Below are 72,089 nucleotides of genomic sequence, written 5' to 3' on the forward strand. Positions count from 1 at the left end.
GGATGATATTGTTCACCTCTTCAGTTTGAGTCCGGTCTTGATCAGAAAAAGACCTATGCGGGCCCTCGCCCCACCCTCAACCCAAACCCCCACCCACAAGTCGCGTCTGAGGCTGAGACTCATTCTTCAGGTAACTTGGGGGTAACTCTACCCGCCCTTTGGTTCTGCAACAGGTCCGTAGGTTATACCTGGGGGGGGAGAAGAAAGGGGGGGAGGGGAAAAGAAAAAAAAAAAGGGGGTAGGGGGGGGGAGGGAGGGAAAAAAAAAGAGGGGAGAAGGGGGGGGGGGAGGAAGAGCGGGGGGGGGAAGGGAGGGGAGGGGGCAACAACGACCGTCTCTCTGCAATTTCTTTTTGTATTACACCTCCTGTGTCGGCTGTTATTTACTCGTCACGTGTCGGGTTCTTTTGCGACGCCAGGCGTTGGGATGTGTAACGGATCCGCACCTTAGTTTGCTGTTTGCCTTGCCTTACAGACCCGTGCAGCCCTGGAAAACGGCTCCTGATGTTTGCTGTAGCTTCACCCTGGGTTCACTCATTGAGTCAATGCTGTCACACGCCCCTTCTGCTATTGGTTCACTGACCTTTAAAGACCCCTTTCCCACAATGCTTCCCTGCCGAGCATAACCCTTCCTGGTTGTCACAAGTGTTCTGCCACAAGCCCTAAGGCTTGGCTCTGTTGTGTTCTAATCTCTCTAGTTCTATTCCCTAGTTCACGCAGAGGTCTGTTCCTGTTTCCTGTGCTGAAGCGGAGGTCTCTCCAGTGTTGACTTCAGATCCCTGTTTCCTAAGGCTGGTTGCTAGTCGCACGCAGCGGCCTGTTCCTGTCTCCTGTGCTGAAGCGGAGGTCTCTCCAGTGTTGACTTCAGCTCCCTGTTTCCTGAGGTCTGCTATCCTTCCACAGCAGAGCCTATCTACTGGTACCTGGGGCCTGCTGCTCATTCTCCATTGCAGAGGCCGTGTCCTGGTTCCTGTGCTGAAGCGGAGGTCTCTCCAGTGTTGACTTCAGCTTCCTGTTTCCTGAGGCCTGCTATCCTTCTACAGCAGAGCCTATCTACTGGTTCCTGGGGCCTGCTGCTCATTCTCCATTGCAGAAGCCGTGTCCGGGTTCCTGTGCTGAAGCGGAGGATTCTCCAGTGCGTACTTCAGATTCCAGTTTCCTGAGGCCTGCTGTCCTTTCCTTGAAGAGGCCGGTCTACGAGTCCTGAGGTCTGTAGCTCTCTCTCTCTCCTTGCACAGGCCCGCTCTGGACTCTTGCTCTGAAGCACTGGTTTACCAGTGCTGCCTGGCGGTGTGCCCACTCCGGTCTGCCTATCCCTTCCTGAGACCAGTACCATGGGCCATGGTCGCCGCACGCGCAGAACCCACGCCCACACTCACGCTCCTAAGCTGAAGCGGGGAACTTCTGATTACCTGTTGCCGAACTCCTGCTTGAATAACGTTTATCTTGATCTCTCCAGTCCTGACCATGGCTTGTCCACTGATGATGCTACCTTCTCCAGTCCCAACCCTGCTACGTACGACTACGAACTGCGCAATCCGGATCAGCCTGCGCGGTCTAAGGTCGGTGCTTTTACAACCCCACCTCAGCCACGTGGTCCGACCCAGGTTTGTGGCGCGCACAACCGTGACAGGATGTCCTTGGTGTTTTCGCTGTTCCTTGTCTGTGCTGCTCTTCCTCTGCTCTCTCAGATGTCGCATCCTCATCTGTATGTTGGAGACCCAGGGCCCTTAGGAATCTGGGGCCATCTTCCATGTAGGACACCGTGTGCATCTTCCCTCCAGCCTGCGCCATCAATTTAAAGGGGAATCCTCATCTGTATCTCACTTTGTGATCCCTTAATGTTTGTGTAAGGGGCCACATTTCTCTTCTCCTGTCTACTGTTTCTTTAGATAGGTCGCTGTAGATTTCCAGGTGGGTATTACGGAATTGAACCTCACCTTTTTCCCTGCTGACTGCGAGCACCTTTTCCTTAGTTGTATAGGAATGGAAGCGTATGATGACGTCTCTGGCTCTCTTAGGGTCTTGTGACTTCGGGCCCAATGTCCTGTGCGCTCTATCCAGCTCTATTTGTTCCTGCTGCAGCTCAGGGTCCAGGAATATAAACAGGTCTTTCAGGTACGGCTGTAGGTGGGTAGCCTCTATCTCCTCTGGTATGTATCGCACGCGGAGGTTCTGACGTCGGTCTCTATTTTCCTGTTCCTCTGCTTTCTCTTTTAAGGAGCGAATTTCGTAATTTAATCTGTTTATTTCGTCCTCTGCTTGGGAATAGGAATGTTCTGTATCTTCCACTTTTTTTGTATAGTGTCAGTTCTCTCTGACAGGGCATTCATGTCAGTTCTGAGCGAGTAGACGGCTTTATTAAGATCATCTTGGAATCCCTGTCTCATTCTCAGGAATAAAGCCTCTACGACGAAGCACGTGGTGCGAAACGCGTAGAGGTCACGACAGGTCATCCTGCGCGCGTTTGCTGAGAGGCTGAGACGGAGCCTGCCTGAGGCTCTAGTGGTGGCTGTTCTATCTTCCCAGGTGCCGCGATCCGGATCTTGTGCGGTCAGCTGTGGACCCCCACCTTTGCCCTAGTGTAAGTGTCCGTCTCCCCCTGTCAGCGGGTATTTAGTCCTCTATGGTGGTTTTTATTTAAATCCCCTTGGGCTGTCAGTACTTTCCATGTTCATTTTTACATTGAATGTTTTTTGTTGTATGTGATGTATTTTTCCTAGATATTTTATGTTAAAGAGACCATATGTATGGCATTAATTTCTGGGCATTTTACTTTTACCTTCTTCTTTTGAGCTGAGAAGGGGTTGGATCCTCTCAGTCATTTATGTGTTTGTTTTATTAAAATACTGTTATTAACTCCATCCCTTGTGCGCTTCTGTGCTATTTTCTTTCATTTTCTTCTCAGGGTGCCCTCCCCCCTCTTGAGGGGGGATCACCTCTGAAGTGGGAGCCTCTGGGGAGACGCTCCATGCACGTGCAGCACAGGGATTATTCCAACCATTACATCTGCAGCACGAGCGCTGAATATCCTATTCCTGCCCTCTAGGTAGTCCCTGGTTACCTCTAGCTGTTCTCCTCTGCTCCCCTGCTCAGGCATGCTGTCGGACATTTCTATGGGGGGGGTCCGGCCGCCCCCTTGGGTCGGGCCGTCTCTAGCTGGGGGTTTGTGCGTCGGATGAAAAAGCTTTTTAAACTTCGGCCTTACGCTCATCCCCTGGGAGTTGCGCCGTGCTCCGGTTAGTTTTTATTGATTTTTCACCCCGATTGGCACTATTTTTAGGCCGCCAGTTATTTATTTATTTCAGTCCAGGATACTGTGGGGGAGTAGGGATATGTGACCCTGGGGCTCTGGCAGTAGGGTTAGGGACTTTTAACAGGCAGGGTGTCCGCTCCTTCGGCACTTTTGTGGGGTGTTGGTGCCTCTGCTTACCCTCTCAAAATGGCTGCCTCCTCCCTGCTAGCCACGTGTCTGGGGACTATGCCTCCCTTAATTAGAGGATATCTTCCCGATTTTCTCCCCTCTCAACAGGGTCCCAGCTCAGGGCAGTACCTTGTTCTTGTGCTTTTGTGTCCAGTGGGAGTCTTCTACTTTCCTTCTCCCAGCCGCCGCGCCGCGGGAGGCTACTGCGTGCGTCTCTGCAACACCCCCTTCTATCTGTGCTCCACGGAGCACACGTGACCTCGCCGCCTCTCTCCTCCGCTCCCGCAGCTGAGGCCGAGTCGCGCGGCCGTCTGAGGGGGAAGATTTGCAGCAGGGGGTTGGCGCCCGCAAGAGGCCCCCCCCAAGCACCGGCAAACGCTCACCGGAGCCTCGAGCGGGCACACCGGAGCTCCGTGAGTCGCGGGGCTCAGTCCAGGCGGTTTTGTTTATTTATTTTCAGGCTTTTTTTAATATATATTCGCTATTTGTATATATCTATTCTAATGGAGGGGCTCGGGAGCTAGCTCCTCACGCTGCCATCCTCCTTGACGTCACCGGAAGTCTCTCTGTATGTATATCTTTATTTATATAGAGTCCCCAGTATACTCAGCGCTTTACAAAAGAGACAATAAAGTAAAGGGAATTATAATACAATAAGTAGAACAAATAAATAAATCAGACAATAGGATAGGAAATCCCTGCTCGGGAGAGCTTACAATCTAAATCGTATGTTGGGAGACAGCAGTTGAGGAAATAAGTTCAGTAGATGGCAGTGATTTCCCACAAAGGGTTGGTAGAAGCAACTGTGTGTGGAACAGTAGCCATTATTCCAGGCTATTGAAATGAGTCATTTAAGAAGTGGGTTTTAAGGTTTGTCTTATAGGTGGGGAGAGTAGGCGATTGTCGTATACCGAGTGTTAGGGAGTTCCACAGGTAAGGTGCAGTGAGGAAATAAGGTTTAAGGTGTGAGAGAGCAATAGAGGTGAAAGTGTAAAGCTTTCGCTCACCACGAACAAGGCGGGTCACCGGTACTGAGGTGGGAAGAGTATAAACGCCACCCACAACAACGAGGGCACGTCTGCAGAGTGGATAGCCAAGGTAGCCGGGTTGGGGTTGGAGATATAAGGAGAGTCTTGATGCTTGCCGAGTTCGAGGGTAGGAGATAGCAGAATCGTAGATGTCCGGGTGCCGTGGTCATGTGACGTGAACGGGAGGTGGGGCCAGTCCCCATGAGGTCATGAGTACCTCTCCGCACACGCGTGATGTCCGCGGAGGTTCTTGAGGTTGGAGGTAAGGAGGGAGCTCGCCGCGGGGGACGCATTCCCCTATTCCTTACAGAAAGGGGTTGAAAGGAGATAGTTATGGGTAGAGTGCAGGAGACATGCAGGGGCATAACAAGAGATCAAAACTGATATGTAGGGAGGAGCAGATGAGTGGAAAGCCTGGAATGTAAGGAGGAGAACTTTATACGTGATCCGAAACTTGATGGGAAGCCAGGAGAAAGACTTGAGGAAATGAGCAGAAACTGTTTTGGGAGAAAGTGAAATGATTCTATCAGCAGAATTGTGGATAGATTGCCAAGAAGAAAGTTGTGAGGCAGCTAGGCCTGTTAGCAGTATGTTACTGTGATAGAAAAGGGGATATTTGGCCAGGTTTAGGGGGTAATATGAGGAGCTCAATTTTAGCCATATTAAGTTTAAGGCGGCGGAGCACCTTCCACAAGGATATAGCCAGGAGGCAATCAGACGCTGTGTGACTGTGACGATCGTGAGGGTTTGGCCCGGGATTAACGGGGTTACCCCCCCCCCCCAATTGGCCCCCTCTAACCTCGCCAGGGAGACAAGGGGTTAACTGGGCTGAGGCCCAGAAATGTGATTTAACCCTTGTTATAACATGAAAATGCTTATTCTCCTGTGTAAATGTATTGTTGCTGGATCAGTGGCTGCATAACCCACCCACTGCGACTTAAGGGGTTAATCTTATATGCAGTGCTGAACAAACAGTTACCTGAAAATTGGTAATTTGGGAACGGAGTAAGCCAGCCCCTGAGTCTTGGGGTGCAGCCTCAGGGGAACCCCCAAGTACCCACATATTAAGAATATAACTTTGTCATAAGAGGGACATATATTTTTGATAAAGTGACTTTTTGCAGGTTTTAAAATGTCCAGAACCAAATGCTGTGACTCATATGAGTCTATTCACGTTTGATATGCAAGCTTCCTCTCTGGAAGTGCATATCAAAAGGGAGGTGTGAATGGGCCAGCTGGATGCTAGAATTTAGCCCTGCTTCAAAGGGGTATTGTTATGCGAGACCCAGGAAGCAGCAAAAGGTAATTACCTAATTGTTTATGCGGGAGGCAGGCACAAGGAATAGTTAAGTGTAACAATTCACACTTACAATGGAAGCCAAAAGCCTGCTTCAAAGGGGTTTATTGATGGGGACTACCCCAAGCAGGATATCTGAATGGTTGTCCTTATTAAATATAAGAATATTATGAGATGTCCTTAGCTGAAAATGATAAGAATTACATATTTGTATTCGTGGGATGTAGCATATCTTTTGGAGTCTAAACACTGTATATGTAACCGCTATGAAATGCCAGATATTAATATCTCTATTAATTTTCAGATTACACTGTAATGTTTGGTCTCTCTGCGAGCGTCAGGTGTGACGGAATGTATTAATCTATCTCACCTGCCTGTATGTATTACTGAACTCAAGTTAGGGAGTGATTTGCAGTAAATATGAAATTTTGGTTGAGTTCTGAAAGACTGCAACCCCCCCCCCCCTGTTATGATAATGAGCAGGGACGAGGATGTTTTTGTAAACGTGGTAACTCACACTTACACACCAAGGTTTCCTGCAGGAGTGAATATGACAAATGTCCTCCCTGCTTCAAAGGGTTTATTGATGGGGGGGCTACCCCAAGCTGGAAGTCCAAAATGAGCTTCAAAAGCTTCAAAGGGACTTTTGCTAGACGGCACGGCGCCGTATCTGGGAAAGAGGGGGTTAAAATGATATATAAGTCAGAACCACCTTTTACCCATTGTTCTTCATGCAAATGTCTTCATGCATGTGTCCTGCATGTATTGCTGTGATGTCAACTGAAATATGGGAGAAGTGGCCCAGTCTGTATCCTGATGGCCTTCTGTCCTAATCTTTAAGTAAGTGTCTATATTTTGCTGTTATTTGTACATTTTTTGTATGTTCACCTATCCTAAGGAATAAATACAATTTATTATATCTAAGTCTCGTCCCAGTTCAAACCCAGGTATATATATATTTATATATAGTTTTGGTGTAAATTACAGCCTGTCACAAGCTACCGTGACAAGCTTGTAATTAACTGGTGGCAGCTGGCGGGACTGAACTGGACCTGGATTACAGTATTCTGCGGGGTACTGTGATCCAGTGGGAACTTGATGGTAATTGCAAGTTCCTGGGACTAAAGATATTGAACACACAGTGTACAACATATAACACAAGATATGGCACCACCTCACTGTTCCCCTACTTGTGAGAAGCATTGCCTCCAGAACCAAAGTGCCGGCCATCCGTCTGACTGGAGCCGGGCACCGAGACCAGAGGAGTGCATCAAGTCGGCGCGGGGACCAGCAGCCAGCAAGGCTGAGAGAGAGACAGCAATCGGTGAGCATGAAACCCGGCAGGCTGAGCAAAGATCCGCAGCTGCAGCTGCTGTAACCATCACACCGCCCGGAGAGCAGGGAAGGGACCCAGTTCCGGGACGGCAGAGACTTGTGGAGGGAGCGGGTGGTCTTGGAAACCACGGCAGTCTTGCACCAGGAGAGGTATTGGCCGTTGCGGCGGCCAGTCCATTTTACCCAGAATTGCTGGCCCTGATGTTTGCGCAGGGAGAGATGTCCCCGGCAGAGCGGCTCGAGCAGCTGAAGCTGGCAATGATCCGACCCGCTTATCCCCTCCCAGAGCCCGGCGCTCCAGCAACTCCGCTCTGGACTCCGTTGCCCCTTGCTGGGGTTAGTCCACCGGCGGCGGAGAAGCTCTGGAATGAGCCCGGCGCTCAGGCAACTCCGCTCTGGACTCCGTTGCCCCTTGCTGGGGTTAGTCCACCGGTGGCGGAGAAGCACCGGCAGTTGCTGCGGCACTGCCAACAAATGGGCCACAATAATGCCCAGTGCCCTGACCGTGCGCGGTCAGGCGAAGAAGCCCCTCAGGGCCAACACTCACGAGCTGCGGAAAAGATGACCCAGTTAGCGGCATCCTCTGATGGCTCCCGCCCAGCCGGGGCGACAACCCTCCTCGGGATGTCTCCTGGAGAACCTGGACGGGCTGCATCAGCAACAGCGGCGGAGAGCAGTGGCCATCCACCTGATCCCGGCGGAGAACCAGTGGCGGCGGCAGAGAAGAAGCCGCCACTCCGGCATCCTGCCGGCGGCAGTTTTATTTGGGGGGAGGGACAGGGTTTGCGGGAGGGGGTTATTTTACCAAGTTTGCATGGAGCTGTGTTCCTCCACAAAGACCTGGGGCCCTTGTCCTGCACCGTTTTACCTGTACCCAACCCGGGCGATGTTGCGGCAGCGGCCTGGTGCTGCCCAGCCCAGATGGGGCTGGCGGCGGCCACTCCAGTCCCCCTGCAATTGGGACCAACGAAGGCGGCGGTCTCTGCGGGGACCAGCAAGGTAAGCCAGACCAAGTCGCAGACTGACTCTGACTTATGTTTCCCTATGACTGTACCCTGTTGTTTCACTATAGGGGTGACCGGGGGGTGGCAGGAGATAGGGGTACCAGGGGAGGGGAAGGAAGGGCAGCTTGTAGGGCAGCCAGGCTTCCCCATTACCTGGGCGGGGCAGCAAGGGGACTCTCAGTTAAGAGCCCCACTGTTGCAGCCTTGCTATGGGCTGGAGGTACCAGGGGTTGTGGCACAGTTAGACCACCCCCAGATTACCTGCCAGCCAGAAGCTAAGGTGGGTGCATATGCACCAGCAACCCTGAGCTCATCCCTGGTAAGGGGGAGACAGTGTCAGGGAGATGGCCTCACTCAGGTGTCCCTAGGATCCAGGCTTGGATTAGCTAGAGAGAAGCGGAGTGAGGGGAGGTTGCAGGTAGGTAGCCAGCATCAGTTCTCAATGGGAGAAGAAGGGCTAGTGGTAGCCGGGAAGGTACAGCAGCACGTATGGCAGCTAGAATCCCCCATTACCCTGGCAGAGCCTCAGGGGGTTTCTCAGATCAGCAACCCCCTGTTGCAGCCTAGCTATGGGCTGGAGGTATCATGGACAGTGGCCAGTTTGTGCCACCCCAGAGATACCTGCCAGCTAAGAGCTAAGGCGGTTGCATCTGGAGAGGTGCCCCTGAGCTCATCCCTGGTAAGGGGGAGACAGTGTCAGGGAGATGGCCTCACTCAGGTGTCCCTAGGACCCAGGTTAGGGTTAGCTAGGGAGAAGCGGAGTGAGGGGAGGCTGCAGGTAGGTAGCCAGCAGCAGATCTCAGTGGGAGAAGAAGGGCTAGTGGTAGCCGGGGAGGTACAGCAGCAGGTATTGCAGCTAGAGTCCCCCATTACCCTGGCAGAGCCTCAGGGGGTTTCTCAGATCAGCAACCCCCTGTTGCAGCCTAGCTATGGGCTGGGGGTATCCGGGGCAGTGGCAGGCTTGTGCCACCCCAGGGATACCTGCCAGCCAAGCGCTAAGGCGGTTGCATCTGGAGAGGTGCCGCTGAGCTCATCCCTGGTAAGGGGGAGACAAGGTCAGGGAGGTAGGTGCACTCAGGTAGTTCCAGGGTCTGGGTTAGGATTGCCCAGGGAGGAGAGGAGTGCAGGTGGGCTGCAGGGAGGTAAGCAGCAGGAGTCATCAGCAGGGGCTGAGGTGCTGGGCCTAGGGGAGGCTAGGCAGGGAGACACTGGGAAGCAGGGAGAGATAGGAGGTCAGTGGGGTGTCAGGCAGCTGGCAGAAGCGAGGGATGGGCTAGGTAGGCAGAAAGTCCCTTGCTCTGACGGGCCAGGAGTGACCCCCCTGACAGATTCCCCAGGGTTCCCAAAGAAAGGGCTGTGGGTAGATAGGCAGCCAGGGAGGAGAGTCAGGAGTATAGTGGAGCAGCTACAGGGTGGCACAGAGCCAGGGCAGTTGGGTCCCTACAGAATGGTGACATAACCCTTTCCCAGACTTGGTTGACAGGGAAGCGACGGTCTGTGCTTGATAGCTGGTCTCCTGTTGATGCAGAGATATGCCAGTTTCTGGGCAAGGTGCAGCATAGTCTGCACAGGAGCCCCTTTCACCATGGACTTGGTTCAGAAGGCACTGGGTGGGGGGCAGAGGGAGGCAAAGGAGAATGCCCGGCTTTGCAGGACAATGTACTGTTCATTGCCGGAGGACAATTTTGCCAGGCCAATCCCTCAGGACGTATTGAGTGCTCCAAGAGCGCCAGTGGTATCCCAGGGCCAGGGGAGGCCGCTGGGGTACCGGGGCCCCTTGAGCAGGGGAGGTGTGACGATCGTGAGGGTTTGGCCTGGGATTAACGGGGTTACCCCCCCCCCAATTGGCCCCCTCTAACCTCGCCAGGGAGAAAAGGGGTTAACTGGGCTGAGGCCCAGAAATGTGATTTAACCCTTGTTATAACATGAAAATGCTTATTCTCCTGTGTAAATGTATTGTTGCTGGATCAGTGGCTGCATAACCCACCCACTGGGACTTAAGGGGTTAATCTTATATGCAGTGCTGAACAAACAGTTACCTGAAAATTGGTAATTTGGGAACGGAGTAAGCCAGCCCCTGAGTCTTGGGGTGCAGCCTCAGGGGAACCCCCAAGTACCCACATATTAAAAATATAACTTTGTCATAAGAGGGACATATATTTTTGATAAAGTGACTTTTTGCAGTTTTTAAAATGTCCAGAACCAAATGCTGTGACTCATATGAGTCTATTCACGTTTGATATGCAAGCTTCCTCTCTGGAAGTGCATATCAAAAGGGAGGTGTGAATGGGCCAGCTGGATGCTAGAATTTAGCCCTGCTTCAAAGGGGTATTGTTATGCGAGACCCAGGAAGCAGCAAACGGTAATTACCTAATTGTTTATGCGGGAGGCAGGCACAAGGAATAGTTAAGTGTAACAATTCACACTTACAATGGAAGCCAAAAGCCTACTTCAAAGGGGTTTATTGATGGGGAATAGTTAAGTGTAACAATTCACACTTACAATGGAAGCCAAAAGCCTGCTTCAAAGGGGTTTATTGATGGGGACACCCCAAGCAGGATATCTGAATGGGTGTCCTTATTAAATATAAGAATATTATGAGATGTCCTTAGCTGAAAATGATAAGAATTACATATTTGTATTCGTGGGATGTAGTATATCTTTTGGAGTCTAAACACTGTACAGTATATGTAACCGCTATGAAATGCCAGATATTAATATCTCTATTAATTTTCAGATTACACTGTAATGTTTGGTCTCTCTGCGAGCGCCAGGTGTGACGGAATGTATTAATCTATCTCACCTGCCTGTATGTATTACTGAACTCAAGTTAGGGAGTGATTTGCAGTAAATATGAAATTTTGGTTGAGTTCTGAAAGACTGCAACCCCCCCCTCCCCCCCTGTTATGATAATGAGCAGGGACGAGGATGTTTTTGTAAACGTTCTAACTCACACTTACACACCAAGGTTTCCTGCAGGAGTGAACATGACAAATGTCCTCCCTGCTTCAAAGGGTTTATTGATGGGGGGGCTACCCCAAGCTGGAAGTCCAAAATGAGCTTCAAAAGCTTCAAAGGGACTTCTGCTAGACGGGACGGCGCCGTATCTGGGAAAGAGGGGGTTAAAATGATATATAAGTCAGAACCACCTTTTACCCATTGTTCTTCATGCAAATGTCTTCATGCATGTGTCCTGCATGTATTGTTGTGATGTCAACTGAAATATGGGAGAAGTGGCCCAGTCTGTATCCTGATGGCCTTCTGTCCTAATCTTTAAGTAAGTGTCTATATTTTGCTGTTCTTTGTACATTTTTTGTTCACCTATCCTAAGGAATAAATACAATTTATTATATCTAAGTCTCGTCCCAGTTCAAACCCAGGTATATATACATTTATATATAGTTTTGGTGTAAATTACAGCCTGTCACAAGCTACCGTGACAGTGACTGGATTGCAGGTGTGAGGGTAGGGGTGGATATCTGTGTATCATCTGCATAGAGATGATACCTGAGGCCAAAAGAGTTGAAGAGGTCACCAGGTGATAGTGTGTAGTCTGAGAACGCTGGGGATGACAGAGGACCAGGAAGGAAGATTCTTGGTTAAAGGTGTAAGACAGAGCAGAGTCAAAAACAATCCAAGGTCATTCACAGGTAAGCAGGCAATATAACTGGAGGGGTTAGGCAAAGTCTAGAATAGATCTCAGGTCGTACACATAGACTTATATAACACATAGGCAATATAACTTGAGGGGTTAGGCAGGGCACAGTCCAGAACAGATCCAAGGTCATACACAGAGAAGCAGGTAAATTCTTAGCTACGCAGGAGACAGGATCAGGGGCGTGCACTTAGCTAGGAGCAGAGTTGCAATGCAAACATAGAGCAACTTCCTGGACTTTAAATAGGGCTCATCCAGGAAGTAGGAGTCCTAAATTGCAATACATCTGGGAATTGTAGTTTCTGCCTGTGTCTCAAGACCGGTGGGCATTTGCAGTAATGCATCCTGAATGCACTTCCATGAGGACAGATCAACAGAGATCAACACGAGACGTAGACATGTTAGCAACAGAGATCGAAAATGCGCAATGGAAGAGGTAGTGTGAGAACTAGAATAGAGCTTTGTTGCAGATACCAAGAGAGTTTACAATGTGAAGGAGAAGAGGGTGATCGACGGTATCGAAGACAGCAGTGATACTGAGCAGGATAAGTAGTGAAAAATGACCATGGGATTTAGCTTCATGTAGATCATTGGCTACTTTAGTGAACACAGACTCTGTTGAGTGAGCTGTATGGAAGCCAGATTATAAAGGGTCCAGGAGGGCATGGGAATTACCAAAGTTGATTACACTGGAGAACACGAGACGTTCTAGCAGTTTGGAAGCAAAAGGCAGGAGGGATACAGGGTGGTAGTTAGTAAGGGTTTGTGCTTGTATTCTGCATTGCTCTATAGTTTTTCAGATGTTGCGTAGAGCCAGTTATTTTGCATCTATTCCACAAGGTATCTCTAAAGCAGTAAAGCTCAATAAGATTGGATGTAACCAGGGAAGATGTGCCACATGTACTCTCTGACTCTGCGCAGTGGCACATGGATATCACAGACTTTTAGGAACTCTGACTGGAAATAGTCGAGTGCAAAACCACTCTGGTATGAAGGAGTTTAGTGTGTAATGGTTAGTTATCAAACAATGACATTTCAATGCCTGTTGCAGTCATGTATTTCTCTGGTCTTCAACCTTCCCCTCGTGAAACCCTAGCGAGGTCCTGTTCTAGGGCTAACCAACCAAAACTCATTATCTGCATGTAATCCAAATACATTCTTACCATGTTACCATGTTCTTACCATAGCCCACGCATATCATTCATTGGAGCTTATTCATAGCCTTGTATCAAACCGCAAGAAAGTGATTCCCCTTTTCAAAAGCTCTAACCGTGTACAGTACCAATGGAAAGGTGATTTGTAAACTTTGTGTAGATTGAGATTCCTTTTAATGCACCAGCACAGAGCTTTAAAAAACGCACAGGTCCCTTCTTTACGTGTACAGACAAAGAAGAGATCTGAGGTTTTTGAAGCTTGTAAGAGTAGAATTTCATACATGAAAGGCCTCCCCAATGTTAGTCTTTTAAAAAGGTGACACAAAATATAACACTGCTTCAGCAATGAAAGTGTTTTATGACCTATGACCACAATATCAAACCCTGATATACAAAAACTTTGAAGTGAGCCAAATGTTGAAATCTAAGACGGATTTTGCTTTTGAAATCCCATGCACAATTTATTTTCACTGTACAGAAAGTGTTCAAGCTTTGTTATCTGAATTGCAAGTCCCACCAGAGCAGGTCTCTGCATACCTTTTCCCACCAGATGGCAGTATATATATCCATAACAATCTGCCTTTATAAATGTTTTTTTTCTGTTGAATGCTGCTATAAAAGCTTTTTTTTGGCCAATTACAAATGTACTTTGCAGTTAGTAAAAAAGAAGGGAAATTAATTTTAATATGGGCATTCTGTGGTATTTTCTATTGTGCAATATATTCCCTGTTTATATGGATGGATTTCTGTGATTTAAGCTTTTATTTCTATATCAAATACCCTTTCCCTGTAATAGTTCAGCAGTACGCTTTGCAAATCACAAATCGAGGGGTTAGTGCTGTTGCTCTGGTGTTCTAAATTTGCTCGTACATTTATTCATTTGCTGCTTACAAATCTTGAAGGTGTGATACCCGCTCAACCTTCAAATGTCAGTGAAAGTGAGGGTCAGTGCACTAGGGGAACAGGTATGAGCGAAAGAAAACTAAATTTCAAAAGCATGTCTCCTATGGTGGGGAGATAGGCAGGAAGGCCCCAAATTACATGCACTCAGTTACCCTTTGCTTGGCATATATGTGTGTCAATAATAGATAGGCTGTATCGGGTACTATGTTGCCCTAGAGCTAGACATCTGACTGTCCCAAGTGGATATGTAGTGGATAAGTGAGCAAATGTAAAAACACAATTTAATAGCAAATAAAATAAAAATAATTAGGACCTTTCTGCCTATCTCCCCAGCATAGGAGACATTCTTTTGGCAAGCCTTTTATTCCCGCTTACAAGTTTGGTTATTTTTTAGTATGGGAAATATGCTGCATACTTTTCCAATCTGTGTTTGCAGGGGAAATAAGTTAGCATTGCAATTAACCATGCAACACAGTCTTTGGAAGATTAGTGCAATTGGACATGTTCATCACTTAATCAATATGCTATGAAGCAGCTTTCCTGTGGTTAGGAAGAGATCATATTCATTCAATTGAATAAACTAGATTTTTCACCAGCAAAATGAAATGGCTTCTTACTGAGCCACTCCTCTCTCTCATATTCATTCAATTGAATAAACTAGATTTAATTTTATGTAACGGGTATTCCCCCACCCAATCGCAGATATAGTGTGAGTGCGGAGAACCTACTGTTACCAGGTGTGGTGCTTTACCTGTTAGGCTCACAGGAGGGCTGAGCTTCCGCCACGGGGAACCTGGGGCAATTATATTATGAGTAACCCTGTACTCGGTGCAGCGCCTCCACCTGCGATGGCTCCCACCAGAGGGGGAGTGGTTCCTCGCAGGACAATATATATCACTCAGCACACAGTATGTATAACCACCAATACCTTTACTTGTGAGCATAGGACACGTACTTTTGCATATAACATCAACAGATCAACAGGTGTCCCTCTCTAGAGGAGACACTAACTAATGCGTCTCGCAGGACGCTACCCCCTTCACCAGGTGATCCCACCCAGTGTCCAATAACCACATACTAGGAAAGGGTGGGAGACGTATTGTGTGAGAGGATGTGTATGACTGCGCAGTCACTGGTCCCGTGTGAATCTGATATATCGTTGGTGCACTTGATGAGGGTTACCTGCCGAGCACTCCAGTGCTCGGGCCTGCAACGGAGCTACGCAAAGGATCTGATGACGGATGAACACAGGAACTACCGTCCGGGGCGATCCCACCCGGATGGCCTCTGCAGCAACAACGAAGATCTGCGCCCAACCCTCTGGACGGACGCGCAGCGGCTGCTGAGTCCCTAACTAACACTAATAGTAAGGGTGATGCACGCTACCACTATAGGCGTCCCTGCAGCACAGCAACCTACGGTGACTTCGGGGATTCTCCTATGGGCCTGCGGGGACGAAATGTCCTATGCAGGTGGGTGCCTGACCCCCTGCACCCACACTACCTCTCCCTTCACCTCCCGGATCCCCTCTCACCAACTCCTACCTAATACTCACAACACCTGCAGCAACGCACTGCAACCTCACACGATGCCCTCTTGCCAGCCCTCACAGCACTGACAGCTGTGACCTGACAAGACTGCACACCACACGCTCCTAAGGGCAGAGTCCCTAACCTAGGGGCCGTCCCTTATTACTTACCCACTAACCTGGTGGGGAGTTGGGCCTGTCTGGGACCTGGGGAACCCTACCTGGTGTACGAGCCACTTGCTCACTACACCCTTCCTTCCCCTTCTATCTCTCAGCTCCAACTGCCGTTGCTCTAAGCCCGCGAAAAGTATCAATCTGCCTGTGTGGGAATCCTTGGCCCTCATTGGCCACTATGAGGCACCTGGTGCCTGCCTCGCTATGCGCCATGGACGTTGTAGTCCTGGGGAGGCTGTCTTGGCATTGGGGCCGCGTGCGCACTTGCCCTGCGCATGCGCGAGTCTCTAATGGCCGCCGCAACTTTCTGGCGATCACGCGCACGCTCGCGCAACCGGTCATGGCGGCCCCCACTAGCCGGGTACGCCGCCGAGGCTCCAGGGACGCCGAGCGCTCCCTGCACTGGCCCCCACCTTTGTGAGCAGCCGGCGGGCCCGTCGCTGGCTCCGGCAGGACCCGCGACCGCTCGGCTGACCAGAGAAGGGGTCTCTGGGAGCCAGAGGACACCGGGGCTACATTTAAATGAAATGGCTTCTCAACATATTGAATACGGTCAAAGTATCAAATAGTTTAATCATGGGGCTGAAAAACAATCGTGGATGGATGTGCATGCGGTAATCTTTTTTCTGGTACTCTATAGTATGCATGCTCAGTACAGCTTAATTTACATTACCAATAGTATTCTGCCAAATACCAGCTCTATCTTCGCTGCTGACTGTGCTTTAACTAGAGACGATTGTCTTGCACAGGACACGGTGTCATGAGCTAAGAACTTTGTCTTCTGCTACCTTGGCTTTGGCTCAATAGTAGATGAGCTTAACCAGTGATGCATTTAATTTAGGTTGAATTCCTAACCAACAGACATTTAATTGTAGTAGAGGAGTGATTTTTTTTTCTGTAAGGTTTAGATATTTTAGCTAGATTATCTAGTTTAACTACATTATAAATTATAGGTTGTAGGATTAGTTGAACACTTTGAAGTGTTGCAGATGGTTCTACAAAACCATTAGGATTTGTTAAACACTAAATATTTCCCCACGTATGTCACCTGTACATCAGTGAAATTATAAACTCATTGAGCCTTCTGTCCCTCTGACAATGGTTGATTGAGAGACAAAGTAGAAGAATGCAAAAGACAATATTTTTAGTCCGAGTCATATCAATTAGAGCAAAATGTGAAAGGGTGAGATTCCAAATTAACATCATCAGGACTTCTGAGATGTATGGTCTTATTGGGTAACAAAAGAAAGGATGAAACCAGTCCACCTCAAATATCTTTTTTGTACCTTGGCTTTTTCTATTAACGTCTAAATTTGATATGTACTTTAGTGTCAGAAGATTAATATTCTTGCTTAAACACATCCCGTGCCAGTGCACAGTAAAAATATCGAGGAATTCCACCGAAGTAAGTTAATGGGATCTTGGCTGCCATGGAGCGATTTGGCTGTTGTACAGAAACCTGGCTCCCTCGTCTCTAGTGAGATAGAGATATCTATTTTGCACTCTGTGTGCTTCTCTCCTTAAAAGTGTAGCTTTGGCTGGCTAAGTGCGAGCAGTCTCATTAACGATAGATGGATGTGTTGGAGAGCCCTTCAGGTGGCAGGCGGAGTCTGCTGTGGCTATGCAAGCACCCACCAGGTGTGGGGGGTAAAGACTCTGTTTGCTTAAAGTCACTTACTGCTCTTAACCTGGCATGCTCAGCGGCGAGATTTGTATTAGCTTCAGGCACCTGCATATGTTACAAACTCTCTTCCTTTCCGATCCACTGTCCATTAAGTCTCTTATCTCACTAATCTGCTCATATTAAATTATTTGACTTCTTTAGATACTTTATTCCTTGACCTGTTCTTCCAGTAAAGTGCATCCTGTCAATTAATTCTAGCTGGACAAGATACAGAATGTATCTATGAAACCCAATAAGTGCTGGGAGCTTTGCTTGGCAATACTAAACTACAGTACCTCGATTGGTAAAAAAACATTGACATAAAACAGGTATTGTGCTAGAATACTCCGAATCATTCATCTAATAAACAATGACACTTTGGACTCAAATGTTCAAAGATGTAGTGCTATCATACCTTTTAAAAATCAGTTGCTTTAGTGTACTGGGTGTGCAGCAACAAAAAAAGGATCTCTTCTTTAGCTATGAGCAGGAATTTATATGTGCAATCTGACTAGCAGCATATATTTCAGATGCAATAAAAGGAGCACTCAGCTCATCTGTACAATTTGTAAAGCCTTCCAGTTTCTAAGTTAATTTTATAATAGCTTTGCATTATTCATGTCCAAAAGAAAACTGCAAAAAGCTTAATACATTTTGTGAAATATATAAAATAACATTGCTTTTGTTGATGTCTAATTAGAAGCTTATGCCTAAGGCTGTGCTTATAGTGCCGGCGACTTCAGCCTATGGACGCTGGAAAAATCAAATTGAGATGACTTCCAGCGATCGCGACCAAGCCGTCGTGTCGCCCTTACTATAAGCGCATGCGACTGCGGCAATGCATTTGTTTTGACGTGATGTCGCGTCGCTGTCGCCGGCACTATAAGCGCAGCCTAAGTGAGGGAAGTTTATACCAGTTAAGGCCATTTCCAAATGAAAGTCCATCATTCTACAGTGAGAAAGATTATTCAAAAGTGGAAAACATTCAAGACAATTGCCAATCTTCCCAGGAGTGGACGTCCCAGCAAATTAACCCCAAGGTCAGACCGTGCAATGCTTAGAGAAATTGCAAAATACCCAAGAGTTACATCTCAAACTCTACAGGCCTCAGTTAGCATGTTAGATGTTAAAGTTCATGACAGTACAATTAGAAAAAGACTGAACAAGTATGGTTTGTTTGGAAGGGTTGCCAGGAGAAAGCCTCTTCTCTCTAAAAAGAACATGGCAGCACGGCTTAGGTTTGCAAAGTTGCATCTGAACAAACCACAAGACTTCTGGAACAATGTCCTTTGGACAGACGAGACCAAAGTGGAGATGTTTGGCCACAATGCACAGCACCACGTTTGGCAAAAACCAAACACAGCATATCAGCACAAACACCTCATACCAACTGTCAAGCACGGTGGTGGAGGGGTAATGATTTGGGCTTGCTTTGCAGCCACAGGACTTGGGAACCTTGCAGTCATTGAGCCGACCATTAACTCCTCTGTATACCAAAGTATTCTAGAGTCAAATGTGAGGCCATCTGTCCGACAGCTAAAGCTTAGCCGAAATTGGGGCATGCAACAGGACAATGATCCTAGCACACCAGCAAATCTCCAACAGAATAGCTGAAAAAGAAAAGAATCAAGGTGTTGCAATGGCCCAGTAAAAGTCCAGACCTCAACCCGATTGAAATGCTGTGGCTGGACCTTACGAGATCTGGGCATAAACAAATGCCCACAAACCTCAATGAACTGAAGCAACGTTGTAAAGAAGAGTGAGCTCAAATTCCTCCACAACGATGTGAGAGACTGATAAAGTCACACAGAAAACTATTACTTCAAGTTATTGCTGCTAAAGGTGGTTCTACAAGCTGGGAAGAGAGGGTCGAGTGGGCTGAAGGGATGGTAAGCAGTTCAGGGCCGCAGGTGAAGCCCCCGAGGACAACCTGTGGCCCACCAATGTATTCAAGGGGTCTGGTTGCCAATTCTTGTGCAATTACTTGTTTGTGATGTGAGATATGGGAAGATAAAAGGTAATATAATGGAGGACATGCTCTCCGACTTTACCTTACTATCTCCTTTATCGTGTTTCATCCTCCGGAAGAAGACATGATGGACAGGGTGGCTTCTGAAGTACCGTAGCTTGTAAAACCAGGCCTTGTTGGGGTGGACCAGCTTTTGAGTAAAATCTGCTCTGGGGCTAAAGGTCTCTTCAAATGTCCCATTTGTTAGTGCCAGTGAGGAACTGGGGGTTGCCATGGGATCTGACTGGGGCTTCCTCGTCGAACACACAGTGGCATGGTCTGGGCTCTGGTTGCTATTGAGACAAAGTTTTTGAGGGTGTGCATCTGTTAAGACCAAAGGATTTTTTAAGGGACTGTTCCTGTACACTTGCGCAGATGTAAGGCAGCCCTCTCCGTTTGTTCTAGGAGAGACTTCCTGCTCGGTCCCAATGTCTCTTACACTGTCCAAGGAGGCCATATCACTGTTAACAGTTGCCAAATGTCTCATCTCTGCTTACAGAGCCCTCATCGTCTCTGTTTTTCACTTGGTCACTGGAGAGGCTGGGGCATAACCTGCATGCTGCCTCTGTACCTTCCGGGTCTGACGGTCTATCTTAAGGAAGACAGGAGTTGTTAAACTGGGACTCTGATTTGATGCGCTGCTTAGCCTGTAAGTAGCACTGCTGGGGAGGAGAAAGCTCAGAAAACCTCTCTGGTTTGTCCTCAATGCAGGTCAAATCAATCACATTGCTGTCCAATGACACCAGAGCGCCCATCTGTAACGGAGTGCTCACCACAAACAAGGCGTGACCGCGAGGCCGAGGTGGGGATTTGATATAACACCAACCCACAGTCGCGTGGGCACGTCTGGAGTGTAGATTGGTCAAGGTAGCCGGGTCGGGGTAGGAGAGGTCTGGATGGTCAGTAATACTTGCCGAGGTCGGTGTTGGAGAGTAGCAGATCGTAGGGGGTACTTAGCCGTGGTCTGGATTGGAGAGAGGCGGATTGTCGTGACACTTTGCTGAGATCAGTATTGGAGAGGTGCGGATCATCGTACGTAGTCGAAGTCAGGAGAACAGAAGAGCGGACTCCTGAGGAAAAGCTAAGGTCAGGAACAAGGATCTGGAAGCACGACAAGACTGTGGAGGCAAGACCGCAGTGAACACGTCGTTCATAGGAAGGTTTATGCTCAGCCAATTTGCCAGTGTGGCAGCTGAGCATATAAAGGGAGATTATCCAATGAGAGGAGAGCATACTCAGTAGTATGCCTGGCTGTGGTAGGCTGGAGAGAATCAGCACAGGTGTATACTTAGGCAGAGGAGTAAGGAAGGTTCTGCGCATGTGTGCGCGCTGCGTGACGGTGGTGTCACCGTGTGAGCTTAGCCTGGAGGTGGCACCAGCAGGGACAGCATTTAGTGCAGCGTGTGGTCCGCGCGTGCCCCTAGATGGAACGCTGGTATTCGCCGGCAGGCGACATGTGCTGCAGGAGGCGGGATAAGCGGAACACCCTGTCACGGGTTGGGGTAAGCGAGGAGCGTGCCGAGGATCACGGATCCTGACACCATCACAGAGCTACTACTTGTCAAATCAATGATGTCCTGGAAAGGTCAGGTAAAATGGGATCAATTAATTGATAAAAAATAGAAGCATACACCAAACACTAACCAACTATCCCACCTTTTAATTCAATAGTATAAATGCTGGAATCTGTATTTCAAATATATAGATTTGGAAATGAATGAACTACAATATACCTTCAATTTCATTACAATTTTAATTAACAAGTCTACAATATTACACTTTATACTTATATTACGGTTGTGACGATAGGGGTAAATTTGAAAGCTTTTAATAAAAGGTCAAGCCTGCCGGGGTTATATATACCAGGGGTTTATTTTGCTTTAAGCTAAAATGTGGCCAAATGGTCTGATCTTTCCAAGTAACTTTTTGCATGTAAATGGGTTTGTTGCTGCATTCCTCCCCCTCCCAATCAAGGAATGGGTCATATTACAAACACTTGTGAGAAGCAAGACTCCTAGTCCAAGGAGATAAGCTCATCTCAGAGTTGTGGTGGAAGAAATGTCTTAGGGCTGTTCTATAGAGGGCATGCTTGCTGTGCCGTGCACAGCATTTATAGTTGGCTGTGGTTAGTCAGCCTTTCTATAATGGTGCCGCGCGCACGGCAGTGAGCGTGGAAACGGCCAACAGGGGAGAAGATGGGGAAAATAAATATTTTGCGCCGCTACCGCCGCTGAAATGTATGTATGTGTGTGTGTGTGTATTTATACAATGTTAATATTTTATTCTTACTGTAACAGGGGGAGTTATCCCTGTTCAAGTAATGTGCCTCTAATCCAGCAGTGTGGTGGTTAACTGCTGGTAGTGAATTAACAAACACCACCTGCCTGATTAGATTGCTTACAAAAGCCTGTCTTTTGAGACAGGAAGAGAGACTCCTTAGCTCACACCTGAGCTGAACTTTGGAGACAGAGCAGAGATTGTCTTTGACTCTCACAAACAGTCTTGAGCCCTGCCAGAAGAGACAGCAGAGCTGCTTTCAAGACACAGGGGAAACTTCTAAACCTGAATGCTGACACACCCTGAGGAAAAGGGAGATGAACCAGGGACAGAGAAGATTTTCCCTCCAAACCACAAGGAACAGATAAGACTTTTATTTACAAGACTTTTTATATCTGTTCATTTCATGCTATATGTTTGGGGCTGGGAGACATGCTTATCTAAGGGAGTTGTGAACCGCATAGTAGTTCACTAGAAATACTCCCAAGTGAATAGAAGCTTTGTTTACCCCTTGTTTGGATGGTTTCCTGATGTTAAGGAAAAGGCGCAATAAAAGGCTTATTTAATTTCACCCTAATCAGTCTCCCTTGCATACCTCTGTGAGCGTCCGCCTACACTTACCAACGTGTCTTTTTTTAATAATAATAATAAATTACATATACACATATATACACACACCCTGTCGCTCCCGGCAGCACAGACCACCATACACACACAAAGTGTGCGTAACGTGCACGAGCGTTCGCACAGGCACACGCATGGCTGCACACAGTATATTACGGGCCTTAGGCTGAGTCCCCAGTGTAGGCTGCTGCGAGCGCTGCGGCATGCGGTACAGGTACAAGATCCGCCCCTCTATGGTGCCGGGCCCAGTAGCTGCCTGCAAGCGCATGTACAGGTCGCGATGTGCGACCACATTTTTGCAAAGATAAGAATCTTGACTTTGCTAGTGGCGATGAAGCGCTGGACACGTCACGGCGGTGGTTCAGCCAATGAGGGCGAAGCAGCTGTGTGACATCATGGCCGCACCCCCACCACACCCCTCCCAGTCACGATCTTGTCTATCCCCTTGCAGCTCAGCAACAGACCGCGGCTTTCACACATGTACGCGCTGCCAGGCGTGCATACAGAAGCTGATACTGGGGCCTAAGCCTGAAGAAGAAGCAGCTTGGGAAGAAACTGTGAGATGCTGCAGAGGATTTTGTAGGGAAGGGAGAACACAGGGTAAATCTCTTTAGAGAGTTCCCTGCACCTAGATTTATAGTGTACCCCAGTTTCCCAGTTGTAAGTGTGTGTTTGCTGTATATAGTTGTGTATATTCCTTTTTCCAACAAATTAATTTTTATAAACTCTGTGTTTCTGTCTGGCGAATTGATCCCTGGTGTGTTAGTCCTGGTCTCCCGTAACAACAGTTGTTAACTAATATTTAATCTAAACAGAATATTTTGTAGTTTAGAGGTGCATTAATAACCATTAATATTAAGATAACATTTAAATAATAGTATTGTTTCTTTTAAAAGGAGCAATCCATGCAATATCCTACGTGTTTTTTTTAATTAGTTCTGTAGTATTAATTAATACTTACATTTTTTATTTTAAATTTAACTCGTAATGCCATTTTTAATGAGTTTTTAATATAATGAGCATCCTTGAATTTCTATTGCAGGTTTTAACACACCTCTCCGGCAGTGCAAGATCTGTGTAACCTGTTTGGTGATAATTTGTTCCCAATATTACCAGCAGTTTGAGTTGCAAACTGTAACAATAGATAATGTTACCTTAGTAATAATAATTCATGCCCTCATTCTCTCACGTCTCGATTACTGCAACCTCCTGCTGTCCGGCCTTCCTACCTCTCACCTGTCTCCCCTACAATCTATCCTAAACGCTGCTGCCAGAATCACTCTACTCTTTCCTAAATCTGTCTCCGCATCTCCCCTCCTGAAATCCCTCTCCTGGCTTCCGATTAAATCACGTATCTCACACTCAATTCTCCTGCTCACTTTTAAAGCTTTACAATCTTCTCCCCCTCCTTACATCTCAGCCCTAATTTCTCGCTATGCACCATCACGACTCTTGCGTTCTTCTCAAGGATGTCTTCTTTCTACCCCCTTTGTATCTAAAGCTCTCTCCCGCCTTAAACCTTTCTCACTTTCTGCCCCAGACCTCTGGAATGCCCTTCCCCTCAATACCCGACTAGCCCCCTCGCTATCCACCTTTAAGACCCACCTTAAGACACATCTGCTTAAAGAAGCATATGAGTAGCACTGGATAATCATGGACACATGACACATAAAGCTTGGCCCCCTGCAGACGCACTTACTAGTATTCCCTCCTACTGTCTCTGTACGTTCTCCCTACCTACCAATTAGATTGTAAGCTCCTCGGAGCAGGGACTCCTTCCTTAATGTTACTTTTACAGTATGTCTGAAGCACTTATTCCCATGATTTGTTATTTATATTATTTGTTATTTATATGATATGTATTACTACTGTGAAGCGCTATGTACATTTATGGCGCTATATAAATAAAGACATACAATACAATAAGAATACATTGTAGCTGCTGAGTTACACTGACTGAAGGTTTCATTGAAACTGAAAGGCAGCCATTTAGTGAACCTGGGAAGCACAATCTTTGCTGATCGATTTGGTTCTCCCGCAACTGATTAGCAGCTCAGGTAATTAGTTTTCAATAAAAGGTAATCAAAGGCTGCATATATTAAAAGAATTTTTTTTATTTTTTTTAAAATGACAATTGCCTCTTTAATTGTGTTCACTTATGAGGTTTGTAAAAAGGTTTTTAAATCTCAGTCAATTTAAAACACACACACACACACACTAATCAGAAAGTTAGCTTCCCCAAAGATATACATTTGAAAAAAGAACCATTAAATATTACAAATATAAACACAGACAGCACAATGCAAATGAATGTACAGGTAGATAAAATTAATAACAGCATTTTATACAACATACTATTGACTTCAACTGTTGCCGATGCCTCAAATGAGGAAATATAGCTTCTTGGTGATTATATATTCCTCATTCTCCCCCTCCCCCACCATATCAACAATTACTTTAGTGCTTATGTTATATGGTGCTAATCATCTATATATAAATCTATTCAACTTTCAAGAAAAAAAAACAATGAATTATGTTAAAGTCAAAGATCCTCCACTTAGAAACTTTAAAAAACGATTAGAATGTGTCCTTTAAATCCTGCATCACACTCCCAGCCCATAAAAAGGGATTACATGACAAATCAAACCCGTAACAATTATAATTAATTTTAGTAAAGGAATTTCTGACCCCAAAACACTGCATTCTTAACAGTTTCTACGCAGTGGTAAAGGGGTTAAATAGTCCTGCTACCAGCACTATACTGGTTACCTTTTCCTATTTATCTGGGAGCCCACTGGCTAGTTATTTAAAAAAATGTCGTTTCCCCTTATCCGTTTCACATCCAATTCAAGGCAGGATTACCAGATCTCCCTGACGCCTTTGCCAGAACGTTTGGCACACGGCACATACTCATGGAAATAGAGTATAACAAAAAGGTCTCTCCCGCATACATGGTGAGAGGTGTTACACTGCCCAAACCCTGGGGACATCTAATCGGAGGAGATGATGGAGATGATGCTGCTGCTGGGAGCAAGTGACAGACGGTCTGCCAATAACATCAGTACCTTCCCTGCACAGAATTGCAGAACCTTTTTAAAAAGTGCATCAGAACACACACAGGGTGGAAGATCTACAGAAGAATTTCAAATCATCACTGCGCTGTAAAGTTTACATGCGAAGGGCAGCTTAAGCATGAGAGGTGCAGTTATACTCTACTGATCCGACACATGTTTTCCTCTGTTTTATACCATTATAGCTACAGAATTGGAAATAACTCACATCACTGAGGAATATGAAATGTCTATGAAACCTGCGGATCTCCATGATCGGGAGCATCCTCTGGCTTATGAGAAACCGAGTTTGTTAACTCCCTCCAGCAGGCTATGGGTTAACACTGCCCCACTTCCGGCGGTGCTCTGTCCCGGAAGTTTCTCTTCCGTCGTCATGGTAACGCGGCGCCGGAAGCGGCGGTGGTGTTGGTCACCATTGTGACCTGTGACCCCACGCTGTCCTCCCCGCAGTCATGTCCGTGCAGGAGCTGCAGGAGCATTTCCGCGGGAATAATAAGACGCGCGAGTTCCCCGCGCACAGCGCTAAAGTGCACTCGGTGGCCTGGAGCTGTGACGGGCGCCGCCTGGCGTCGGGGTCCTTCGATAAGACAGCCAGCGTGTTCGTGCTGGAGAAGGACCGGCTGGTGAGGGCTGGCCAGGGAGAGCAGATATATTACTGGGAAGGGATGTGGGGCGGAAGCGGACACTAGGGAATTATTATTATGTATTTATAGTGCACCAAATGTTATCCGCAAATCAGTACAATGGTGGTAAAACGATAACATTCATGAAAACAGATTAAGGCTGGGGCCATGGTACAGCAGACCGAACAGACTGCCTTAAGGCAGAGTTTGCGTCCATGCGGCGTGCGTGCGCACGAAAGCGGCAAGAAATCAGTTCAAACTGATTTCTTGGCATGACAGGCTGTATATGTGAGCGGTTCGCCAGCTCCGTGACGTTCCTGGCACGCCCCTAGACACACCCACGGATGCTGCGCGTACCATGGCCGAAAAACGCACCTGCTTCAAGCGGGTGACGTCACAGCCGTGCATGCCTCCACACGGGCGAAGGTGCTATGGACCTGGCCCAGTTAACACTAATTTCTGTCCTGCTGAAAATGCTGGTGCTTTGCATATACACGGTAATAATATGAATAGGCTCCCAGAAGTTAACAATGTCATCTAATTATTACTGTGCTGAAGCCAGTGATTCGGGGAGTGGGACTGAGGGCATTGACTACATTCATTTGTTGTAAATGTTACTTGGTGTTAAAGCAGGTTGTGATGAGAGAGAGAGCTCATCCTGATGAAGATAGAGGCCCATACTCATTAAGCAGTTTTCTGCCATAAGACACTTGTAATACACTTTACGGACCATTGACATAAGAAGACTATGGTGTCTTCCAGCCCTGGAAAGTGTCTTATGGCAGACGACTGGTCAGTATATATGGCCTATACGTCTGCTGGAGACTGTCAAAAGTGTGCAAATGTCAGGCATAGTTCTAGTTTTGTCAGAGAATCAGATGCCCCCATTTCTATAGCACCTATGTCTACATCTTCTAATATAAATAATCTCATACTTTTGTCTCTACCCCTGTTCATTCTTTAATTGCTTCAAATACATTTAATTGAGGGTGGTCATTGATTTTTCTATAATGATTTACACTCCACAAGTGACTATATGCATTGTGTATGTATATACACAAACATTGTCTCCCTAGGTGCTTCCTTTTCCCTGATGTTGGCACAGCCAGATCCTGCTCCTCTCTCCTCTTCTCCTTTATTGGCTCACTGATGAGGACAAACACTCCGTCATTCAGAGGCCTGAAATGCAATATTGTCATTAATTCGTAGAGAATCAGAAGCCAAACTTTGCATTCAGCATGGACTGGCTACATGAGATTGCACCTTTTTGAGTTATGCTTGTGAATAACTTCTTGTGTTCCTTTTTAATAGAAAGTGGAAGAGCAATGTATTTTGCATTTATCTAGCTATGATGACAGGCAATTGATGAATTCTGTGTAATATGCATCCACTTCCATAAATTACTTGTGTTTTTTTTTATGTTGATTATCTTTATCGTCTCTTGTAGGTAAAAGAGAACAATTACCGTGGACACAGTGACAGTGTGGACCAACTCTGCTGGCACCCCAGCAATCCAGATCTCTTTGTCACTGCATCTGGAGATAAGACGATACGTTTATGGGATGTTAGAACGGCAAAATGCACAGCCACTGTTAAAACTAAGGGTAAGAAAATTACTGTGACATCCATCTTAAACGACTTGGTTGTTGGGGGTCTTGCATTGGTTTTCTGTCACTCAAAGAGCAGGATAAATCCTGTGTTGAGGTAGGAAATATTATCTACTGAAAATCAAGACATTCTGATGAGGCTTAAATCTTCTCTATACACTTGCTTTGTGACCTCATTGACTCCTTTGGATTCACCTATAATCTCTATGCTGATGACACTCAGCTATATTTATCTACACCGGACCTTTCACCTACTGTCTAGTCATTAATGACAGCGTGCCTATCGGCAATCTCGGCCTGGATGGCACTTCGCTGACTCAAGCTTTACATGGCTAAAACAGAACTTCTCATATTATTTATTTTATTTATTTATTTATAAAATATTTTACCAGGAAGTAATACATTGAGAGTTACCTCTCGTTTTCAAGTATGTCCTGGGCACAGAGTAAAGCAAAATAATACATGGTTACAAATACAGTTACATAAATGAACAAGGTATACATTTATATACAAGACATTGCATGCACAGTTAAAGAAAATATATATTATGAGCGTATGAAACAGTTACAGACCAGATTAAAGTGTGAGACAGCCTTAGATTTGAAAGAACTTAAGCTGGTGGTGGATATGAGAGTCTCTGGTAGGTTGTTCCAGTTTTGGGGTGCACGGAAGGAGAAGGAGGAACGTCCGGATACTTTGTTGCGTCTTGGGACCATGAATAGTCTTTTGGAGTCTGATCTCAGGTGATAGGTACTGCATGTGGTAGGGGTGAGGAGCTTGTTCAGGTAGCTGGGTAGCTTGCCCAGAAAGTATTTGAGGGTGAGACAGGAAAGGTGAACTTTGCGCCTAGACTCTAGTGATGACCAATCTAGTTCTTTGAGCATTTCGCAGTGATGTGTGTTGTAGTTGCATTGGAGAACAAAACGACAAATTGAATTGTAGAGGGTGTAAAGTTTGCTAAGGTGGGTTTGAGGAGCCGAGCCATATACTATGTCTCCATAGTCAATAATTGGCATTAGCATCTGCTGTGCAATACGCTTTCTGACCAGGAGACTTAGGGAGGATTTGTTCCTGTAAAGTACCCCTAGTTTGGCATAGGTCTTGGTTGTCAGGGTATCAATGTGCATCCCGAATGTTAAGTGGGAGTCAAACCATAAGCCCAGGTATTTAAAACTAGTGACAGGTGTTAGGGTGGTTTTATCGTTGGTTCTAATCAGGAGCTCAGTCACTGGAAGCTTTACAAATTTAGTCTTGGTCCCATATGACATCATAAACCATGCGCCATTGTTCCCTTATCAATTGCATTCAATAAGAATACAATAAGATTGTTGGCGCTATATAAATGTATACAAAAGAGAGGCAATTATCAGTTCTGTTTGCGTTTGCATTGCTATTACAGGTATCTATCGCTTTAATTATGTCGTCACTTATGCTTCATTTTCAGAACAGTGTTCTAAATATAATTTCTGTTGGAATATTAAGCAGAAAGTTGCTTTTCTCCTCTCAACCTCTTGAGTACCTTAACCTGTCAGTGTAAATATGGGCTGCTTATATGGGGTTACTCATCCTTCATTAACTAATGGTTTGTATCAAAAGCGAGAGTTAGTGCATTTGTGTAGTTTTGGGAGTATTTATCCTTTCAGTGCCAGAAAGGTATGCCATGGACTTGCTAGGAAGACCTAATACAGGTTGGGAATTGCTCTAGCCTCAAGAAAGTAGCAGTTTAATTTCAGATTTATTCAGGAAGAACATGGCCTCTTGTATATAGTTTTAGCTCTTTCATATTTGGTCAAATTTTAAACTTCTGTGATTTCAGGGGAAAACATAAACATCTGCTGGAGTCCAGACGGTCAGACCATTGCAGTGGGGAACAAGGATGATATGGTCACCTTCATAGATGTCAAAAACTATCGCTCCAGGGCAGAGGAGCAGTTCAAGTTCGAGGTCAATGAAATCTCCTGGAACAATGACAACAACTTGTTCTTTTTGACCAATGGCAACGGCTGCATCAATATTCTGAGGTAGGCCGCTGACCGGGAGCCCCCACAAATGCAGCAGTGCATTGTCAATCTCACTTTTCCAACTGAACCACGTCTGCTAAAGGGGACTAGAGCCTTTGCAGGCAATATAGCTGTGTCTTCTCATGTCTGAGACCTATTAAGTTATTTGATCGTTGTGGCCCTGGCATCAGGGTTGCCACCTCTCCGAGTTTGACCCGGAGACTGGTTTCAGGCACTTGACTACGAGTTTAGCCTGTCAATCTCCGGGGGGGCGGCAGCGTCTCCGGTATTCTCCTGCAATTCCCCCCCAACCGCAGTGAACATGGCTGTGCGGCGTCAAATGATGCTGCGTTGCCATGACAACGGGACGGGGGAGTTGCAGTAGGATAACGGGAAAGGCTGTAGCACCATGCCACACCAAGTAAGGTGTTTTTTTTTTTTTTTGTCCTCCGGGTTCGCCTATAGTATAAGATGGCAACCCTGCCTGGCATAGACAAATTGTACACACTTTTTTGAGGTGCAGATATTGAATATTTCAGAGGAACCAGCAACACATTTAAGTAAATGTAGCTCTTACAATTAACGAATAAGTTTGAAAACGCACACAATGTACTTGGTTTATGAATGGGGCATTTATTAGGTATCCTTAAAAAGAGATCAGATTTCATTGCATAAATCCTGATAACCTTTTCTCTCTTAGTTACCCAGAGCTCAAGCCAGTGCAGTCCATCAACGCTCACCCTTCCAACTGCATCTGCATAAAATTCGACCCCACAGGAAAATACTTTGCCACAGGCAGCGCAGATGCATTGGTCAGTCTCTGGGACGTGGATGAGTTGGTGTGTGTGCGCTGCTTCTCACGGTAGGAACCTGTGTGCTTCAATGACAAATGTACAAACCGCGACAGATTAGGATATCCATGGAAAGGAAGCCAGACATGACGCCCCTAGTTCTAATATGTTGGTATCTATAGTCCAAGCATGTAGAATGCATTTTAGATGCTGATACATTCTTCAGTGGCATAATCAAATGCAGGAAACAGTTAATTGACAATAACTGTATTGTATCTGGGAGCTTCTCATACATTTAAAAAAAAAATCATTTTTGTTGCAGTGCAACATTCTACGGAGTAGGTATGTATGTACGTCCTGGACATGTATCGATTTCTGCGGGTTATGAAACTTTGCGGTAACCTGAGAATTCTTAACACATGAAATTAGAATATAGGCATTTTGAAACCTCTGCTGCATGTGGTAAGTACATAGAAAGAGGAGACCTGTGAGGTTTTCAACAGCTGTGTACATTATAACTTAATCAAGGAACAACTCTCTAGTTGTTGCTATGGGAAAACGCCAGCCTAGATCACAAATGGATCACTCTGGTTTCAATGTACAAGTAGAGGGGGTATATTTATTGCACTGATGCCTGTAGCTGTTCTCAAGTAGTATGGTAAGTAGATTCTGTTTGGTATGTCACACCTACACAATTGTGTGAGTAAACTTGAGCAAGTATCTGAACGTTAGACAGCCAAGATTATTAAAGCTGAGAAATGTTGTTTAATGACAGTACTTTGTATGTCTCTCTATGGGGCCTTCTTCATCTGCTGTGTGTAGTTTTGCTCATATTTTGTAAATATGACTGTCCCCTTTTACCCTCTGCCTCACTTACACTCTTTATTATTAGAAAGAGGAGATTCAACAGCCAAATGGTAGAGAACAATTTTTATTACTTTGCTTCTGGGGTTTTACAGAGTGTGACTTAGGAACGATATTGCAGCTTGTTACCGGTTTATGAATAATCTGCTGCTCTGAACTAAATGCAGTTCTACTGCCCTATAGGCTCGACTGGCCGGTCAGAACACTGAGCTTCAGTTATGATGGGAAAATGCTGGCTTCTGCATCTGAAGATCATTTCATTGACATTGCACAAGTAGAAACTGGTAAGAATCCAATGTGATGCAAAAATAAATAATTTTGCACAAGAATGACCGACTCATTGCAGCTTTGGAGGGAACAATGAATGGTGGGTTAGGGATATTCTCCCAATAATCGGGTCTCAGCTGTCCCAAGGATGTGTATATATAATATAGTATAAGTCTTTGATCAAGGTATAGAAGAGCAGTGATAAGTGCTATGGGAGACTCAAATTGGCAATGTATGCAGTGGTATATGAGTACTGGTAACGCTGTGTGGCTGGCTCAGATCTCCATATATACCATAAAGGTCCCAAACAAGCCCCAGCAAAACCAAAATGTACATACCATATCAGTTCATGATACTGAGATCTCCCTCTTGCAGCACAGCTCTGTCCTTGTTGAGTGGGTGCATCACGTCCAGCGTAATAGAAGGAAGGATGGTCCCAGGGGGGGCCTTGGTGGAGCACTACCGAAGAGAAGGAGGGGGCTGCAACCAGTAGTGAATAAAAACGCTTTATTTAGTGGTCAAACAAAAGTACATGGTCACTTTGACGCGCTTCGGGACCTGCGTCCCTTTTTGATAAAGGGACGCAGGTCCCGAAACGCGTCAAAGTGACCATGTACTTTTTGTTTGACCACTAAATAAAGCGTTTTTATTCACTACTGGTTGCAGCCCCCTCCTTCTCTTCGGTAGTGCTCCGCCAAGGCCCCCCCTGGGACCATCCTTCCTTTTGGAGGGAACAATGTATAAAAGTAGGGTATGCTAATGTGTAATGAGGTATTTTAGGTACTGGGTTCTGAGATGGTATATGGTTTAATATAGCATATACAAAACAATTTGAATCCGCACTCGAATTAAAGAAAAAGGCAATGTAGAGAGGTGCGAGGCAACCAAAGGGATCCCTAAAGATGCATGCAAATTACAAAGTAGGAAGCACAGGCTCAAACGAAAAAATACTCAACAAGAGACCATATGGAGTTAAACAAAAAGGAATGTGTATTAACTAATGGCAAGTACAGAAACATAAGCAAAATCAGTACGCGACACTACAAGAAAACAGTGAAGGAGTTAAAAAAGAAAAGATAAACGTAAAAAAGGGATGCAAAGAAACTTCTCGTATGAGCGTCACAGTGTATAGCGAGGGCTGAGAAAACAAACTGGTAATGGAGCGTGGTACACAGAGGGGGCAAAAACAAAACGCAAAACCAGAGCAACTCTGAAGGCAAAAAATGTGGGGGAGACGTGTCCAGCGTGTTTTCTCTGCTCTCGCTGTGTACTGTGATGCTCATAGGATAAGTTCCTTTTGTGTCGCTGCCTGATTTTGCTCATCTGTTTCTGTGTTTGTGTTCTTGTCATGAGTTAATACACACACCTTTTTTGTTTAACTCCATATGGTCTCTTGAGTGTTTTTTTTAATTGGTTTTTATTTTGAGTGCGGGCTTCCTACTTTGTAATTTGCATGGTTTAATATAGCAATATAGAGTAGTGATGACAGTTCCGGACTGATCTAGTGTGCTCCGAAGCAGTTATATGGTTGAGATGCAGTATCAAGCAAGTGAGTTATGGGGGTTGGTATAGCAATGGTTATTCTTTGCATTAGTGAGGAGCAGTTGAGGTTATTTGTATACTACAGTTGAGTACATGACTACACCAGGTCTGGATGTAGTTGTGCATGAGAAGTGACAGTTGTTTTGGTTTTCAGGTGAGAAGCTGTGTGAAGTTCAGTGCGAGTCTCCCACCTTCACAGTGGCATGGCACCCTAAGAGATACATCCTCGCCTTTGCCTGTGATGACAAGGATGGCAAATATGACAGCAGTCGGGAAGCTGGCACCGTGAAGCTGTTTGGGCTTCCAAATGACTCTTAAAGGAGACTGAATGTTTTGGCACCAGTAATGCGCGACGGTGGAAAACGCATCCAATGGTGATGGCAAGAGCGGGCTGGTTTAGTAGGGTGGGAAAGGAGCCTCCCTTTGAGACCTGAATGCGGTGTAAAGGTGTTTCTGGTAAAGCCATATGAAAGGCACAGCACCAGGCTATGGTGATTCAGAAGATAGTTATGCATAGGACAGTATCGCTAAATAACAACACTGCGATGTTGATTTGGAAAAAAATGAAGACACATGCATAAGAAGAACTGGCCCTCCTCATCGGGACTGTGGACTGTAGAGAGTATCTTTGTGCTATTGATGTATTGTTATAAAATATATTTTTTATTGAAACTTTCTGCTTTTTTTTTTTCAAACAGATGGCAATCTTCTATTTTAAGTTGCTTGTGGTTATTACATTTCTTGTTTCATTGTAATTGGGGTTAATATTGGCCTTTTGTGCAATGGAATGGAACAATAAAGTTATGAAATGACTGCTTTGTATTGAAATTTAAAGGGTTTTTTCTAAAAGAATACCCACACCCCAACACTTATTGGGTTTTATAATAGAGATGGCAAGCTAATCTGGACTCCTTTCTGTAAGGCAATAACAACTGCTGATTTATCTCCTCTATAGGTAAGCATACAATTTAAGCATTTTGTATAATCCATACTGTATTGCACGTGTGTTCAGTCCAAAGGGAGGTGCCCTCATGGTACTTGGAATGGATGCCACAGATGTTTGGCAACAGTCCTGTGAAAACACAAAAAAATGCCTGTGATCCAAACGGTAGAAAGTAGTGGCATTCCAGTGGTCTTTAACTTAGAAGAGATTTATTGTACAAAGATCGGATCTAAATAAAAGTTTGTGAGCGGAGACCACTGGAGTGCCATTACTTTCTACCTTTTTAGATTACAAGCGTATTCAACACATTTTAAACACATTGCTGTTTGTTAAGACTAATAGATCTTTTGCTGGAATCATCTTAAAATCCTTGTAGAGAATCATTAAGTTGATACTCTTGTATTGCTGCTGTACTATTTAGTAACTTTCATGCAAAATAATGACATGTTAAAAGTGCACTTCCCCATTGGAGAACGTCTATACTACGAATCCCTGCAATTGGCTTTCTTAGACTCAACTACCATCAAGGTGAAACTTTTTTTTGTTCCTTTTGTTGTCTAAATGTAATATTTTTTTTGTATTTACCGAGTCATGTGTGATCCTAATGTTATCAGATGCTTAATGACTAATGTTTGATTCTTGATGGCAATAGAATTACTTGAGACAAACCAAGAAAGAAATAAGGATCAGATTAATAATGTGACCGCAGTATTCTCTCTCTTTTTTTTTTTTTTTTTTTTTTTCCCCTCTGTTCTTTTTATTGATTTTCTAACATGCTGGTAAACATGCCAGATTTCAACACATCTTTACAATTTTCCATGTTTAAATTATACATAAAAGAAAAAATATATATATACAAGTAAAAAGGTATAAATCAGATGCTCAAACTTAACTAAAAAATACACCATTTTTAAATTAAATAACTCACAGAATGTACAAAACATAACTTTAGTCACACATTAGACGTTGGGTTCAGATATTCTGTTCTCCTGTCTTGATACCTTTTTAACCTGGTTCTTTTCTCCCTCTGTTTACCTCGTCTATGACCTTGTGCAATTTGCCGCAAGAGACACCAGGATGTGTGCGCGAAAGCTTGATATATTTAGTCTTTTTCACTCTGTGGTAGGGAGGCAATAAAGGGTTCCCATTTTGTAAAGAAATTCTCAGTTTTTTGTTCCTTATTGGTCTCCATTTCCATTTTATCTAAGGTCATTAGCTGAGTGAGATATGTTTTAACCGTTTCCAAATTTGGAGGGTCATACTTCAACCATTGCACCATTATAGACTTTCTAGCTGCCAGGAGTATAATTTCTGCAATCCTTGGGATTCCTGAGTCCCCATTAACTTCTTTCCACCCTTGTTCCCAAATAAAACCGATAGAGGTTCCTTTACAGTCACCACTTTTGTCTTGTCATGTATATATCATGTATATATATTAGAACCTGGTCCCAAAAATCAGATATACATGGGCATTCCCATAGGCAGTGTTTTAGATTCACTTTAATAAGCAGACATTTTGAGCATTTATTTTGATCCTTTTCTATCTGTTTATATTGGATATAAAACACATAATATGTTCTATGTAGTAATTTAAATTGCAATTCCCTCCATGTCTCTGATATTTTTATTATCCTGGTTCTACCCAAACCTAACAGCAAAGAGTCAATCTCAGTTATTTCTGGGAAGTCCTTGTTCCACTTGGCTGCCACTTTTTGCAATTGCTTGCCATAGTCTTTATCTCGGATCCAATCATATAATTCAGAGATCGAATATGTAATATTATTTTCAGTCCTAAAGTAGCTATCAAAAATGTTTTCTAATATATCTTTCTTATAGTTATCTAAACTCTTAAAGTAATGTATGATCTTCATGTAGGGGACATTGTGGGTATTCCTTCTTAACTCTGAGCTCTTCAAATGACATAAAGCGTTCCCGTTCTGTATCTACCAGCAGCCATATATTTTTTTATTCCCTTGGTTTCCCACGTCTTAAACATATTTTGAGATGGCCTGGTTCAGATTTCATGTTGCCTTGTATAGACAGAAATTTGGATATTTTGTAGGACATCCCACTTTTTTCTCAGTGTCTTCCACGTGGCCCATGTATCTTATCAATGGATTCCCTCTAATTACTAAAGGTATGTTTCCCCAAGTATTGTGTAGGATCTCTTTCAGCGTCATTGGACGCACCATTTGTTCCTCAAGTTTCGTACAGGAATATATTTCTTTGTCCATTAGCCAGCCTCCCATATTCCTGGCTATGCATGCCAAATTGTATTTTCTAATGTCAGGTAAACTCATTCCACCAAGTTCCTTTGGGAGAAATAGTTTTGACATTGCAATTCTATTTCTGCCTTTGTTCCATATAAACTTATTTATTGCACTATTAATCAATTTTATGTCTGCATGGCGAACCAGGATAGGCAGCATCTGCAATAGGTATATAATCCTAGCGAAGCTGATCATCTTAACGCGTGGCATCTACCCGCTAAGTTCAATGGGAGTCCTTGCCAGCTTTCCAGCTCTTTAATCACTTTGGTTAGGATTGATTTAAAATTGCTTGCGTACAATTTTTCTAGGTCCGGGTCTATATTAATCCCCAAGTATTTGATTGGCTGTCTTGTCTTTTTAAAAGGGAGGTCTTCCTCCCACCTAACATTATTGTTGCGAGACAGCACTAGAATCACAGTTTTGAAGGCATTAACTATAAACCCCATACATTTTCCATATTATTTAAGTGTCTCATATATTTTTTTGACCGCTGTTTCCGGATTAGAGACAAACATTAGAACGTCATCCGCAAAAAGAGCAAACTTCACTTCCTTATTTCCTATTTCAATGCCTTTATAGTCTGCCATGTCCCTAAGGAACATAGCTAATGGTTCCATTGCTGTGATGAATAGCAATTGCGACAAGGGACACCCTTGCCTTGTTCCTCTGTATAAATTGAATTCCTGGGAGAGTATTCCCACTGCCATGATGCGTGCCTTTTGACCCTCATACATAGTTCTAATCATTTTGTTAAGAAACATGCCCGATATTCCAATTCTTTGAAGTATATCAAATAAAAATTCCCATCTAACATTATCAAAGGCTTTTTCTGCGTCTAACGAAATCACATTGTTCCTATTGTCTTGTGGATTTGATTTGGTCCAGTAAAGGGCTCCTAATACTTTTCTTAAGTTCTTCACTGAAGATCTACCCTTTAAAAACCCTTTCTGATCTTTATGGATCAGACCTGGTAATACTGTGGTCAGCCTCTCTGCCAGAATATTTGAGACAATCTTTACATACTGATTTAATAAGGATATGGGTCGATATGAACCAGGCACAAGAGGGTCTTTACCTTCATTATGTAAAATTCTGATGAATGCTGTTTTCCCAGTCTCCAAATATTTCCCTCTGTCTACTATGTCTTTGAAGGTATTTCGCAGGGGTAGTACTACTTCTGCCCCCAAGATCTTATTGAATTTGGCCGTAAAGCCAGCAGGCCCTGGTGCCCGGGACCCTAAACCCTCCTCAACAGAATACAGAAAAACAGGTGTTCCCGGCACACTAAATGAATACTAGACACTGGGCAGTTATTATGAGTCTCTAGTAATCCAGATATAAAGATATATGGTTCTTTTCACCTGCTAGTGCTTCCTTGCCAAGTAACAGTATAGTATCAAAGTGTGACGTGATATATACACATTTACATATAGGTCAGAGTGGGTTGATTTATTGACTGATTCTATTCCATGGTGCATTAAATACCTGACTATATTTATGTTGGTTTGTTATATATTGCTCTTATTCTATTTGAGGGAGGTTTGCGTTGTTGTAATTGCAGGAAAGTAACATAGGCCCATTGGGTCTGTGAGAACGGACTTGAAGAAGGGGGCCTCTGTCCGGAAACGTTACCACCCTTGTCTCATCGCATATCTCCTTCCCCTTGTGGTTTCTCCCAACCCTCTCTAATAGCACGCCTGGGATCAGATACATTGTAAATTTTTCTGTATTTGGTACAATTTTCAAATGACCTGAAAGTTGCAGGGGACCCTTTAACGTTGCTCAGGGAACCCAAGGATTCCTATGAACCCCAGTTGAAAAACACTGATCTAAACATAGAGTATAAAGGGTGGTGCTATATAAATATATATTTAATCGCACAAATAAACAGGCCGAAGAACAGCCGAAGACATCGTTGTGAGTGACCAATAACGATGTCAAGTACTCTTAAATATAATGAGATGACTATCAGATCATTCATCATGATGTATCCATGAGATTTGTTCTGTAATGGATAATAATGTTCTCATGAAATGTGATACTCTAAACCCTGCTTTGTATGCACCCAAAATAATGATTTCATAAAGATGAGGCTCAGCTTACTTCTCTTGTGAAGCTGTTTTCCCAGTGCTGGAGAGGATCTTAGTCCCATACATTGTGCTGTGAAATTAGCTTCATGTCATATTGAATAAGACCCTTTCAGAGATAGAACATATAATTGCAAAAAGTTTGTGGTGGAGATTGTATTAGCAATAAATGTTTGGTTTGGTTCACAATATTGCAGAAGCTGACACTCATTCTAGAGAATAATGGGTGTTAAATGCTTTTTCTTTGTTCACCTAAAGTGTGCGATGAACCATAAACCACTATATAAAATCCTCCGCTATTTGAGATCATCACATGATAGTCACTGTAAGAAAAAGTAAATAGAAAAATCCGCTAACATTCACTTATTATTTTCTTAAATAATTACTGGTTCATGGATTTTCTGTTGCTAAGTGGATGAAAGAAAAATGGCATCCAGTCATAGTTCAAGGGTAAGAGAACTGCAGCACCACTGTAAACTGGTACACATTCTTTTGTAAATCACGTAAATTCGAGTTTTCAAATGTAAAGCTAATCAATTCAGTCTGTGATAGAAATGCCAGTTTTCTCTTCGTAAGCTGCAGCATAGCTGGTGGTTGTCAGGGAAACAGTGACAGTTCAGAGAGCCCCATAATAACTGTTTTTCAGGTTATTATGGTTTTTGAAACATGCCTGTTAAACATGTATCAAAAGGGTCATCAGTAATTACAATAATAAAAATCAGATAGCTTATTCCATTTTTATTGTAAGGAACGCTGTAAAATGTAGCTGTCAGTTCTTTTCTTTTTTGTCCGTTCTGAGTTTCCCCGCTTTAGAGATGCTCTTAAATGATGGTTGATGGGAATCTGTAATGTGTTGAGTTTAAGATATTTTCATCTGTTTCTAATGGTAAATTGGACTTTAAGATGGAATATTAAGGAACATGTCACAACTTGGAGTTACGATTCACCCTTTCTAACAGCACTGGAATCATGACATGCTAATTCTTTCCCCGGCTGGGAACAGATACAGGCCCCATACTTACTAAGGAGTTCCGTTTCACAAGACACCTTATGGTCCATTCAAGTGAATGGCTGTACCATGTCTTTTAGCGCTGGAAGGTGTCTTGTAGGGAATAGTAGAACTTGGTAAATATGGACACAGGCTAGACCAGGGGTGGCCAACCTGTGTCTGGCGGGCCTCTTTGGCATTTGTAATGGCTTGTGTGATGATACTCGGGGATCAGCTTCTCCAGGGGGCGAGAGGTCCACCAGTTTCCTCCTCTGGCTGCCGGGGCCTCTGTGCACTGCAGAGCCCCAGGTCTCCAACTGCGGGGATCTTTCATGCCATGTCCACTCCCGTGGGGCCCCAGCTCCTGTCCACTGTGGGACCAGAGGCCTCCCCTCACCCCCCCCCCCTCCTCGCCCCCAGGTTAAAATTCTTAGGGGGATGGGAATTGGGAGAAGAGGGGGGAATTGAGTGAGAGGATGTGAAGTGGAAGGGGGAATCAATATGGAGGGGAGGAATTAAGTGAGAGGAGGGGGTATTGTGTGAGAGGAGGAGGAGGGTGAACTTGAGTGAGAAGAAGAGGGGGCAGTAGGACAATGGCCGCCAAAAGATTGTGCCATTTATTGGTGCGCCTGAATAAAAGGTTGGCCACCCCTTGTCTAGACCAACCGAAAGAGTTGTATCGGCAAACTGACTTCCCATTTCTCCATGGAAGTTTTGATCTAAAAAGACTTCTTAGGCTGGATGATTTATACAAAGTAGTCATTTAATGGTCTGCTACCAGCTACAGTGGTTTTTGTGTGTTTTCCAGTATACGCCTAATGGATGTAAATGAGTTACGGCACCACAGGCCAAGTTACAATTAAGAATTATGGAACATAACATATTGTCCTGTTTGTGTAAATATTTATTTCTATATTGAAGACAAGATGCTTTGCTTTTACTAGTCTGGTTATGTGCATTGCTTCCACTATAGTATAGTTATTTATAAAATATTTTACTAGGAAATTAGTACATTGAAAGTTACCTTTCAGTTACAAACATGTTTAAAATGGGAAACACCCAACGTCTTGAAGGAACTTGGACAGGAAGCAAATTTGAGGGACTCGGGTAAATTGTGCGAGTTGTGGGGTGATTGTACGAGAAGGAAGAGCGACCATATTCTTTATTGAACCTCCGAATATATACAAGTGTCTGGAGGTAGATCTAAGGAGATAAGTGTTGTGTACAGTTGGGGTGAGCAGCCTGGTAAAATAATTGGGTAACTTGTCCAGAAAGTATTTGAAGGTAAGACAGGAAAGATGTACATTGCATCTGGACTCAAGGGATAGCCAACCTAGATCAGTTAACATAGCTTAATGGTAGGTGTTGAAGTTACATAGTAAAACAAAACGGCATATTGAGTTGTACAGAATGTCACATTTGCTTAGGTGAATTTGGACTGCAGTACCATACACCATATGCCCATCAGTGCCGGATTTACAAAACTGCTGCCTGTAGGCAATTGCCTGGTGCCACGCCACTCCTTTGTGCTGCACTCCTACTTCAGTGTAAAATGACGCTGCAATAGCACATGGCCACGCGTTTCCACGGCAACGTGACGGCATGTGACATCACAACGCCATTTGGAGGAGCTTGGCAAGAAGAATGAGGTAAGAACTTTACAGAGGCCCCACACTCTTTCCCTGGCAATCGGTGAAAAGGTAATTTTGCCACCCTAGGGCCGGGCTTAATGGGAAATCCGCCACTGATCCCCATAGTTGATCATTATTGGCATTAGCATCTGCGGTGCAATGCGCTTTCTGACCAATGGGCTTAGGCAGGATTTATTTCTTCAAACCACACCCAGATTGTGGGTGTCAGTTTGTCAATATGTAAACCAAATGTTAAATTGGAGTTGAGCCACATACCCAAATATTTAAAGCTATAGATTAGTGTTAGAGCAGGTTCTAATCTATAGCTCTGTTGTGAGAAGCTTACAGAATTTGGCATTCCTCCCAAACACCATAGTTACTGTTTTGCCAGTGTTTTAAAACAGTTTGTTTTGGATGATCCAGTTTAATCTTTGAAAAATCAGATTGCAGCACATTTTCAAAGGCAGAGAGGCAATGGCTGCATGCATATAGGATAGTATCATCAGCATACATATGCAGAGAAGTCGTCTTACAAACCGTGGGCAGGTCATTTCTAAAGACAGAATAAAGGGTCCCCGAATAGAGCCTTGGAGGATCCCACAGGTAATTCCCAAGTGGTTAGAGTTGGAGCCTGATATAGACACATGTTGGGGTCTTCCTGTTAAATAAGAATTGAACCAGTTTAGAGCGTGTGGTCCAATATCAGAGCCCTGAAGCTTGTTTAACATAATAGTGTGATGAACAGTATCAAAAGCCTTTGCAAAATCCAGGAATTTTGCACCAGTCAACTGTCCCTGATACATACCACATTGGTTCGCATAGCATATTTTTAAGAGGGGTGTTACTATGGAATGATTTGGTTTGTAGCCAGATTGGAATTGACTAAGAAAATGTGACTTATAAAAAAAAAAGTTGCTTAGTTGGAAATTAACGCTTTTTTCCATGACTTTGGATAATAGAGGTAGAATAGAGATAGGTCTGTAGTTCGAGACAATGTCTGTGTCACCACGGTTGAAGACAGGGATAACTGTAGCTCTTTTCGAGGCCTTAGGGATTTGCCCATAAGGGAAAATGGAGTTGATTATGGAGGCAATTGGTTTAGTAATGACAGGGGCACCACGTTAGCATCTTGATAATAAGGAAGTAGAAAACTCCACCAAGTATTTGTTGAATGTGTTGGCAATGGCAGAAAGATCAGACAAAATTACGTCGTCATTTTTGATAGTGGACGTTTCTTGATGGCTACAGGACTCAAAAATATTATTGATCACCTTCCAGAATTTAGCTGGATTTGATGTGTTTTGATAAACATTGTCACCAGTAGTATTGTGATTTTGCATGTCTAGTTTGCATTGTATGTATATCTTTATTTATATAGAGTCTACAGTACACTCAGCACTTTACAAAAGAGACAATAAAGTAAAGGGAATTGTAGTACAATAAGTACAACAAATAAATAAATCAGACAATAGGATAGGAAATCCCTGCTCTGGAGAGCTTACAATCTAAATGGTATGTTGGGAGACAGCAGTTGAGGGAATAAGTTCAGTAGATGGCAGTGATTTCCCACAAAGGGTTGGTAGGAGCAACTGTGTGGAACAGTAGCCATTATTCCAGGCTATTGAAATGAGTCATTTAAGAAGTGGGTTTTAAGGTTTGTCTTAAAGGTGGGGAGAGTAGGCGATTGTCGTATACCGAGTGTTAGGGAGTTCCACAGGTAAGGTGCAGTGTGTGAATAAGGTTTAAGATGTTAAAGGGGTTGAAAGGAGATTGTTATGGGTAGAGTGCAGGAGACATACAGGGGCATAACAAGAGATAAAAACTGATATGTAGGGAGGAGCAGATGAGTAGAGAGCATGGAAGGTAAGGAAGAGAACTTTATAGGTGATCCGAAACTTGATGGGAAGCCAGGAGAGGGACTTGAGGAGATGAGCAGAAACTGTTTTGGGAGAAAGTGAAATTATTCTAGCATCAGAATTGTGGATAGATTGCCAAGAAGTAAGTTGTGAGGCAGGGAGGCCTGTTAGCAGTATGTTACTGTGATAGAAAAGGGGATATTTGGCCAGATTTAGGGGGTAATATGAGGAGCTCAGTTTTAGCCATATTTAAGGCGGTGGAGCACCTTCCACGAGAATATAGCCAGGAGGCAATCAGACGCTTGGGACTGGATTTCAGGTGTGAGGGTAGGGGTGGATATCTGTGTATCATCTGCATAGAGATGATACCTGAGTCCAAAAGTGTTGAAGAGGTCACCAGGTGATAGTGTGTAGTCTGAGAACGCTGGGGATGACAGAGGACCAAGAAGGAAGGTTACGGGTGTAAGACAGAGCAGAGTCAAAAACAATCCAAGGTCATTCACAGGTAAGCAGGCAATATAACTAGAGGGGTTAGGAACAGTCCAGAACAGATCTGAGGTCATACACATAGAAGCAGGCAATATAACTTGAGGAGTTAGGCAGGGCACAGTCCAGAACAGATCCAAGGTCATACACAGAGAAGCAGGTAAATTCTTAGCTACGCAGGAGACAGGATCAGGGGTGTGCACTTAGCTAGGAGCAGAGTTGCAATGCAAACATAGAGCAACTTCCTGGACTTTAAATAGGGCTCATCCAGGAAGTGGGAGTCCGAAGTTGCAATACATCTGGGAATTGTAGTTTGTTCATGTGTCTCCAGACTGGTGGGCATTTGCAGTAATGCATCCTGAATGCATTTCCATGAGGACAGATCTAGATTCTTGCCAGGCGCTGATGAACCAGTCTGACGGTAGAGGGCAAAGGGGAGTTCCCAAAATAGCCCTGAGGTGCACCAACAGAGATCAACACGAGACTTAGACATGTTGGCAACAGAGATCGAAAATACGCAATGGAAGAGGTAGGATGAGAACCAGGATAGAGCTTTGTTGCAGATAGCAAGAGAATTTAGAATATGAAGAAGAGGGTGAACGACGGTATTGAAGGCAACAGAGAGATTGAGCAGGATAAGTATGGAAAAATTACCATGGGATTTGGCTTCATGTAGATCATTGGCTACTTTAGTGAACACAGACTCTGTTGAGTGAGATATGCGGAAGTCAGATTGTAAAGGGTCCAGGAGGGCATGGAATGACCAACGTTGATTACACTGGAGATTATGAGACGTTCTAGCAGTTTGGAAGCAAAAGGCAGGAGGGATACAGGGTGGTAGTTAGTAAGGGGTTGTGCTTGTATTCTGCAGTGCTCTATAGTTTTTCAGATGTTGCGTAGAGCCACTTATTTTGCATCTATTCCACAAGGTATCTCTAAAGCAGTAAAGCTCAATAAGATTGGATGTAACCAGGGAAGATGTGCCACATGTACTCTCTGACTCTGTGCAGTGGCACATGGATATCACAGATTAGGAACTCTGACTGGAAATAGTCGAGTGCAAAACCACTCTGGTATGAAGGAGGTTTGTGTGCAATGGTTAGTCATTAAACAATGACATTTCAATGCCTGTTGCAGTCATGTATTCATTTCTCTGGTCTTCAACCTTCCCCTCGTGAAACCCTAGCAAGGTCCTCTTCTAGGGCTAACCAACCAAAACTCATTATCTGCATGTAATCCAAATACATTCTTACCATGTTACCATGTTCTTACCATAGCCCACGCATATCATTCATTGGAGCTTATTCATAGCCTTGTATTAAACCGCAAGAAAGTGATTCCCCTTTTCAAAAGCTCTAACAGTGTACAGTACCAATGGAAAGGTAATTTGTAAACTTTGTGTAGATTGAGATTCCTTTTAATGCACCAGCACAGTGCTTTAAAAAACGCACAGGTCTCTTCTTTACGTGTACAGACAAAGAAGAGATCTGAGGTTTTTGAAGCTTGTAAGACTAGAATTTCACACATGAAAGGGCTCCCCAATGTTAGTCTTTTAAAAGGTGACACAAAATACAACACTGCTTCAGCAATGAAAGTGTTTTATGACCTGTGACCACAATATCAAACCCTGATATACAAAAACTTTGAAGTGAGCCAAATGTTGAAATCTAAGACGGATTTTGCTTTTGAAATCCCATGCACAATTTATTTTCACTGTACAGAAAGTGTTCAAGCTTTGTTATCTGAATTGCAAGTCCCACCAGAGCTGGTCTCTGCATACCTTTTCCCACCAGATGGCAGTATATATATCCATAACAATCTGCCTTTATCTGTTTTCTTTTTTTTCTGTTGAATGCTGCTATAAAAGCTTTTTTTGGCCAATTACAAATGTACTTTGCAGTTAGTAAAGAAGAAGGGAAATTAATGTTAATATGGGCATTCTGTGGTGCAATATATTCCCTGTTTATACGGATGGATTTCTGTGATTTAAGCTTTTATTTCTATATCAAATACCCTTTCCCTGTAACAGTTCAGCAGTACGCTTTGCAAATCACAAATCGAGGGGTTAGAGCTGTTGCTCTGGTGTTCTAAATTTGCTCGTACATTTATTCATTTGCTGCTTACAAATCTTGAAGGTGTGATACCCGCTCAACCTTCAAATGTCAGTGAAAGTGAGGGTCAGTGCACTAGGGGAACAGGTATGAGCGAAAGAAAAATCCCTTTCAAAAGCATGTCTCCTATGGTGGGGAGATAGGCAGGAAGGCCCCAAATTACATGCACTCAGTTACCCTTTGCTTGGCATATATGTGTGTCAATAATAGATAGGCTGTATCAGGTACTATGTTGCCCTAGAGCTAGACATCTGACTGTCCCAGGTGGATATGTAGTGGATAAGTGAGCAAATGTAAAACCACAATTTAATCGCAAATAAAATAAAAATAAATAGGGCCTTCCTGCATATCTCCCCACCATAGGAGACATTCTTTTGGCAAGCCTTTTCTTTCCCGCTTACAAGTTTGGTTATTTTTTAGTATGGGTAATATGCTGCATATTTTTCCAATCTGTGTTTGCAGGGGAAATAAGTTGGCATTGCAATTAACCATGTTTACACCATAGTAAGTCTTTGCTATTGGACATGTTACTCACTTACTCAATATGCTGTGAAGTAGCTTTCCTGTGGCGAGGAAGAGATTATAATAATAATAGCATGTTCTTGTATAGCGCTGCTAGTTTTACGTAGCGCTTTACAGAGACATTTTGTAGACACAGTCCCTGCCTTACAATCTATGTTTTGGTGCCTGAGGCACAGGGAGATAAAGTGACTTGCCCAAGGTCACAAGGAGCCGACACTAGGAATTCAAACTCAGTGCCAGTCAGTGTCTTTACTCACTGAGCCACTTCCTCTCTCTCTCATTTTCATTCAATTGAATAAACTAGATTTAATTTTAAATGAAATGGCTTCTCAATATATTGAATACGGTCAAAGAATCAAAGTTTAATCATGGGGCTGAAGAACTATCATGGATGGATGTGCCTGCGGTAATCTTTTTTCTGGTCCTCTCTAGTATGCATGCTCAGTACAGCTTAATTTACATTACCAATAGTATTCTGCCAAATACCAGCTCTATTTTTGCTGCTGACTGTGCTTTAACTAGAGACGATTGTCTTGCATAGGACAGGGTGTCATGAGCTAAACACTAAATATTTCCCCACGTATGTCACCTGTACATCAGTGAAAGTATAGACTAATTGAGCCTTCTTCCCCTCTGACAATGGTTGATTGAGAGACAAAGTAGAAGAATGCAAAAGACAACATTTTTAGTCCGAGTCATATCAATTAGAGCAAAATGTGAAAGGGTGAGATTCCAAATTAACATCATCAGGACTTCTGAGATGTATGGTCTTATTGGGTAACAAAAGGAAGGATGAAACCAGTCCACCTCAAATATCTTTTTTGTACCTTGGCTTTTTCTATTAACGTCTAAATTTGATATGTACTTTAGTGTCAGAAGATTAATATTCTTGCTTAAACACATCCCGTGCCAGTGCACAGTAAAAATATTGAGGAATTCCACCGAAGCAGGTTAATGGGATCTTGGCTGCCATGGAGCGATTTGGCTGGTGTACAGAAACCTGGCTCCCTCGTCTCTAGTGAGATAGAGATATCTATTTTGCACTCTGTGTGCTTCTCTCCGTAATAGTGTAGCTTTGGCTGGCTAAGTGCCAGCAGTGCGAGCAGTCTCATTAACGATAGATGGATGTGTTGGAGAGCCCTTCAGGTGGCAGGCGGAGTCTGCTGTGGCTATGCAAGCACCCACCAGGTGTGGGGGTAAAGACTGTTTGCTTAAAGTCACTCACTGCTCTTAACCTGGCATGCTCAGCGGCGAGATTTGTATTAGCTTCAGGAACCTGCATATGTTACAAACTCTATTCCTTTCCGATCCACTGTCCATTAAGTCTCTTATCTCACTAATCTGCTCATATTAAATCATTTGATTTCTTTAGACACTTTATTCCTTGTCCTGTTCTTCCAGTAAAGTGCATCCTGTCAATTAGTTCTAGCTGGACAAGATACAGAATGTATCTATGAAACCCAATAAGTGCTGGGAGCTTTGCTTGGCAATACTACAGTACCTTGAGTGGTAAAAATACATTGACATAAAACAGGTATTGTGCTAGAATACTCCGAATCATTCACCTAATGAACAATGACACTTTGGACTCAAATGTTCAAAGATATAGTGCTATGATACTTTTTAAAAATCAGTTGCTTTAGTGTACTGGGATTGCAGCAACAAAAAAAGGGATTTATTCCTCATACACTGGAGCAGTCCGGCACAAAAGCCTCTTCTTTAGCCATGAGCAGGCATTTAAATGTGCAATCTGACTAGCAGCATATATTTCAGCTGCAATAAAATGAGCACTCAGCCATGATGTACCATCTGTACAATTTGTAAAGCTTTCCAGAATCTAAGTTAATTTTATAATAGCTTTGCATTATTCACGTCCAAAAGAAAACTGCAAAAAGCTTAATACATTTTGTGAAATATACAAAATAACATTGCTTTTGTTGATGTCTAGTTAGAAACATATGCCTAAGTGAGGGGAGTTTATACCAGTTAACGCCAAAATAATTGCATCAATATTTCACCTAAATGGAAAACTGCTGTAGCGTTTCACAGTGAAGTATATGATCAGGATTAAAAAATGAAAATGTAGGAAATGTATACCAACTAAATATTTTTTTCATTTTAAATCTGCACCTGTATAATATTTGGGAAGATTTGTTTGTAAAAAAAAAATAAAAAAAAAAATGTGTCAGTCCCACTGCTAACATAACATTATCTGGTGCCTCTACAGTATAGCAGATATTACCAATTATTATGTATCCTACTAAAGGGAAAAGCAGTTGTAGCCATGGTAGGTTTTGACTATTCTACTGCCCCCTGTTATGTAAGCTCTGATAGATGCAGGCTATAACAAACTGTCATCTTGGGTATTCCCCTCCTCCAGCAGCCTCTCTGAGTGACAGGGTGTGGAGGTGGAACTGGGTCTGTGTACAGCCAGTCATGGTGCAGACCTAGTGCCCTTCCCCTTCTGTGCCTTAGGGAGGAAGCATGTAAAGTTAGTTAGTCCAGGTTTACCCTTCAGGGGGTAGAGACCTATGCCTCCAGCCCCGTTATGGGCTGGGGAAGAGTTGAGGCACCTGGGCGGGCCTCCAGCCTACCAGTGTGGCCTAGGGCCATCCTATATAGTATGGCCTGATCCTGCTAGTAACATCATGCATCTGCTGTAACAAGAAGGGGGAAGCAGCGCTACACAGTTCATATTATATTTCTGTTGTCATGTCAAGTGCTTGGCAGTTTTATTGTCACATCAGAATTAAATCAACAATACACTATATAAATGAGTTCACACGCCTATCTAATCAGTGCTTTACATTTTTTGTCCCAAGTCTTAATGGAGTTCTGTTCCACCAAATGCCAATCGGACATTCTTTTTTTTATTTCAGAGAAGTGCATTGCTTGCCATATACTGTATATCCCCTTTTCTTTTACACATAACACTGCAACATTATTCAAGTTCATTCCTCAACTAAAACTAGAGCCTCTAGAATCCCATAGCTAGTTCTGTGACTGCATTACTTAATGATGTAGTGGTTTCTTATAACCATAGACTTGTCAGGAGCGTCACTTGTTGCTGTTTCCTATGTAACGGATTTTCTGGCCTAGCATGACCCACCCAATCTCACATTGGCCCCTGTGGTCTAACCAGTCCCCATTGCAGCGTAGTGTCTGGTGGTGCACCTTTTGGCAACAGGACTCCTGAGTCTCCCGCATGATGTTGTGTAGGGTTGCCAACCCAGACAGGCAGCTGAGGTAGTATGCTTGAGTCCTACCTATATCCAGTGCAGCGCCTCCACCTCATCAGGATCCCAGCGTCCGCTTGTGGATGGTCCTGGTGAGGAACTCCTCTGTGGTGCACTCCTCTGTGTAATCACTCCACACTTACACGCGAGGGTATGGTTTAACAGGATCATCTTTATTGACTTGCGGCGGGCCAGCTGCCCCTCACAGTGGGTGTTCTTAGCCTCCCATGTTCACCGCACTTCCCTTTGAAAGGTGTCCTTTCCCAAATTGGTGGATTCCCTATCTCCCCTTAGGGAGATAGTCCCTGTGCCAGGTCCCTTGATCAGCTCCACCCTCATCTGACACAGCTGGAAACCACCCCCACCAGTAGCAATTATGGGCGGGTCCCACAGCTCGATAGGATGTCCTTTAATTGAGGCCGCACCTTTCACAGTCCTGGAGGGCACGGCCACAGCTTTCGCGCCCTTACCCCCAACAGGGTGGGGTTCTTTCTTTGGTGCCAATCCCGGCCAACTGCCTGCAACTTTTGCAACTGCAGAATTTTCTGCAGCAAGCCCACGCGGTCTCCCAGGGAAGCGGGAGCCACCATCTTGGTTTGCATGTCCAATTACTTCAGCTACCGAGGCAGCTCTTTGTATAGCGCTCACCGGCTGGCAAGCAAATACTTATTTTTCACCATTTCCATCGCACACAATCACAATATCCTCCTCTATGTCCTCGGGGATCGTGCCCCTAGACCCTAGACAGGACAAAAACGGCGCAGCTACAGCTTTAGCACCACTCCACAGCATGCTTGCAAAAGTTACTTCTGCCGCTTGCTCTTCACCCGCACACACGCCATGTGCGCTCTCTCCATTAGCTTCCGTCCGCCATCTTGGACCTTCCGCACCGCGCGGATCCTCCATTCTCGCGGTCGCCATTCTTTCACTGTACTTAGAATTATTGTACATGGAGCTCCTCTCTGCGGGGCAGCTACCACACCAGTACAATAAAGATTACCTTGATGCACCACCTTGTGTACCTAATGTAGGCTGGACTCGTGTATGCACTACCTTAGGCTAGGCTCACTCTATCTGTGTCTGCTGTATCTCCTTCCTCCCAGTCTGTGCTCCCTTCGGTAAGTGGTCTGGAATGGGCTAGAGTACTCTGGCTCTTCCATGCAGTACTGGGGCGTCTACCTACTGTTGGCTAGCCTAGCGCAGACCCTCTACAGAATTCCTGACCACGTTAACAGGCTATCCCTTTAGGCATCCTACCAACTAGCACTGCCTCAAGGTGACTAGGACAGCTATAGCCCGGCTCCAAACCCCTAACTCCTTTCAGGCCCCTCGGTCGTCCCTGCGAGCTGACTATTCTCCATCAGCCCCCTGACTACTCCTAGGTCCGTCCCAACGCAGCACAAAGTGGCAGCAGACACTCTCCCTGTTTCCCAGTGACCTATCAAAAGCCTGTCCTGTTGACAGGTCTATCTCAGCAGCGCCTCCAAATGTAATGGATTTTCTGGCCTAGCATGACCCACCCAATCTCACATTGGCCCCTGTGGTCTAACCAGTCCCCATTACAGTGTAGTGTCTGGTGGTGCACCTTTTGGCAACAGGACTCCTGAGTCTCCCGCATGATGTTGTGTGGGGATTGCCAACCCAGACAGGCAGCTAAGGTAGTGTGCTTGAGTCCTACCTATATCCAGTGCAGCGTCTCCACCTCATCAGGATCCCAGCGTCCGCTTGTGGATGGTCCTGGTGAGGAACTCCTCTGTGGTGCACTCCTCTGTGTAGTCACCCCACACTTACACATGAGGGTATGGTTTAACAGGATCATCTTTATTGACTTGCGGCGGGCCAGCTGCCCCTCACAGTGGGTGTACTTAGCCTCCCATGTTCACCGCACTTCCCTTTGAAAGGTGTCCTTTCCCAAATTGGTGGATTCCCTATCTCCCCTTAGGGAGATAGTCCCTGTGCCAGGTCCCTGGTCACAGTCTTATCAGCTGTCTCCTCCCAAGCCTTCACTCAGACTTGCTCCTTGTCTTATAACAGCTTAGCAACAACTCAGCAACTCCTAACTTTTGAACAGTGCTGTGCCTTATGTATCCTCTGGGGGCTGGCACAACTCTGACATCACTAATCATGGATTCAGAGCATGTGACCACTCCCATCCATACATAGGGCACCTCACCAGGGTGTGAGGGCAAACCTCCATAATTACTGCTGGCATGCCCATAACTTACCAGGCCTTACTGTCAGCAGGAGAGATGACTGTAGCCATTTTACAGCATGGTTACACCTATAAGGGCTGAGCATTGATGTGTGAATTTTATAACCAGAGACAATGGGGGAGAGAGAGAGAGAGAGAGAGTGAGAGCAGTACCTCTCCACAATTAGATTCATTTGTATAATCTAGAACATAAAGTTAGCACCTGAACTGTATTGACGAAGTTGAAGATACTTAACATTTTTTAATAGTCAAAACAGACTACAATACTGCTTGTATACAGATGTAGCCAACTAGCTACTTACGGACTGCGACAAAGAAAGTGGTTGGCTTTGGTCTTGTAATCATGGTGTTGTGGGTTGACAATTGCCTCCATTTCAGGAGAGAGGGACCAAGTAACTTGGTTATCATATCATCATATCATCTGTCCTGGAACAGGATTCTCTCTGTCTTCGGGCTGCCAGCACTCCTCAGCCTAGCTGTTGCAACATTGTTGCGATCCCTTTGTGGGATTCTTGGCTTTAGCCAGGTGCCTTGGCAACCACCCTGCCTTTTACCAGGATGGACTGCTCCCTCTCCCCTTGCCAGGTGGTATTGTCCCTGTTAATTTCCCATCAGCCCAGAACAGCATGCTGTCTCCTAGTACTAGCAGCCATCTTGAGCAGTCATCTCTCCTATCTTGGTAAAGTTACTGATTTTCACCTATCCCTATATCCTACATTTAGCCCACTTCCCTCATAGCTCCCTCTCCCCTCCATTGCTCTTATGTCCCAGTGTTCCCTCATTACCTTTTACCCCTTTGTATTTGTATGTTGTTGCGCCTAATAAACACTTCATCAAGTAAGGCTCTCCAGCGCATCCAGGTATTCATCAAGGTCAGCATAATCAGCGCGAACTAACACGTTTAGTGACTCCTGATGAAACCGAATAGGTGAAACGCATAGAGTGACATTGGCCGGAACCCCTGGAAGCGGATGACGTCACTTCCGGTTTCAGCTGGAACGCATCCGTGACACGCACGCCACAGCAGAGGGGAACCAGAGATACCATCTATCCGGCTGCAGAGATCCACTGCGTGTGATCGAAATGCTTTTTTAACTTTGAAACCATGTGAGTGTATTACATTTCACTTACCTTTTAAAATCCTTTGTATACAGTCTGCACTATGTCCAGTCTTATTTTTTAAGGTCTCTTGGAGTCTATGTATGGGGCAAAGACTGATTTCCTGATCGCTGTGTGGCATCCACAGTTTTCAAAGATACCTTTACGTGTCTCTAACACTCTCACGCTTGTGAGTACTTCTATAATAGATCAGCCAATTTACTTTGATCTTATCACATACAATATTGCACTATCGATATTTTTTGTTTCCACATATTTTTGCGCTTCCCGGTGAACCATCCCTACTACCTACTACGAGGACTGACAGAGCAATCCTGCACCGGGTCATAGCAGCACTTTTACATGTGTTTGTATAAGTATCACCTTTTTATTTAATTATCATTATATTATTCTGAACACTTTGATTTATTTAGAGCGCCACTATTTGATAAGTTTTCTTTTCACATTCATCAAGGTCAGCATAATCAGCACGAACTAATGCGTTTAGTGCAAGCGCAAAAGCTACCAAGGCGCGAGCCACCACAGAGGCCGCACGTGCTAGGGCCAAATATAATCGGAAAGAGGCAGCCATAAAGTTAGAGAAAGCACGCGTAGAAGCGGAGGACCAGACAGCCACAGCCACTGCATGTAGGAAGGCCGAGTTGGACACAGACTTGGAAGCCTTAAGTAAGGAAGAGGATGCCGCCGCCACAGCCCAAGTTGAAATCTTAGAAGGAGCCATGCGACAGGATGGCGGGGAGCGATCGTACCGTCGGATAGCCTCAGAGAATCCAGCCCAATGCACTAAAGCCTATGTGAGGAGCCTTCCCAGCATAAACACCAGCACACCATCTCTACATGATGAGGAGGATATCACAGATGTCGAAACCTTGCAAAGCTCACGTGGAGAAGATGCTGTTTCTTCAAAGGCACACACTACCCGGGATAGCCGCAGCCACAAAAGTGATCCACACTTCCGCATGCATACGGATGCACTACAACAGGATCGCAATCCAGGTACGCCCACACGGAGAAACACAGCTCCCCACACTAGCCAGCAGTCATCGCACATCCACACCAAGGAAGAAGTAACTGCAAGGTCCCTCCCGGCAACCACCATTGCACCAAATGCACACTCCGCACATAGGTCAAAGACATACAATCAACCCCACTCGACCTTACAATCCAACACTGCAAACGTAGATGGAGGACAGGGCACCATACCGGAATGCGACCGGCCACACCCTCCGCAAGACCAACATACTGATACATCCGGCCTAACAGACAAGGGCAAGAACATGATCCGGCGAGATATGGTGCAAACAGGGCTTACCAACTTTGAAGACCGTCCTGAGAATGACAGAATATGGAAATCCACATTGAAGGACGCAATCAAGAGTCTGAGCTTGTCTGTGAGGGAAGAACTCAGCCTGCTAACCAAATGGTTGGGGAAAGAATCTGCAGAGCATGCGAAGAGGCAAATGTAAACTGCCCCCAAGTAGGTCTTGACTTATTATGGGAAAGGCTAGAGGAGTGCTATAGTAGCCCCAAGGCAGTCGAAGATGCACTCTTCAAGAGTCGAGAACTTCCCCAGAATCACGGTCAAAGACTATTCAAAGTTATGAGAGCTTGGAGATCTGCTGCAAGAAATGGAATCTTCAAGAGCAGATCAATCTCTATCAGGTCTCAACGTTTTAGATGCTGCTCGTGGAGTGAAACCAATCTTGGAGAGCTACCTTACAAACCTCCAAGAAAGATGGACTTTGCAAGGTTCAAAATACAAAAGGGAGATGCAAGTCATCTTCCCCCCCTTCTCATTCTTCTTGAGCTTTATTCACGAAGCAGCCAGAACAAACAATGATCCCAGCTTCATCATAGGTACACTAACTGCACCCAGTGCAAGCAAACTAAAGAATGAAGGACCGGTGACAAGATACGGTAGCACCATAATGCCTATCTCGGTCCACAGGACAGAAGTGTCTTCTAAAACATTTACACATCCCAATCATTCTACCGCTCCAAGCAGGGAGGCTGGGGACCCAAACACAAGAAGCCTCACCCCACTTAACATGTGTTTTGGGTTTAGGATGAAGCCCAAAGAGGAACGCAAGAACCTACTCAGAGAATTTGGAGTTTGCTTCAGGTGCTGCGCTTCCATAACTCATCTATTCAAAGACTATAAAGAAGCCATTAAATGTACAGTGTGCAACAGTGACAAGCATGTAACATCTCTACATCCAGTGGCACTGACACTTTACCAACTCAACAACTCTTCCTCCATGGCAAAGCATGGTGGGGAGGAAGGAGAAGAGACATCAACATCTGTCACATCCCAGTGCACTGAGGTTTGCGGAGAAGGATGTGACAAAAGGTCCTGCTCCAAAATATGCCTTGTTGCAGTATATCCCAAGGGACAACCTGAGAGGACTATTAGGATGTACGCAATCATCGATGATCAAAGCAACAGAACATTAGTGAAGTCAGAGTTCTTTAGCTTGTTCAACACACAAGACAATGTCTCACCCTACACACTCAGAACATGCCCAGGACTGACTGAGACAAAAGGGAGGAGAGCAAATGGCTATATCATACATTCCGTGACTGGCAAAGTAAATCTACCTCTCCCTCACTCATAGAGTGCAATCACATGGCGGTAAAGAGGAACAAGATTCCCACACCAGACGTGGCACGTCATCACCCAAACCTTAGGGAATAGCTGACCGCAACCCGCCAATAGAACAACATGCCAAGCTTTTGCTACTGCTCGGCAGAGACATTCGAAGAGTGCACAAAATCCATGAAAAGCACAACGGAACCCACAACGTCCCATTTGCCCAAAGACTTGACCTAGGATGGGTGATAGTGGGCAATATATGCATTGGCAAATGGCACAAACCAGACTACGTTGATGCCCGCAGAACAAATATATTGGAACGTTGACACACATCCCTCTTCAAACCATGTCTTGGCCATATCCAAGTGACAGGAAGGCCTAGCAAGGAAGAGAAACAAGGTCATACCCCTGAGAACCACAAAAACATCTTCATATCAGGGGAATATGACAATGGCCTAGGATGTTCAGTAGTCCAGACGACAAAATACGATGAGTCAACTTCACCAAAGGAAGAGAACAATCTCCTAAAGGTGATTGACAAAGAGATCTTCCAAGATAAAACAAACAATCGGACAACTCCACCTCCATTCTGTCCACCCAGTGGACTACTCCTATCCAAAGGAAAGGGAGTTTAGAAATCAACACAGACAGATCAGTGGCATGATGGGTTAGCATCTACTTCTACAGATCCATAATCGCCAAATATTCTGACCCCAGCAATGCTCATCACACAGAAGGTAGGAGACATTCCTGTCCTAGTCGGGGACTTTTAACTCAAAGGACATGTACAAACGCCAGTGGAGGCAGGTGCAGTGGCTTGCCAACACATTCTGGGTGTGCTGTAGACGTGAGTATCTCGTTACACTCCAGGAACGCCACAAATGGCAATCTGTCAAACAAGACATCCAAGAAGGAGATGTCATTTTATTAAAAGATAAACAGGTAGCACAAAATGAGTGGCCTATTTGTCTTATCATCAAGACCATCCCTAGTGCGGATGAAAGGGTCCGCAAGGTCGAAGTAAGAGTCACCAAACACGGAACTGCAAAAACCCATGTCAGGTCCATCACAGAGACTAGTCTTCTGATGTCCAAATTGGATTCCAGCAAGTGAGAATCTCGCTCCCCCATTTTATGTAGCCTAAAGAAATAATGAGGAGCACCCAGCCATCTCGGATTGGTGCATCTACCTCGACACCTGAGGCGCCAAAAGTCTTTGGAGCCCAATGGTACCGGCCGGTACCATCTGTCATACATACATGGACTGTGCATATTTTTTTTATATTTATGTGTTCTACATGTTTATATTATATAGTGGTCTCTACAGATACCAGACGGGGATTGTCCTGGAACAGGATTGTGCTTTTCTCTGGCTGCCAGCAAGCCAGTTGCCTTGGCAACCCCCCTGTATTTTACCAGGTTGGACTGATCCCCCTCCCCTTGCCAAGTAGTATTGTCCCAGTTAATTTCCCATCAGCCCAGACCAGCATGCTGCCTTTTAGTATCAGCAGCATCTCTCCTAGCCTGGTAAAGTTACTGATTTTCACCTATCCGTATATATCCTGCATTTAGCCCCCTTCCCTCATAGCTTCCCCTCCCCTCCGTTGCCCTCATGTCCCAGTGTTCCCTCATTACTTCCCCCTCCCCTTTTTATTTGTATGTTGTTGCCCCAAATAAACAGTTCCGCAAGTAAGAAGGTTCCCTTGCTTGATATATGGGATTTAGTTAAGCTGCCTGTCTCCATGCATCTCCCAGGGTGTGCTTGGGGCAGAACATCATCATAATTGTCCTGGAACAGGATTGTATATTTTCTGTGTATTTTTTCTGCTCTCAGGCTGCAAGCTCTCCCCAATGAAAGTTGCATGTTTCCCTGTTTGGAAGCAGCCAGTGCTGCTACAATATTGCCTTTCCACAAGCCACCAGTCAGTTGCTTTGGCAACCTCTCGTTGCTCATAGTTTGAGTTGTTTGAGACCTCTGTCCCTGCCTTTCTCTGTTTATTTTATGCCCCTTTGGCTTGTTCCTTTCTGGAAAGGAAAATGTGCTTTCTCTTATCATCAGCAGACACAGATGCATCTTCCACTTCTCCCTTAGAAAGGGATTCCTTTTTACCTTCCCCTCACAAGAGCCACTTCCTACCACAAAAATTACATGCAAGTGCTTTAATATTTATTTTAACCCCATCCAATAAAGGTGAAGAAAATATAAGGGCTTTGTGTGCTTTTAAAGGGGACGAGTTTATGCTACATGGACCTAATCACAGACTATAGTTGGCTTGGTCCAGAAGAATAATCTTCAACCCTTGTTGATCCACTGCTGGATGAAGGCCTCCCCAATGTTCTTCCAGGTTTTACGGGTTGCAAGCCTCTCTTCTCTACATTGCTCCAACAAATTGTCTGATTTCGTCCTGGTCGTCTTGGTCTTTTAATCTCTTTTGGAATCTAGTCAAGTACCACCTTTGTCCATGGTAATTTCTTCTTGCGATTTTATTTTCCGAACCTTGTGATGATGTCACATACTTTTGCTTGGTTTCCAACCCATTCATTCTATTTCCTGTCTCTACGGGTAGTACCCAGCATACATCTCCCCATACTTCTTTACGTTGTCTGAAGCATCTGAATTATCTTCGCATTTCCCGCTTCTCATTTGGGGTCCACGTTTCATATCCATAAGTGAGCATGGGCAGAATACTCTTTCTTCTTTAGGCCCAGTGGAAGGTTCCCTTGAAATATTGTCTTGTTTCTTCCAAAAGTGCTCCATTCTATCTTCATTTTCCTATTGATTTCATTCAGAAGGTTCCCATCCATTGTTATTTGCCGGTAAAGGTAGACATAGGCCTCAACTTCTTCTGGTACTATTCCCTTTATTTAAATCTTAGCAGACTTGACACATTTGTTGAACATCACTGTGGTCTTCTTGATAATCATACAGTGGCCTACTTTCCTTCTTGCTTCTCCAATTTGTTGCTGGAGGCCTTCTGGAGTTGTGGCAAAAATAACAATGTCATCTGCAAATCATAGCTGACTCAAATATTCATGGGGGTGGGAATGAATCCCAACGGGGTGCTACTAAAACTCCTCTATAGGTGGTATAAATATATAGCAAATGAATAAAACAATGCAAATGTATTGGGACGGACCAAGAAATAATCCTGTTGCTTTCTGTCCTGTGGCACTATTGTATTGTATTGTATGTCTTTATTTATATAGCGCCATTAATGTACATAGCGCTTCACAGTAGTAATACATGTGGTAATCGAATAAATAACAGATAATATAAATAACAGATCATGGGAATAAGTGCTTTAGACAAACATAACATTAAGGAAGAGGAGTCCCTGCCCCGAGGAGCTTACAATCTAATTGGTAGGTAGGGAGAATGTACAGAGACAGTAGGAGGGAGTTCTGGTAAGTGCGTCTGCAGGGGGCCAAGCTTTATATCATGTGTTCAGAATGTTCACAGTGCTATACGTATGCTTCTTTAAGCAAGTGTGTCTTAAGGTGGGTCTTAAAGCTGGATAGAGAGGGTGCTAGTCGGGTACTGAGGGGAAGGGCATTCCAGAGGTGTGGGGCAGTCAGTGAAAAAGGTTTAAGGCGGGAGAGGGCTTTAGATAAAAAGGGGGTAGAAAGAAGACATCCTTGAGCAGAACGCAAGAGTCGGGATGGTGCATAGCGAGAAATTAGGGCTGAGATGTAAGGAGGGGCAGAAGTGTGTAAAGCTTTAAAAGTGAGGAGAAGAATGGAGTGTGAGATGTGGGATTTGATTGGAAGCCAGGAGAGGGATTTCAAGAGGGGAGATGCTGAGACAGATCTAGGAAAGAGTAGAGTGATTCTGGCAGCAGCATTTAGGATAGATTGTAGGGGAGACAGGTGAGAGGCAGGAAGGCCGGACAGCAGGAGGTTACAGTAATCAAGACGGGAGAGAATGAGGGCCTGAGTCAGAGTTTTAGCAGTCGAGCAACAGAGGAAAGGGCGTATCTTTGTTATATTGCGGAGGAAAAAGCGACAAGTTTTAGAAATGTTTTGAATGTGAGGGGCGAATGTGAGAGAGGAGTCGAGTGTGACCCCTAGGCAGCGTGCTTGGGCTACTGGGTGGATGATCGTAGTTCCAACAGTAATGTGGAAGGAGGTAGTAGGGCCAGGTTTGGGAGGAAGTATGAGGAGCTCTGTTTTAGCCATGTTGAGTTTAAGGCGACGGAGGGCCATCCAGGATGATATAGCAGAGAGACATTCAGAAACTTTGGTCTGTATAGCAGGTGTAAGGTCAGGTGTTGAAAAGTATATTTGTGTGTCGTCAGCATAGAGGTGATATTTAAACCCAAAAGATGTTATTAGGTCACCTAGAGAGAGTGTGTACAAAGAAAAGAGAAGAGGTCCCAGGACAGAGCCCTGGGGTACCCCCACAGAGAGATCAATAGAGGAGGAGGAGGTGTTAGCAAAAGAGACACTGAAAGTACGATGGGAGAGGTAGGATGAGATCCAGGATAGAGCTTTGTTCCGACTATATAATGTGGTTTATGAATGCAGGTAATGTATATGTGGAATCCAAATGGGGGTTTAGGAGGGGGGAGGTAGGGGGCTAATGAACTACCCAGTAGTGAAGAACACACCCCTGTATATGCACTGCAGTCCCTTACCTTCCTCCTATGTAATCCTCCTGTTCCTTGAAGCTGCAAAATGTCCTGCATACACATTGGCCACTTAGAACAGAGCAATAAAAAGTATTGCACTCACTACTTGAAGATAAGTCCGTCCCATAAGGCGTGCATCGCTCCTGAAGTAGAAGGTAACAAACGAAGAAAATTAGAACAAGCACTGTGAAAAAATCTGAGCTGGAGGCGGGTTAAAAATTGGCAAATTTATTCAGGCATGATGCCTGAGAAAGAGATCTTGATAAAATGCCTGTCGGCAAGAAACGCGTCAGACGAGCCTGCTGGTTTTGTTACATGTCTCAAGGCATCATGCCTGAATACATTTGCCTATTTTTAACCCGCCTCCAGCTCGGATTTTTTCGTAGTGCTTGTTCCAGTATTCTTCGTTTGTGACTCAAATATTCACCGTTGATTTTGATTCCATTTTCTTCCCAATCTAATGTCTTGAACAATTCTTAAAGTGTTGCAGTAAAAAGCTTTGGTGACAAGGCTTCTCCCTCCTGCACTCCCTTGCTAAATCTGATCTTGCTTGTATTTTCATGTAATCTAATGGTTGCTGTGGAATTCTCGTAAATGTTCTTTATAATATCAATGTACGCTTCTTCAACATTTTGTCTTAGTGCATCTAAGAATAAAATGCTTTTACATAATCTACGAATCCTAAAATGAGTGGTAGTTTGTATTCATTACCTTGGGAAATCACTTCTTTTACGACTTGGATGTGGTCCATTACATAGTAGATGATAGTTACATAGTAGATGAGGTTGAAAAAAGATATGCATCCATCAAGTTCAACCTATACTAGATTTAGACAACAGATTTTTTATCCTATATCTATACTTACTTATTGATCCAGAGGAAGGCAAACAAAAAAAAAACAGTGACATAATTGGATGATATATCTCATAAGGGGAAAAATAAATTCCTTCCTGACGACAAGAAGTGGCAATTGGATTGCTCCCTGGATCAAAATCCTTTCCATGTTTACTTATTTGGTATATCCCTATATACCTTGCCTTTCTAAAAAGATGTCCAACCTTTTTTTTTTTTTAAATATCTATTGTATCTGCCATCACAGTCTCCATGGGTAATGAATTCCACATTTTAACTGCCCTTACTGTAAAGAACCCTTTCCTTTGTTGCTGGTGAAATCTCCTTTCCTTAAGTGATGACGCTGAGTCCTTTGTACTGCCCTTAGGATGAATAGTTCTTTTGAAAGCTCCTTGTACTGTCCCCGAATATTTTTGTATATAGTTATTGTAACAGGGACTTATCTCTGTTAAGCAACTTGCCTCTAATCCAGCAGTGTGCTAGTTAATTGCATACCAGTAATTAACCAACTCAACCTGGCTGATTAGAGCTCTCTCAGAAATAGCCTGTTCTGAGAGAGGAGTTAGAGAGGATTCCTTAGATTCACAATTGGGGGCTGCACCAAGAAAGGACAGCTGTCTTGAACTGCAAAGAGACTGTAGGCTGACAGCAAGACAAAGGGCTCAAGGATTCCTGAGTCTCACAATTGGTGGCTGAACCAAGGAAGGACAGATGTCTTGAGCTGCAAAGAGACTGCAGGCTGACAGCAAGACATAGGGGAGCAGACCTCTATACCTGGCCAGACATTGCCTTAGCACACATGGGTGCTGACCCAGGAGAGCAGATAAGCCTCCCCCTACAGCTACAAGAAACATATAAGACTTTCTTATGGGACTTTTGTATATATGTATAAATGTATATATATTTGGGACTGGTAATTAGCTTAGCTAACCACCCAGTTAGAGAGGGCTGGACTACATGTGTAGATATTCTCCAAAGTAGAGCAGGTATTCTTTTTGCTGTGTTAAAGGGACAGGCACAATAAAGCCTAATTTTAGTTTCACTTTAAACGGTCTCCATTGCGTACCTCTGAACACATCTCTTACGGTTATCATATCCCCTCGTAAACGCCTCTTTTCTAATGTAAATAAATGTAATTTAGCTAGCCTCTCCTCATAAGTTAGATTGTCCATCCCCTTTATTCATTTGGTGACTCTTCTCTGCACTCTCTAGTTTTAGAATGTATTTTCTAAGGAGTGGTGCCCAAAATTGTATTCCATATTCAAGGTGTGGTCTTACTAATGCTTTGTAAAGGGGCATCATTATGTTTACTTCCCTTCCATCCATTGCCCGTTTAATGCAAGATAAGATCTTGTTTGCCTTTGCAGCTACTGCATGACTTTAGGCAATATTGCTGTCTGCTGTCTACAAGCACTCCTAAATCCTTCTCCATCAAGGATTCCCTCAATTTATCCCCATTTAATTTGTAAGTCGCCTGTTTATTCATGCTTCTCAAATGCATAACCTTACATGTATCTGTATTAAACCTCATCTGCCATTTACCTGCCCAAACTTCCAGTCTCTCTAAGTCCTTCTGGAGAGAAATGACATCCTGCTCTGATTCTACTACCTTACACAATTTAGTATCATCAGCAAAGATGGAGACTTTGCTCTCGATGCCAACCTCAAGGTCATTAAAAACAAGTTACAATGCAGGGGCCCCAGTACCGATCCCTGAGGTACTCCACTCATGACCTTCGCCCAACCTGAAAAAGTTCCAATTTGCTTTATTTTGTATACCAACCTCTTGTGTGGAACCGTATCAAAAGCCTTTGCAAAATTTAAGTAGACCACATCAACTGCATTACCCTGGTCTAAATTCCTACTTACCTCCTCAAAGAAACTAATAAGGTTAGTTTGGCATGACCTATCCTTCATAAATCCATGCTGACTATTACTAATAATTTTGTTTTCCATTAGGTATTCCTGAAAATTATCCCATATTAAACCTTCAAGTAGTTTACCCACTATTGAAGTCAGGCTTACAGGTCTGTAATTCCCTGGTTGTGATCTAGCTCCCTTTTTTAATATAGGCACCACATCTGCTTTATGCCAATTTTGTGGTACTGAGCCTGTGGAAATTGAGTCCTTGAATATTAAACATAATGATTTGGCTATTATTGAACTTAACTCCTTGAGAACTCTTGGATTTATGCCATCGGGGCCAGGTGCCTTATTTACTTAATTTTTTTCAAGCCACCTATGAACTTCTTCCTCTGTTAACCAATTGTTCATTAATATGGAGGTTGTGGCTTCCTCCTGCGGCACTACTAGTGAAATTGATTCTTCCCTGGTAAACACAGAGGCAAAGAATTTGTTTAATACCTCTGCTTTTTTCTTATCTCCAATAATCTGCCGGCCCTTCTCACACTGAAAGGGTCCTATATTTTCTTTTCTCATTCTTTTGTTATTAAGGTACTTAAAAAACTTTTTAGGGTTGATATTACTTTCTATTGCAATCCTTTTTTCATTATCCATTTTTGCTAATTTTGCCCCTTTGCAATTTTTGTTACATTGCATATCATTCTGATACGATGCCTCCGTCCCTTCTGACTTAAAGAATCTAAATGCCTGCCTCTTCTTTTCCATTTCCTCTCATACCCGTTTATTTAGCCACATTGGTTTTGACTTATTTCTTTTATACTTATTACCCAAGGTTATACACTAAGTGTGCTTTTTCTATCTTCTACATTTTTCCCTGAAATACATCATCCCAATGTATTACTTGTAGATTAGCCCTCAGTTTATTAAAATCTGCCTTTCTAAAGTTTAAGGTCTCTGTTGAACCAAAGTAATCTGTTTTTTGATAATTTATTTTAAATGAGACCATGTTATGATCACTGTTACCAAAATGTTCCAGGATTTCAATATTTGTTATTACTTCTACATTGTTTGATATGACCAAATCCAGTATTGCCCGTCTCCTGGTTGGTTCCTCAATAATTTGGGTCATATAATTGTCCTACCTGTTTATTTAGCCACATTGGTTTTGACTTGTTTCTGTGATACAGGTAAACCCCGTTATAGCGCGACCCGTTATAACGCGAAATCGGTTATAACGTGGTTTTCACGTGGCTCCCGTTTAAAAAAAAAATAAAAAATTTTTTAAATGTAATTTTTTTTTTAACCTTTTTTTGCACACTGCACACACTGCACACACTCTCACTGCACACACTCTCACTGCACACTGCTCACAGCACACTGCACACACTCCCAGTACACACACTCCCTGCACACACTCACTGCACACACTCTCGCTGCACACACTCTCACTGCACATACTCTCACTGCACCACTGCACACACACTCACTGCACACACACTCACTGCACACACACTGCACACTGCACACACTCCCAGCACACTGCTCACAGCACACACTCTCACTGCACACACTCACTGCACACACTCTCACTGCACACACTCTCACTGCACACACTCTCACTGCACCACTGCACACACTCTCACTGCACACACTCTCACTGCACACACTCTCACTGCACACACACTCACTGCACACACACTCACTGCTCAGACTGCCAGCACACTGCTCACAGCACACACTCTCACAGCACACTCTCACAGCACACAGCACTCACAGCACACTCTCACAGCACACAGCTCTCACAGCACACGCTCACAGCACTCACAACACACTCTCACAGCACTCAGCTCTCACAGCACACAGCACACAGCACACAGCACACAGCACTCACAGCACACTCTCACAGCTCTCACAGCACACAGCACTCACAGCACACTCTCACAGCACACTCTCACGGCACTCACAACACACTCTCACAGCACTCACAGCACACTACACCACACTACACCACACCTCCCACTCCCCCTCCCTACCTTTGGTGTCGGCTGCGGAGATCGGAGCGGAGCTGGCATCAGGAGGAGGGGGGGTGTCGGGAGGAGGGGGGGGTGTCGGGAGGAGGGGGGGGTGTCGGAAGGAGGGGGGGGGGTGATTGAGGAGCAGGCTGGGACTCGGAGGGCCGCGTGGGCTATGCCGCGGAGGGCCAGTAGGTGTGGGGGCCTGGGGGGGGGGAGGAAATGGATGCCGGTGGTGGGAGGTAAGGAGCAGGTTGCGGCTGGACTCACCATTGCTAGGGGACGTGTAGGGCTTCCGGCCACCTCTTCCTTCCTTCCCTCCTCACTCCCTCCCACCCGATCAGGCATGCGGCGGCCATTTTGTTTTTTAAATTAGCGCGACCACGGGTCTAGCGCGGTCGGATCGGGTGGCCCCAGGGTTATACACTGGTAAGTGTGATTTTCTAACAATGTTTTAAAGACTGACCATTTATCTTCTACATTTTCCCCTGCAAAAACACCATTGTATTGTATTGTATGTCTTTATTTATATAGCGCCAAAAGTGTACTCAGCGCTTCACAAAGAATACAGTACAGGGAATTAAAATAATACATTAAGCGCAGCAAAATCAGGCAATAGGAAAGGCAATTCTTGCCCCGAAGAGCTTACAATCTAAGAGGTATGACGGGAGACTTACAGAGACAGCCTAATGTATTACTTGTAGATTAGTCCTCAGTTTATTAAAATCTGCCTTTCTAAAGTTTAAGGTCTTTGTTGAACCCAAGAAATCAGTTTTTTTTAATCATTTATTTCAAATGAGACCATGTTATGATCATTGTTACCCAAATATTCCAGGACTTGAATATTTGCTATTACTTCTACATTGTTTGATATGACCAAATCCAGTATTGCCCCTTTCCTGGTTGGTTCCTCAATAATTTGGGTCATATAATTGTCTTTAAGCACCCCCAAAAACCTGTTTCCTTTTGTTGTAATGCTAATCTCATTGCCCCAGTATGCAGCTGCAGCGGCCGTTATTGTAAAACTTCACGGCGCCGATTTTGTGTGCTCTGCTGTACTCCACGCAGCATGAACGCGGCCAATCGCCCCAGGCACCCGCGCTTATCGCGATTGCTTCGAATTTCATGGATTCTGTTTCTTTGGGTGCAATGAAATGAATGATTTGCAATGTGTACAGTACTGTGCTACTGTGTCAGTTTAAGGTGTTTAAAAAACAGAACTCTACCATTTTCTGCACTCGCCGCACTCGCGGTACGGTTGGAAAACATCTCGCGCCATGACGGGTATTCCGAGCGGTACACCGGGCGAAGTTTTAGAATATAGGCCGCTGCAGCTGAATGCCTGCATAATTAAAATCACCCATTATGCAAACATGACCTAGTTTTGATGCCAGTCAGTGCGCAGCTTCCATGGACCCAATTGCTGCGAGCTGTGACTCTGCTGACCTGGTGCACCGGGTCCTAACAGAATCACACCAACAGACCAGCTCTCACTGGGATATCGTGGGGCCTACTTTTACTTTTTTTAATTGTTAGTCTATGCTATATTTTTGTGTTTTAAAAAAAAATTATATTGCTTGCCATTCACTTTTGGTGCAATGTGTCTTTTGTGTTGTTGTCTTGAAGATCCAGTTGGATTGTTTGGTGGGAGAATGGAGCACCCACTCTAGGCTCATGCAGCAAGGAAGTGGATACATTGAAAATGGCTATTATCTATGAACTGATTATAGTATATGACAAGTCTGCACGATTGGAACTTTCTCTCTCATATTATATATATATATATATATATATATATATATATATATATATATATATATACACACACACTCACACACACACACACACATATATAGCTGTGAGCCTGCACAGTACTCTCAACTGGTTCAAAAGGGTTAATTGCATGGATGCCATTGCTTACTGTCTTGTTCCTGCGAGAGGGGCGCCAGTCACTCTTTTATCCTAACTCTGTCATTTACACAACGCAGCAAAAGTAATTTTCTTTTCTCTAGAAAATAATAGGCCTGCCGGGTTCGCGTGGGAAAGTCAAAGGCCTGAACGCCGCCAGGCCTCAATTATCCTCCAAAATCTCACTCTGAGACAGCAGCCGTGCTTAAGCTGCAAACAGCCGTCTGCCTCTTAAGAAGAAGGAAAAAAAAAAAAAACCCCACCGCTGGTAAGCTAATAACAGGTTGTGCTCATATACACACACACGCGTGTGCGAAAAGAAAAGCACAGTCAGGCCCTGGCTAATGTAGCCATTAAGGGGAAGAACATAGCTGGGAACAGGTAACTGTTCAGCAGGAATCCAGCAAACAACAACTTTCCTTCCAACAAAATAATTAACAGTGGGAGAGAGGCAGAGCTCTGCACTGTTTAAATGCTTATTTTGTATTAGAGATCTTTTTTTAGCTTGGTTTCCTATGAGGAGGGTGGATAGTTATGAAATAACTGCCTGCACTTTCTCCCTCCTTAACTTTTTATCCGGCAAATTGATTTCCCAAAAAACATTTATTTGATAGGGATAAAGGGCCTAAATCAAAGTAGGGGTAAATGAAATTTCACATGGTATATAGACACTGGAGATACTGTATGACTATGATGAAGCCATTCACTTGGGTGAAAAAATACATCTTTTGGAACTTAGGGGGTCATGCACTAAGCTCCGATAAGAGAAACAGTAGGAAAAAGCAGGCACCAATAACACAGGAACAAAAAGTGGAAGGAAATCCAAGGGAGCGTGTGCCCATTAAAAAGTATATATTTAATGGATTCTCACAAAAATAACAGCAGCATTACGGGGTACAGAGCCCCCCACCAACGCGTTTTGAGCGCAAGCTCTTTTACCTACTGGTTCTCTTGTCAGCACATTGAAAAAACAGAAGCACACTCCCTACTGTGGATGAAGATTGAACAATCTGGATGACATATTCTACTCAGAGGGAGTTATTTCTTTCACTTGGACATTCTCCATTCCGATACATTATGCTGGGTCACTTTATTGTGAGGTCCCTTACTACAGTGTTTGTGGGGACCCTAGTCCACTATTCGGATTATTATGGAGCTGTGATTGTTCCGAATATCTTGGGTCATATCCCTTATTCTTCCACTGGGGAGTACATATTACAGGATTCTTCAATCAAGCATATTTTAATCATAATTGTGGTCTCCTTTGGTACCATATTATAGGCTTTTTTTCTGAGCACCACACATTTGCTTTTCTTCTAAGCTCCGATAAATCGTTTTAAGAACGCATAGTGCTCTTAGAACGTGATGTTGCGCTGAACGCGATTCATAGAGACACGCAAACTGGCACTTTGCGTTCTAAAACTGACTTTTTTCAGGAAATTTTTCTAAGTCCAACTTTGCACGTTCGTTAACCTGTTTGCGTTCAATTCTGCCCTTATGCGGGATGCACTAAGCTACGCGACCTTAGCGAACGTGAAAGTTGCGTTCAAGAAAACACGGCAGCTCAAGGTAGCCGCAAAAAAAGCTGGACTTACAAAAATTTCTTTGTTTACATTTTTGCATGCACAAAACCCATACAACAGGCCGGCGGGTGTCCCCGGCCGACCCCACGGGGGTCCCTGAGGGAGTCCGGGGTAGCATGGGTGACCCCGGCTGACCCCGCGGGGGTCCGGGGGTCCCCGGCTCACCAAGCGGGGGCCCCACGGGAGTCCGGGGGTCCCTGCGACCGTCCCGGGGTCCCCGCGGGCCTGCGGTACCAATGTTGTGCCTCCAAAAATACTAAACAATATTTATAACTAAATACACCCCCATAACACATACAATACAGTAATGGGCAAAATTACTATTATCCACATAAGGATAATAATGCATTTGCCCATTTTAAATACATATAAATTACAATAAATACAGTAAATACATATTACACTTACCTTTTACAGGCACCCACGATGAAGGCCGTATTCATCCTCATCTTCATCCTGCCCATGTCCCTCCGGTGCTGCAAAACATACACAAAAATAAAAATAGCCCCTAACCCCTTAATCACCATAGGGGTCATTAACCGCTACAGTCATTAAGGGGTTAACCCACCCTCACCCACCACTCGGGAGGCCTAAATACCCTCCCCCACTACCCATCCCGTGAGGCCTAACCACACACCTACTAACACAGGCGGGAGGCCTACCCACATATCCTTGGGGACAATACCCCCTTCCCCCCTCCAGTACCCACAAGAAAAACAATACACAGCCCCACAATAAACATTATAATTATTCTATACATAACTCACCCCCTGTGCCCCCCCATTAATAGATGATTTATTATTTTACATACAGGGTTAATACCCCAGGCCCACGGGAGTCCCCGGTGGGGCTGACAGGTCACTTCACAGAACACACAGTAGCACAGCACCATGTTTCAAACAGGGTATGGAGGCCTATGGGTGGTCCCCACCAGGCGCCATGGTCCACCAGGTGGTCTCCGCGGGTCACCGTGGGCCACAATGGGGTCCCCACGGGTAGGCCCGCGGCTGTCTGGGGGGCCCCGGGTCAGACCTACAGGTGTCTGAGGAGCCTCGGGTGGTTCCCACGGGGTCTAGAGGCCCTCGGGTGGTCCCTACGGGTCCGCGGTGCCCCGACAGATTTGTGGCCACCGGTTCTTCCCCGCAGGTGTCCCCCGTGGACCCGGCAGATGTTTACCCGTGAGAAGCCCGAGGAGACCGCAGGTGGTCTCCATAGGTCCCCCGCAGTCCAAAAGGAACCAACCCTGTATGTAAAAAAAATAAACCTGACCTATATATTAAATACATCAATCCCCACCACATCCACCCCCCCACCCCCAACACATACAGTACAATAATGGGCAAAATAACTATTATCCAGATAGGGATAATAGATTATTTGCCCATTATTGAACACATTAACTAGCATAATAAAATAAATAAAGTTCTACTGACCTCATCAATAAGAAGCCCCCTCGACAGCAAATTCCGTGTCCTCCATTGCCAACAAAATACATAGCCAATACATTGCAATTACATTCTGATATCAATGAACCCCTTAATCACCTTATCGGATAATAACTGCAAAGGTAATTAAGGGGTTACCCACCCTTCACCCATTCATTTGTACAGTGGCTTCATCATGCAACTATATATATATATATTTAAAAAAAACAACATTACCATTCTCTCGTTCGGTAAAGAAAGACTGCACTCGGCTCAGTAATCATGAAACACAGCAGCTCTACACACACACACAACACAGCAGCTCTACACACACACACAACACAGCAGCTCTACACACACAACACAGCAGCTCTACACACACATGCTACACCCATAAATACTGCTGTTGACACTGACACACAAACACATCAGCTCTACACACACAACACAGCCGCTCTACATACGCAACACACAAACACAGCAGCTCTACACACAACACAGCAGCTCTACACACACATGCTACACCCATAAACACTGCTGCTGACACTGAGACATACAGCTCTACACACACAACACAGCCGCTCTACACACACAATACACACACAAACTGCTGCTACGCATACAACTGCACAACACAACACAACACACACACTGCTGCTGCTATACCCATAAACACTGTTACTGAGACACACACACACAATAAAAAATGCAGCCACTTACTTCTTTGCAGACTCTCTCCCCCCTCAATTCAACTGAATCTGCTCAGAAAATTTAAATCAGCTCAGGAGGGGGAGGAGTCAACCCATGGCTGATACTTCCTGACCAATCCTCTGCCCTGTCTCAGAGCTGTTACTTCATTCTGACCTATCCCCTGCCCTGTCTCAGCTGTTGTGAAAGGTGATTGGCTGGAAATAAACAGATTGAAAATTACACTTTGCAAGCTGCTAAAATTCCGGGCATTACTGATTGGATAATGCCCGGAATTTTAACCAATCAGAGAGCAGTGTTTTCAATAATGCCCTGAATTTTACTGCTTTAGCTTATAATGGAGAGTAAAGTCCAAAAGGTAGGAGGGGTTAGAATCGTCATTCTACAAATTGCAGAGAAATCGTTGCTCACGTAAATGCAGATGCTTTGTGTATCTAAAGACATTGTTCACAAGTTTGCTTGAAGCATTACAACATATACTCTTCTGACAACACTCCACGCAAACCTTGAGGAACACAGACTTCATTAGTTTTTTCTGCTCACACCGGTTTTATGTTCAAGGCCAAAACAAAAAAAAAAACAGAAGACAAGAGAGGTAAAGCACAAGATACTGTACAGTATGTAGGTGTAGAATTGGTGGTGGTGCCATTCACAACCAGGAGAAGCTAGACCTACAATTTATGGAAGCTGCTACAGCTTTACCAGGGGAATGACTAGTTAAAAGCTGGCTGTAATCTGTAGGTTATGGTAGCAGACAAAACCTACTGCATTATTATATTTATGACCAATGGGATTACGAATGATTTGACATGACTACACTGAATGTAGTAAATGGAAATCACTCTTAAAAGTGGAGCATAACCAATAGAGAATTAATAAAAATAAACCGGCGCCAAAAAGGAATGAAATTATGACCAAATATAGTCCAATTCAAAGGGTTGGGATGAGTTCCATAGAAGTGTCCTCAATGCAATCTCAAACAAACAAACATATAAGACCACAACATAAAAGAGAAGAAAAAAAGAGAAAAAAGATCATAGTGCAACTTTGGCTTTTTGGCGCCGGTTTATTTTTATTAATTGTGCATTTTTTGGTTTGTGTCACCTATTGTTCCTGGCAGCCTTTGCCTAATATTTTAGGAGTTTATATATATTTATTAGTTGTTTAATTGACACTAATTTTTGTAAATTTAGCATTAGCGCTGTTCCCACTGCCCTTTCCCTTTATAACCAATAGAGAGCAACATGCATCTGTTCCATCCTTTGCAATGTCTTCATGACACAATATTGATTTATAAAGAATGTTTAGAAATATAATAAACCGAGAGCTGTCACTGTAGAGAGCCCTAAATTGTGGGGGGAAAGCTACACTAGACATATTCTATTGCAAAGAATACTTTGGTTTGTAATTGTCTCTCACAATTCTGCCTCGTGCGGATGTAGTTGCATACTAAAAAGACTAGAGAAAGTATGTTGTATAGACTGCACTACCGTGCATGTGGTTTGTGATACTGAGATAAGTATGCTGTGGGTGCACGGGAACAGTGAAGAGACCCCTAATCTCTCCTAAGTACACTATAGAACACACCTGGTGTTCCCCCGCACTACAAATGAATACAAGAAAGTTATTGATGCTTAAAATGCCATTGTGTAACAGGTGCAAACAGTATTACATACAATGGATTATGTCATGTACTGTAGCATGTATGCTACCTAATGCAATGAACACCTGACACACCCTTATAAAAATAGACCTGAAAAAACACACAAATGTAGGATCTACAGTTGAATAATATGGTATATGCAATCAGTCTCTGCAGATGGTCCTATGGTGTTGGCAACATTCACTGAGAACAAGTATATGGCTCAACAGGCTACAATGTTAGGTTAGTAAACTTGAAAAAGTCCTCAATGTGTATTGACAAAGGAAAACCTGTGATTTGAGAGTTAATCTCGCGCGGTCAACCCGCTTTTTGCATTTACCTGTTTTCATAAGTGGTTGACTTTTCTTCACTTGTTCATTTTTAAGATGGGGAGGATTAACTTGTGAGGGAGTTGGGAAGTACCATAGTCCCACTTTGTGGAGGCTATGGGAATGGGTCTGTAGAAGGGGTATATAACTCGCCTGAAGAAGGGGTATATAACCCGGAAGCGTTGCCCCCCGCTTCTTCCTACACTAACATCCTTCCCCGTTAGGGTTTTTTTTACTCTATCCACACTT

The 72,089-nt window shown here is 44.3% G+C and overlaps 1 protein-coding gene across 1 annotated transcript; it reads left to right on the plus strand.

Moving 5' to 3' along the window:
* Window positions 1–25,526: 25,526 nt before the first annotated feature.
* Window positions 25,527–34,941, plus strand: LOC142495409 (THO complex subunit 3). The gene is made up of 6 exons (XM_075600882.1): window positions 25,527–25,767; window positions 27,215–27,371; window positions 29,191–29,395; window positions 30,075–30,236; window positions 31,213–31,313; window positions 32,993–34,941. The coding sequence occupies exons 1-6, from the start codon at window positions 25,597–25,599 to the stop codon at window positions 33,154–33,156; spliced, it is 960 nt and encodes a 319-aa protein (XP_075456997.1). The 5' UTR covers window positions 25,527–25,596; the 3' UTR covers window positions 33,157–34,941.
* The last annotated feature ends 37,148 nt before the right edge of the window (window positions 34,942–72,089 follow it).

This window comes from Ascaphus truei, chromosome 5, assembly GCF_040206685.1.
Source record: "Ascaphus truei isolate aAscTru1 chromosome 5, aAscTru1.hap1, whole genome shotgun sequence".
NCBI classification, from domain to species: domain Eukaryota; kingdom Metazoa; phylum Chordata; class Amphibia; order Anura; family Ascaphidae; genus Ascaphus; species Ascaphus truei.

What these genes read in the sequence shown, in the direction of transcription:
- LOC142495409 (XM_075600882.1), top strand. Translation starts at nt 25,597, where the DNA reads ATGTCCGTGCAGGAGCTGCAGGAGCATTTCCGCGGGAATAATAAGACG. An exon ending in TGTGTGCGCTGCTTCTCACG is followed by an intron (nt 30,237 to 31,212) that starts GTAGGAACCTGT and finishes ACTGCCCTATAG; the next exon opens with GCTCGACTGGCCGGTCAGAA. An exon ending in CATTGCACAAGTAGAAACTG is followed by an intron (nt 31,314 to 32,992) that starts GTAAGAATCCAA and finishes TTTGGTTTTCAG; the next exon opens with GTGAGAAGCTGTGTGAAGTT.